The 71,277-nt window shown below is 45.9% G+C and overlaps 4 protein-coding genes across 7 annotated transcripts; 1 reads left to right on the top strand and 3 right to left on the bottom strand.

The window, feature by feature from the left end:
- The first annotated feature begins 33,461 nt into the window (after nt 1-33,461).
- On the top strand, nt 33,462-43,328 carry LOC119316349 (probable LRR receptor-like serine/threonine-protein kinase At5g45780). The gene is made up of 11 exons (XM_037590666.1): nt 33,462-33,686; nt 33,808-33,940; nt 34,067-34,138; nt 34,960-35,103; nt 40,284-40,355; nt 40,451-40,510; nt 40,709-40,782; nt 40,895-41,044; nt 41,119-41,454; nt 41,693-42,084; nt 42,443-43,328. The coding sequence occupies exons 1-11, from the start codon at nt 33,560-33,562 to the stop codon at nt 42,761-42,763; spliced, it is 1,881 nt and encodes a 626-aa protein (XP_037446563.1). The 5' UTR covers nt 33,462-33,559; the 3' UTR covers nt 42,764-43,328.
- Nucleotides 35,425-40,099, bottom strand: LOC119316350. 3 transcript variants are annotated; one of them, XR_005152885.1, is made up of 5 exons: nt 39,571-40,099; nt 37,551-37,700; nt 36,838-36,950; nt 36,325-36,516; nt 35,425-36,209 (listed from the first exon to the last, which is right to left on the bottom strand). XR_005152885.1 is itself a non-coding variant. In XM_037590667.1 (2 exons), exon 2 carries the CDS (start codon nt 36,125-36,127, stop codon nt 35,630-35,632), a length of 498 nt encoding a protein of 165 aa, XP_037446564.1. In that variant the 5' UTR covers nt 36,128-36,209; nt 36,325-36,463; the 3' UTR covers nt 35,425-35,629. The 3 variants fall into 3 exon arrangements, 1 of the variants encoding a protein (XP_037446564.1); XR_005152884.1 differs by lacking the exon at nt 37,551-37,700; XM_037590667.1 differs by lacking the exons at nt 36,838-36,950; nt 37,551-37,700; nt 39,571-40,099 and having other exon boundaries at nt 36,325-36,463.
- Nucleotides 43,329-45,001: 1,673 nt separating the features above from the next.
- Nucleotides 45,002-46,279, bottom strand: LOC119316351 (neurogenic locus Notch protein-like). The gene has a single exon (XM_037590668.1). The coding sequence runs from the start codon at nt 46,253-46,255 to the stop codon at nt 45,587-45,589; it is 669 nt and encodes a 222-aa protein (XP_037446565.1). The 5' UTR covers nt 46,256-46,279; the 3' UTR covers nt 45,002-45,586.
- Nucleotides 46,280-51,478: 5,199 nt separating this feature from the next.
- Nucleotides 51,479-57,088, bottom strand: LOC119316352 (cytochrome P450 97B2, chloroplastic-like). 2 transcript variants are annotated; one of them, XM_037590669.1, is made up of 14 exons: nt 56,876-57,088; nt 56,301-56,484; nt 55,468-55,575; nt 55,129-55,213; nt 54,262-54,497; nt 53,892-54,065; nt 53,765-53,812; nt 53,595-53,654; nt 53,330-53,416; nt 53,164-53,252; nt 52,848-52,939; nt 52,660-52,721; nt 52,360-52,509; nt 51,479-52,266 (listed from the first exon to the last, which is right to left on the bottom strand). In XM_037590669.1, exons 1-14 carry the CDS (start codon nt 56,998-57,000, stop codon nt 52,051-52,053), a joined length of 1,716 nt encoding a protein of 571 aa, XP_037446566.1. In that variant the 5' UTR covers nt 57,001-57,088; the 3' UTR covers nt 51,479-52,050. The 2 variants fall into 2 exon arrangements, with proteins under 2 accessions (XP_037446566.1, XP_037446567.1); XM_037590670.1 differs by lacking the exon at nt 56,876-57,088 and adding an exon at nt 56,109-56,254 and having other exon boundaries at nt 56,363-56,484.
- Between the last annotated feature and the right edge of the window lie 14,189 nt (nt 57,089-71,277).

Below are 71,277 nucleotides of genomic sequence, written 5' to 3' on the forward strand. Positions count from 1 at the left end.
AGAGTGGGATTGTGTCGGAATGAACAAGGGGGTTTTGCTTGCCTGGCACTTCTGAAGATAGCATTGAGTCTTCATCAGTGTCAACGATCACAACATTGGAACAACGTCTACCGAGGGGGAACAACACCGGCAAACAGAGAAGAAACGCGATCAATGCAATGCACAATATGATGCATGATCATGACATGGCAATAATGTTATGATTTGCACTAATGCATCTAGCAACAATTTAAATGAAGTCCATATGGACCAAGGATTCATATGCAAACTCCATATTTAGCATTTAAAATGACATTATCATGTTTTCACTTATATAGTGGGTATAAGCTGGTTGATCATGCATGAAAGTAGCATAAATGGATAGATTGGATTTTTCTAATATTTTTCATATATAAAAAATTTCATTTGGAGTTATGGTTTAATTTCTATGATTTTTCCAAGTTTGCAACATTTTCTAAAATTTCCTGGATTATTCTTAGCCCAGAAAATCATTTACTACTCCAGCACTACGTCAGGATGACGTCAGCGGTCAACTGACCCGGTCCAGGTCAAACCTGACCTGCTGGGTCCACATGTCATGGGCTCGCTATTAAGTGGATATTAATCCGGGGTTAATTAGTGCTAACGTTGGGGTTAACCAGCGGCTAACCGGCGGCGCTAATGCGGCGCGGCGGCGATCGCCGGCCGGCTGTTTTCGGCCACGGCTAGACGCACCGAGGGCACTGGAGGCAAGCTCGTGCTCTCCCGCATCTAGGGAAGGTGTCAGAAGGTCGCGGGGTGGCCTGGTTCACCGACGGCGAGCACTTGAGCGGCGGACGGAGTTCGGTGTGTGCGGCAGATGCGGCTAGAGCATGTGGCGGAGCAAGTTAAGCAGCGGGGCGGCAACTAAGGACCAGTAGGAGCACAACCATGTGCTTGGACGCGAGCTTTGGGTGCCCTGGCCACGGCGGCGAGGAGCCATGGTGGTGGCAAGCTTCGGTTGCGGTGGAACAGCGGCTACGGCGTGAGTTTGAGCAGGGGACAGAGGGGAGATGGGAGAGGACCTCACGGTGGTGACGAGGAGAACCTCGGTGTGGCCGGGGACGCTCTGGAGACGACGGATCGACGCCGACGAGCTTCGACCAGAGGCGGCAGGGACGAGCTTGATGCCGATGACGTAGAGCTTCCACGGTCCTGATCTTCTTCTTGTAGAGGCGCAGCGTTGATGCGGTTTGGATGGACATGGCAGGGGGCGAGGGGATGGCGAGGGCCACGCGGGCGGCAGCGGTGGCCGGCGGGCTCTCAGGTGGTCGCGGGGAGCAGGGGCTAGAGAGGGAGAGAGGCAACAGAGAGGCGGGGGAGTGATGGAGAATGTGATGGGCGTCTCCAGGCGCTCGAACGAGGGCGGGGGTGAAAGCAGGAGGTGGAAGCAGGAGGTGGAGCTCGGTTGCGCGCGCGTCGACACGGCGTCGTCCTCCTGGCAGAAGCTAGGAGACGACTGGCAAGGTGGGTTGGTGGGTTGGGCCAACTGGGCCAGCTCCAGGTAAGAAAGGTTAGGTTTCTCTCTTTTTACTTTCTGTTTTGTTTTGTTTTTTTATTTATTCATTTTGCCACCGATTCAAATTCAAAAGAAATTCAAAAACAAGGCAAAACCTTTTGAATATTTTTATGTTGCCATTATGGACTTTTCCAAAGGCACATAAATAACTTTAGGGCCTCTTGAATTATATTCTATATACAATGAATATAATCCAAAATTCAAATACTTATTGATTTAATTTTGAAGTCCCAAAATAATTCCTTCAAAAATGTTCCTACATTTTGGTTTGATATATAGCTCTGGCCAAAATTCTTAGAACTTTAAAAGGAACATTTTGGAATCATTGAATGCATTTTCAGGGTTATTTGCCCTTCTTTTAATTAAATTTTTGAGGCTTTCAAATTTCCTCAATTCAAGTTTCTTGAATTTAAACATGATGCATGGATGCAATGCCACTATCTGCAACCAAATTCTAGGGCTGTGACACAATGGAACGCGGAACTCCTCCGCCCGTTTTACAGTTAGTCGCACGAGCGTATGTATCATCGCCTTTTGTAAACGCATGAAACTGCGGGGTCCCCGCACAAGACTCAGGGGCTGCCTTTTTCGACCAATTTATTGTGTCCTATTTTCTTGCATCACTATACCATTGAACCCAGCCACCAGTCCGACTCGCTCGACCCGGGGGCTCGGGGCCTGGCCGGCTCGGTCGCCACCCCGCCGCCTTACTTGGTGATTCCTGATAAAGTTAGGACGTCGCGGTCCCCCACTTCGTCCTAAAGCCACAGATCCAGCTTTGGCTGTCGGCTGGCAAGCACAACAGGCCAAAGCTCCTTTATGCTTCATACACTAAGTCAAAGGCTTCCGGGTCGATCAACCCGGCTAACCATTCATCTAATGATCAGTCGCACGACCGGCTACTCGCCAACCGGCTTCGCCGGATTGCCGCCAACCAGCCCAATGGGTGTTTCGCTCACGCTCAACGATTCGAGGAACCCAAGTCCTGCGCGCTCCTCTCAAAGAACCGAACTACTTGTCATGGACCGGAGCTTCGGCCGTCTAACTCGCGGGGGGGGGGGAGGTTTGAGAAAGGAAAAAAACGCATGAAATCAGTCCAAAAACGGAAGGCAAAAAGTGAAGGCACCCACGACATCCACATAAATATTTAAATAAAGGCCCATGGCCCGAGTTCATTACACCCTAAAAAACCCCAATGGGTGGGTGGACCTGCTATTTAACAAATTCTACAAAGTGTCTCAGGCATCTCCAGCGCCGCGTCGCAACGTCGACGGCTCTCCCCTGGCGGCCTCCGGGTCCGCTGTGGCGCCGGTGTCCTCCTCAGCACCCGCGTCGCGGTAGACGCCCGTCTCCTCCGAGCTCCCCTGCGGATCATGGAGGAGCAAGCCGTAGTCTTCGCCATCCACGGCCCTGCTGTCTTCCGTCCGCTCTAGATGGAACTCGTCGTTGAAGGCGAACTCGGCGATGTAGCTGGCCCCGGAGGCGATCCGGCCGGCTTGCTCCTGCAAGTGCTGCTCCGAACCGGCCCGCTGGCCCATCAACGCGTCCAGCTGCAGGTCCGGATGCCAGGACAGCGTGAACCGGAGCGCCATCTCAGCACCGGCACGAGCGGCGAAGACGCGCCACTCGTTAAGCTGGTCCGGCTCCATCTCCAACCAACGCGCCAGGCGCCAGAAGCTGCTCGGTTTGACGGAGCCCGGCCATAGGGCTGCCGTCATCGCGGTGCCGGCCTGGGACAGCCGCCCCAGCTGCGCTCCTAGGGCCTGCAGGCGGGCCTCAGTGGCGGCGACGATCTCCGGGAAGGTCTAGGCCACCCGCGGATCCGTCCCGGACCCAACGACGCCGGCCCGGTCGCACTGATGGCGGACGGCTTCCTCCGCCAGCCCCTGCGTCTCCGGGAAGGCCCCTGCCGCAAAGAAAGAAGCAAGTTAGAAGAAGAACAGCAAGGAAGAAATGCCAGATCCTGACCCGGCGAACAACAAAGAAAAAGCACTTACTGGAGAAGGACTCTTCTAGGTGCTGCGCTTCAAGCAACGTACCACGCTGCTCCCGTTCGATGGCACGATCACGCTCCTTGAGCGCCTTCTCCAGATCGGCCGCCTTGGCATGGGCCGCCTTCAGCTCAGCATCCTTGTCTTTGGCCGCCTTCTCAGCCGCCTCGCGATGACGGGCCTCGTCCTGACGGGCCCCCTCAGTCGTGGTGGCCTGCCCCCGCAGGCGGTCCACCTTGGCCTAGAGCCGGCCCTTATCGTCGGCCAGCTGGCCGCGCTGCTGGTCCGCCTCCACCAGGGCCCACTGTGCCTCTGCCTCGAGGCTGCTCTTCTGACCTGCCAGCTGCTCATGCAGCCGGCTGGCCTCGTCAAGAGATCGCCGAGCCGCGGCCGCTTCCGCCCTCGCTTGCGCCGCCTCGACGCCAAGACGGCCGGTGTCGGCGACGAGCCGGTCATAGTGATGACCAGCCCGGAGCAGACAAGTCCGCCAGGACAGCACCTCAGCTGCGAAGAAGGACTCAGTGGAAGAAGAGATAAAAGCAAGACAAGATTTGTCCCAACTACTACGTAGTTGGCCCGAATCTTGGGGGCTACACCCAGTGAGTGCGCCAGCGCGCCCCCACTAGAAAAGAGCACAAGAAGTACATGCAGTGACGCGGGCTCCTCCTCCTTGGCGGCAGCTGCTCCTTGAGCTCCCGGTGCTTGCCCAGGAGACGATTGAAGGCGGCGACTCGGAAAGCGTCGAGATGCTGAAAAAGGCAGAAGTCAGAACAAGGCCAACACTCCAAAGATTCGACCCAACTACAATGTAGTTGGCCCGAACCTCGGGGGCTACACCCAGTGGGTGCGCTGGCACGCCCCCACAAAGAAGAAATTACAAGAAAGCTTACCAGAACGGCGCTCTCCAGGTCGCGCGTCCGCTCCACCTTGGCCTCGAGCCGTTCCGTCCGGCCTCGCAGGCGGCGGCTGACGGCGTCCATCGCCGCCTCCTCCTGGGTCTGGGGTCCGAAGACAACGGCGCTCCCATTTCGCGCCGACTGCGGCACGGCAGTCGGCGCCCTCCCTGCTGGGGCACCAAGGCGTACTCGCCGCTGGCCGCTCGCGACGCGGCCAGCACCTCCTCCGACGCCCCTCTCGGCGCCGACGACGACCCGGACGCCAGGACGCCCTGCGTCGCCGGCTTCGGCCCAGCTGCCGGGGTGGCCTCCAGCGCCACCGTCCGCGGCGTCTCCTCCGGAACGGCGCCGCCTCCACCACCATCGGTCCCCGCCCGCTCGACCACGTCGGCCCGCGGCGGGGAGTCGTCCGCCACTTCCATGACCGCCCGGTCGAGGATCACCACCGCAGCCCGGCCTCCACGGCCGCGCTCCCTCACCTGTGACGTCTCAAAGACCGTCGCCGCCACCATCGTGCCCTCCGGCATCTCGCGCCAGGCCGGCTCCGCGCCGCCTCGCGCCAATGCCGCCGCCGCATCGGTCCAAGCGCGGACTGATGTCGCCTTTAGCTCCGCCTCGGCCCGGTTCCTGTCCCGCCAGGACATGGCTTCGGCATCATTCGGATCTAGGCCGAGGTCCGAGTCGGCCTGTTCCTCCACCTCGGCCTGGTCAACGAGGTCAGACCGGCTCCTGCGGAACTCGGCCCCTTCGGCGGCCGCAGCTTCCGTCGCTGCCCTCGCCAGCGCGATTGGTGACCTGAAGAAGAAGATGGAATAAGCAGAAAAGAAACAAGACTAGCTCAAGAAAAGAAAAGCCAAGCGTGAACAAGAGATGAGGCTTACCCCGCCAAGACCGGGACCAGGGTTGGCCCCCCGTGCCCGCTGCCGCGCTTCCTCTTGGCTGGCCTCCCGGCCCCGGCCGGGTCCGCCGCGCGCTTTGGGGCCTGGGGCCGCGACGTGACGCTATCTTTCCCATGCGGGCGGCTCGGCGCCGCCCCATGCGAGGATCCGGCCCGCACGCGTCGCCGCCTCCCCCGCCCAATGCTGCTACACCAACAACTAGCGTCAGCATCGACCGTTCCGAGCCGCGATCAGCAATTCAAGACACATGAAGAAAATCATAAGACTTACCCGCACGACACCCAGCGCCGGCGTCGTACTCGGCCTCCTCCTCCTTGCCTCGAGGCGCGGGCGCCTCTGGTGCCACCGGCACCACCTGCGACGAGGCCCAGGCATAAGGATGCCGAATCGCATTCAGAAGAACCACCCACGTCGCGTCGGGACGGACGAGAAGATGCACGGCGGCAAATAAGAAGACCAGATGCTCACCTGAGGCGCCGCGTTCGACCGGCTGTACGGCGCCTTGCCGAACTCCTAGTCCTCCCCAAGGTTGGCCTTGGAGATGTTGTTCACGCCACGCGCAACCTACGCCACGGACAGCCGCGTCGACCCCAAGCGGTTGGGGTCTTGGAGGCCGACCATCTCGCCGATGAGGCAGGAGCGCCCCTGCAGCGGAAGAACCCGGCACTTGATGAACGTGGCGAGGAGGTCGGTGCCGGTGAGCCCCTCCTGTGTCCTCATCACCGTCACCCGCTCGCAGAGATTGATGATCTCCTATGACAGGCGCCGGGGCGAGTAGCCCTAGTTCATCTTTGCCCGCGGCGGCGCGATGGCGAAGGCCGGAAGATTGATGCAATCCGCGCCAAGGTCACAGACGTAGAAGAAGGAGTTCTGCCACTTCTTGGCAAAATCCTCCAGCGGGATCTTGGGGAAGTCCGCCTCCGACCGCTTCGAGATGACAGCGGCGCCGTAGTCGGCGAACTTCTCGGCCGACGGGCCCTGCTGCTTCAAGGATAAGAAGCACGCCCAGAGGCCGATCGTGGCCTCGACCCCCAGGTACCCCTCACAGAGAGTGACTAAGCCAGAGAGCTGGACGATGGCGCCGGCGCCAAGATGAAGCGGCTGGAGCCCGAAGAACTCCAAGAACGCATGGAACAAGGTGCTCACCGGTAGCCCGAATCCGCGCTCGAAATGCATGAAGAAGACCACACGCTCCTGCCCCTCGGGCTGAGGCCTCTGCTCGCCCCGCGACAGGCGGACACTGACGTCCGTCTCCTGCGGCAGGCGCCGCGACGCCCGTAGACGGGTGATGTCCTCGGAGGTGACGTTCGAGCCCATCCAAGAGCCCGATGGCAGCGACATGATCGAAGAAAGAAGAAGAAGAAGAAGGAAGACGGACGGCAAAGGAGTTCTGCTCAAGCAGCGGGCGCCGCAGTGTGTCGGTTGCAAGAAGCAGAGCGAGGGCAAGGGGACAGGCGAGCGCGAACGGGAATAGTGTCCGCCGCCCCCCTGCCCCCCAATTTATAACCCTCGGTTTAAACGTGGGGAAGTGGGATCGTCTGTTGATACGTCTCCAACGTATCTATAATTTTTTATTGCTCCATGCTATATTATCTACTGTTTTGGGTGTTTATGGGCTTTATTATACACTTTTATATCATTTTTGGGACTAACCTATTAATCCAGAGCCCAGTGCCAGTTTCTGTTTTTACCTTGTTTTAGGGTTTCGAAGAAAAGGAAAATCAAACAGAGTCCAATTGACCTGAAACTTCATGGAACCCATTTTTGGAAGGAAAGAAGCCCATAAGTATTGGAGTGCACGTCAGGGGACCTTCGAGGAGGCCACGGGGTAGGGGGCGCGCCCACCCCCCTAGGGCGTGCCCTCCACCCTCGTGGGCCCCTCATGGCCCCCCTGATGTACTTCTTCCGCCTATATATCTCCATATACCCTAAAAACATCCGGGAGCACAATAGATTGGGAGTTCCGCCGCCAAAAGCCTCTGTAGCCACCGAAAGCCAATCTAGACCCGTTCCGGCACCCTGCCGGAGGGGGCAATCCCTCTCTGGTGGCCATCTTCATCATCCCGGTGCTCTCCATGACGAGGAGGGAGTAGTTCTCCCTCGGGGCTGAGGGTATGTACCAGTAGCTATGTGTTTGATCTCTCTCTATCTCTCTCTCGTGTTCTTGAGGTGATACGATCTTGATGTATCGCGAGCTTTGCTATTATAGTTGGATCCTATGATGCCCCCCCCCCTCTACTCTCTTGTAATGGATTGAGTTTCCCCTTTGAAGTTATCTTATCGGATTAAGTCTTTATAGATTTGAGAACACTTGATGTATGTCTTGCCGTGCGTATCTGTGGTGACAATGAGATACCACATGATTCACTTGATGTATGTTTTGGTGATCAACTTGCGGGTTCCGCCCATGAACCTATGCATAGGGGTTGGCACACGTTTTCGCCGTGATTCTTCGGTAGGAACTTTGGGGCACTCTTTGAGGTTCTATGTGTTGGTTGAATAGATGAATCTGAGATTGTGTGATGCATATTGTATAATCAGACCCACGGATACTTGAGGTGACATTGGAGTATCTAGGTGACATTAGGGTTTTGGTTGATTTGTGTCCTAAGGTGTTATTCTAGTATGAACTCTAGGGCTGTTTGTGACATCTATAGGAATAGCCCAACGGATTGATTGGAAAGAATAACTTTGAGGTGGTTTCGTACCCTACCATAATCTCTTTGTTCGTTCTCCGCTATTAGTGACTTTGGAGTGACTCTTTGTTGCATGTTGAGGGATAGTTATGTGATCCAATTATGTTATCATTGTTGAGAGAATTTACACTAGCGAAAGTATGAACCCTAGGCCTTGTTTCCTATCATTGCAATACCGTTTATGCTCACTTCTATCACTTGTTACCTTGCTGTTTTTATAATTTCAGATTACAAAAACCTTTATCTACTATCCATATACTACTTGTATCACCATCTCTTCGCCGAACTAGTGCACCTATGCAATTTACCATTGTATTGGGTGCGTTGGGGACACAAGAGACTCTTTGTTATTTGGTTGCAGGGTTGCTTGAGAGAGACCATCTTCATCCTAGGCCTCCTACGGATTGATAAACCTTAGGTCATCCACTTGAGGGAAATTTGCTACTGTCCTACAAACCTCTGCACTTGGAGGCCCAACAACATCTATAAGAAGAAGGTTGTGTAGTAGACATCAAGCTCTTTTCTGGCGCCGTTGCCGGGGAGGTGAGTGCTTGAAGGTATATCTTTAGATCTTGCAATCGAGTCTTTTAGTTTCTTGTTTTAGCACTAGTTTAGTTTATAAAGGAAAACTACAAAAATATGGAATTGAGTTTGTCTCATATGCTTCATCTTTTTAATATCTTTCGTGAGTATGATGGAAAGGAAAGTTGTGCTCAAGTGCTAGAGGAAGAAGTCTATAAAATGTTTGGCACTAAATCTTTGAATGATGAGCATGATTGCAATGTTGTTAGTACGAATACTTTGAATATCCATGATACTAATGATGATTGCACTAGTTATGATGAAAATGTCTCCTATAAACATGTCAAATTTTGTGGAGTGCATTGGGTTTGTAAGTACACACCAAATAGGGAAGATAAATATTGCATGGGAATCAACTGACTTCTCCCTTCTTCATTGATTCGGGGGAAAGGGAACCGTCTACCAGTTGGGAAGCTAGACATCAAGGTTGTGGCTTGATGAGGATAACTAAGCTGACACGCCGGAGTTGGCTACTGGCACAACAGGGTGGTGCCTTACCGCACCGCAGGCGCACGCGCGGTAGCGTTCGTGGTGGTGCTTCTAAGTACTTATAAACTAAATTGTTGCAAGAAAGGCTGGATGATTGTGCTGAAAATTTAAATTTTCTTGGCCGTACTTGTGGACTTTGCAATGAAAGTGGTGATTTAGCTATCCGATGCAAATTGTTTCATGATCTAATCGTGTCCAAAAATTGTGATGACTTGATTTCCCTTGCACACTATAATGAACTTAGTTTGCTTATGGGTTACGAAGAACTGAAACATATAACTAATTATCTTCCAGAATTTGCCCGTTATAAACTTCTTGGATTTGACCTAGAGGGAATTTATATGTATTGTGCGGTAAATTGCATTGAAAATCCTTACATTGCCAATTACATAAAGAAAAGAAAACAAATAGAAAATGAAGAGAATACTAATGAAAGGGAAGAGACTTCCCAATATCCTCCTATTATGTCTTATGATGAATCAGGTAATGAGGAGGAGCCTCCTATTCAGCCAATCTCATTAATAAGGAGCTCCAAAAAGAGGATTGAACCCACACATGATGTGGTGAAGAAGAAGAAAAGAAAAAGGAAGAGAGGTAAAAAGATATCTCCCCCAAATAGTGCTGCTCCTATTACTATTGTGCCTCATGAAAATATAACTGTGGAAGATAATGATACTTCTTATGATCTTGAAAACCTTTTTGGCACTTGCTTGGAAGAATATGATAATTGCTATACTATTGGTGCTATCCATACTATTAATGATGAGAGTGATTATGCTTATGATATGAAAAGGACCAAGCTTGGGGATGCTATGTTTGATGAAGATGATGTTTTTGAGAATATATTTGCTGCAATTAATGTTTGTCCCAAGCTTGGGGATGCTACGCTTAATGAAGATGATATTTTTAGTCTCCCAAGTTGGGAGGCAACCCAATTTTATTTTAGTTCCTTACTTTTTGTTCCTGTTTAGTAATAAATAATTCATCTAGCATCTGTTTAGATGTGGTTTTATGCTTTTAATTAGTGTTTGTGCCAAGTAGAACCTTTGGGAAGACTTGGGGAAAGTCTTGTTGATCATGCTGTAAAAAAAGAAACTTTAGCGCTCACGAGAATTGCTGCCATCTTTATTTGGAAAGTGATATTTAGTTAATTATTTTTGAGTATGATTAATAGATAAATTCCTCAGATCCAGCAATTTATTTGAGAATTTTATGAGTTCCATAAGTATACGTTTGATCTAGATTACTACAGACTGTTCTGTTTTTGACAGATTCTGTTTTTCATGTGTTGTTTACTTTTTTTGATGAATCTATGGCTAGTAAAATAGTTTATAAACCGTAGAGAAGTTTGAATACAATAGGTTTAACACCAATATAAATAAATAATGAGTTCATTACAGTACGTTGAAGTGGTGATTTATTTTCTTATACTAACGGAGCTTACGAGTTTTCTGTTAAGTTTTGTGTTGTGAAGTTTTCAAGTTTTGGGTAAAGATTCGATGGACTATGGAATAAGGAGTGGCAAGAGCCTAAGCTTGGGGATGCCCAAGGCACCCCAAGGTAATATTCAAGGATAGCCAAGAGCCTAAGCTTGGGGATGCCCCGGAAGGCATCCCCTCTTTCGTCTTCGTTCATCGGTAACTTTACTTGGAGCTATATTTTATTCACCACATGATATGTGCTTTGCTTGGAGCGTCATTTTATTTTGCTTGCTGTTATTTATAACAATGTTTTGCATCTTTTATTTCAATAAAAGTGGAATTGATAGCATTTACTAAGCCTATTTTAGAAGTCCACATGTTGCTGTTTGAAAACAGAAAGTTTACCGCTGTTGCAATAATTTCCTAGAAAAGTCATAATGTGATAAAATGTTGAAACCTTTTGCATATTAAGCTCTGATAAATTTACTACAGTGGGAATTTTCTTTCATAATTTTTGGAGTTAGGGAAGTATGGATCTTGTTGCACTCTTTACAGACTGTCCTGTTTAGACAGATTGCTGTTATGTTTGCATTGTTTGCATATGTTTGCTTCTTTAATGATTCTATTTGATGATAGGACTATTAAATATGCAGAGGCATTTTGTATGCAATGTTGAATAATAATTTTAGTGATTTGCTACAGTAGAGTATGGTAAGGTTTTTGCAATGGTTTATACTAACTTATCTCACGAGTCCTTGTTGAGTTTTGTGTGGATGAAGCTTTTGAGATTTAGGGAGACAGTGATATGAGAGGAATTAAGGAGACACAAAAGCTCAAGCTTTGGGATGCCCAAGGCACCCCAAGATAATATTTCAAGAAGTCTCAAGCGTCTAAGCTTGGGGATGCCCCGGTTGGCATCCCACCTTTCTTCTTCAACAACTATCGGTTAATATCGGTTGATCCTAAGTTTTTGCTTCTTCACATGATGTTTGCTATTTTTAGATGTCATTTTATTTTGTTTTGCTTTCTGTTTGAATAAAGTATAAAGATCTGAAATTCTTAAATGTTAGAGAGTCTTCACATAGTTGCATAATTATTCGACTACTCATTGATCTTCACTTACATCTTTCGGAGTAGTTTGTCATTTGCTCTAGTGCTTCACTTATATCCTTTTAGAGCACGGTGGTGGTTTTATTTTATAGAAATAGATGAACTCTCATTCTTCACTTATATTATTTTGAGAGTCCTAAACAGCATGGTAGTTTCCTTAAATAATCCTAATATGCTAGGTATTCAAGATTAGTAAAAACTTTCTTATGAGTGTTTTGAATACTAAGAGAAGTTTGATGCTTGATGATTGTTTTGAGATATGGAGGTAATAATATCAAAGTCGTGCTAGTTGAGTAGTTGTGAATTTGAGAAATACTTGTGTTGAAGTTTGCAAGTCTCGTAGCATGCACGTATGGTAAACGTTATGTAACAAATTTGAAACATGAGGTGTTATTTGATTGTCTTCCTTATGAGTGGCGGTCGGGGACGAGCGATGGTCTTTTCCTACCAATCTATCCCCCTAGGAGCATGCGCATAGTGCCGAGGTTTTTGATGACTTGTAGATTTTTGCAATAAGTATGTGAGTTCTTTATGACTAATGTTGAGTCCATGGATTATACGCACTCTCACCCTTCCATCCTTGCTAGCCTCTTCGGTACCGTGCATTGCCCTTTCTCACATTGAGAGTTGGTGAAAACTTCACCGGTGCATCCAAACCCCGTGATATGATACGCTCTATCACACATAAACCTCCTTATATCTTCCTCAAAACAGCCACAATACCTACCTATTATGGCATTTCCATAGCCATTCCGAGATATATTGCCATGCAACCTTCCACCGTTCCGTTTATTATGCCATGCATCATCATTGTCATATTGCTTTGCATGATCATGTAGTTGACATCGTATTTGTGGCAAAGCCACCGTTCATAATTTTTCATACATGTCACTCTTGATTCATCGCAATCCCGGTACACAGCCGGAGGCATTCATATAGAGTCATCTTTGTTCTAGTATCGAGTTGTAATCATTGAGTTGTAAATAAATAGAAGTGTGATGATCATCATTTTCTAGAGCATTGTCCCAAGTGAGGAATAAAAAAATAAAAATAAAAAGAGAAATGCCATAAAAAAAAGAGAAGGCCCAAAAAAAGAAGAAAAAAAGAAAAAGGCCATAAAAATAGAAGGCCCAAAAAAATGAGAGAAAAAGAGAGAAGGGACAATGCTACTATCCTTTGCCACACTTGTGCTTCAAAGTAGAACCATAATCTTCATGATAAAGAGTCTCTTCTTTTGTCACTTTCATATACTAGTGGGAATTTTTCATTATAGAACTTGGCTTGTATATTCCAACAATGGGCCTCCTCGAGTGCCCTAGGTCTTCGTGAGCAAGCAAGTTGGATGCACACCCACTTAGTTTCTTTTGTTGAGGTTTCATACATTTATAGCTCTAGTGCATCCGTTGCATGGCAATCCCTACTCCTTGCATTAACATCAATCGATGGGCATCTCCATAGCCCATTGATTAGCCTCGTTGATGTGAGACTTTCTCTCTTTTTTGTCTTCTCCACATAACCCCCATCATCATATTCTATTCCACCCATAGTGCTATATCCATGGCTCGCGCTCATGTATTGCGTGAAAGTTTATAGGTTTGAGATTACTAAAGTATGAAACAATTGATTGGCTTGTCATCGGGGTTGTGCATGATGAGAGCATTCTTGTGTGACGAAAATGGAGCATGACTAAACTATATGATTTTGTAGGGATGAACTTTCTTTGGCCATGTTATTTTGAGAAGACATAATTGCTTAGTTAGTATGCTTGAAGTATTATCATTTTTATGTCAATATGAACTTTTGTCTTGAATCTTTCGGATCTGAATATTATGCCACAATTAAGAAGAATTACATTGAAATTATGCCAAGTAGCACTCCGCATCAAAAATTCTATTTTTATCATTTACCTACTCGAGGACGAGCAGGAATTAAGCTTGGGGATGCTGATACGTCTCCAACGTATCTATAATTTTTGATTGCTCCATGCTATATTATCTACTGTTTTGGAGGTTTATGGGCTTTATTATACACTTTCATATCATTTTTGGGACTAACCTATTAACCCAGAGCCCAGTGCCAGTTTCTGTTTTTACCTTGCTTTAGGGTTTCGAAGAAAAGGAAAATCAAACGGAGTCCAATTGACCTGAAACTTCATGGAACTCATTTTTGGAAGGAAAGAAGCCTAGAAGTCTTGGAGTGCACGTCAAGGGACCTTCGAGGAGGGCACGAGGTAGGGGGCGCGCCCACCCCCTAGGGCGCGCCCTCCACCCTCGTGGGCCCGTCGTGGCCCCCCTGATGTACTTCTTCCGCCTATATATCTCCATATACCCTAAAAACATCCGGGAGCACAATAGATCGGGAGTTCCACCGCCAGAAGCCTCCGTAGCCACCGAAAGCCAATCTAGACCCGTTCCGGCACCCTGCCAGAGGGGGCAATCCCTCTCCGGTGGCCATATTCATCATCCCGGTGCTCTCCATGACGAGGAGGGAGTAGTTCTGCCTCGGGGCTGAGGGTATGTACCAGTAGCTATGTGTTTGATCTCTCTCTCTCTCTCTCTCGTGTTCTTGAGGTGATACAATCTTGATGTATCGCGAGCTTTGCTATTATAGTTGGATCCTATGATGTTTTCTCCCCCCTCTACTCTCTTGTAATGGATTGAGTTTCCCCTCTGAAGTTATCTTATCGGATTGAGTCTTTATAGATTTGAGAACACTTGATGTATGTCTTGCCGTGCGTATCTATGGTGACAATGGGATACCACGTGATTCACTTGATGTATGTTTTGGTGATCAACTTGTGGGTTCCGCCCATGAACCTATGCATAGGGGTTGGCACACGTTTTTGTCGTGATTCTCCGGTAGGAACTTTGGGGCACTCTTTGAGGTTCTACGTGTTGGTTGAATAGATGAATCTGAGATTGTGTGATGCATATCGTATAATCATACCCACGGATACTTGAGGTGACATTGGAGTATCTAGGTGACATTAGGGTTTTGGTTGATTTGTGTCTTAAGGTGTTATTCTAGTACGAACTCTAGGGCTGTTTTGTGACATCTATAGGAATAGCCCAACGGATTGATTGGAAAGAATAACTTTGAGGTGGTTTCGTACCCTACCATAATCTCTTCGTTCGTTCTCCGCTATTAGTGACTTTGGAGTGACTCTTTGTTGCATGTTGAGGGATAGTTATGTGATCCAATTATGTTATCATTGTTGAGGGAATTTACACTAGCGAAAGTATGAACCCTAGGCCTTGTTTCCTATCATTGTAATACCATTTATGCTCACTTTTATCACTTGTTACCTTGCTGTTTTTATAATTTCAGATTACAAAAACCTTTATCTACTATCCATATACTACTTGTATCACCATCTCTTCGCCGAACTAGTGCACCTATACAATTTACCATTGTATTGGGTGTGTTGGGGACACAAGAGACTCTTTGTTATTTGGTTGCAGGGTTGCTTGAGAGAGACCATATTCATCCTACGCCTCCTATGGATTGATAAACCTTAGGTCATCCACTTAAGGGAAATTTGCTACTGTCCTACAAACCTCTGCACTTGGAGGCCCAACAACGTCTACAAGAAGAAGGTTGTGTAGTGGACATCATCTGCACGCACCCGTTCCACTACCCCGCAATAAGTGCGCATGTACACGCGCAGTAACTGCCCGGGGAAGAGCAACCGGCCCCCGAACGCCGTAATAAATCCGCGCACTTAGGCTGAGGGCGCACGGCGGTGGGCCCCGGCCCGTCGCCAGGTCCCGTCACGTGCGTGGCCTGTCAGGCCCCTCCGGCTTCCGGGCACCACGTGGTGCCTGCGCGAAGCCCAAGGGATTGCCCCAAGATTCGGCGGACTCCTCGGTCCCCGCCACAGCTGGGATGCCACAATCCGGTTTCCGAGGAACCCAGCACATGGCGGGTGTTGCCGAACCCGGCGCTTGCAGAATCCACCTTGCTTAAGGGGGAAACTGCGAAGGCCCACCCATCTGAAGATGGCGGACCTTCACAGCTTCGGGGACTACTGTCGGGGATGGACCCCGGGCAGGCAACGGAACCCGGATCCTCTTCAAAAACAACAGGGTTGGCACTGCCCCTCAATACCGGCATGCGCTTGGCCGGGTCGCTCGACCCGGCCAAGCCCCGGAAGCCGGCCAGATTAGCCGACCCGGCAAGACACGTCGACTCGGCCTCAACAACTAGCGCAAGACAGCTGAACCCGGCACGAGCAAAGCCTCCTCAACAAGCCAGCACCACTCATGGCGTGCTACGCAATCCAACCACGGGTCAGCACCCATCCCATCCAGGCTGTACGATGGGACAAGACTTCAATCAATGATGACCGAGGCGACAGTGCCCCGCCCATGCCTATGGTCAGCGGGTACGTAGCAACAGTGCTCCTCACCTACCCGCTGACCAAGGCCGGTGTGGCTACAGTGCCCCCGCCTTCACCGCTGATAACAGAAAGCGATGACTCGACGAAGAGCACTGTACACGACTTGACTCGGCCATGCTCTGACGATCGACAAGACGACACACAGTCCCCCTAGGTATGCAGGGCCCGCACCTAGGGGAACTCGGCGAACCACAAGCCCTCAGTGGGACCTAGCCCGGGTCCGCGAACACCGACAATACGGACCCACCAACTTATAACATTACCATTGTACCCCTGGGGGGTTGACCTATAAAACCCCCCAAGAGCCCTCATGCACAGAGACAGACAACACAGACAACATAGACACGCGCCAGAGAACTCATTCCATCACACTCACCAAGTTAGCAACATCCAAGGAGAAGGAACTGCCTAAGCCTTGGCCAGTTTCCTTCCTCTTCCATATAGCTCCAGGAGCGACATTGTACTATCGATTATCCAACTACACTCGGCAGGACTAGGGGTATTATCTCTCCGGAGAGCCCCGAACCTGGGTATGTCCGGCATCCCGCGCCCGCTCATGCCAACCTCGCCTTTGGAGTCCACCAGCGCCCTCGAGCCTCCTCCTCTCTTTAGCCATCCCTTGGCATCTGCCGTGCGCCCACCACGACATACATCATCTAGAATACAAACAAGGTCCAACTACGGAACCAAAATAAAAGAAGACAACCCCAAATGCTAGATCCCCGATCGTCCCAACTGGGCTCCACTACTGATCAACCGGAAAAGACACATAACAATGATCAAGATCTTCATCAAGCTCCCACTTGAGCTCGGTTGCGTCACCTGCACTGGTATCATCGGCACCTGTAACTGTTTGGAAGTATCTGTGAGTCATGAGGACTCAGCAATCTCACACCCACGAGATCAAGACTATTTAAGCTTGTGGGTAGGATAAGGTAATGAGGTGGAGCTGCAGCAAGCACTAAGCATATATGGTGGCTAACATACGCAAATAAGAGCGAGAAGAGAAGCAACGCAAACAGTCGAGAATCTAGAAGTGATCAAGAAGTAATCCTGAAAACTGAAGGAAATATGCCCTAGAGGCAATAATAATGTTATTATTTTATTTCCTTATATCATGATAAATGTTTATTATTCATGCTAGAATTGTATTATCCGGAAACATAATACTTGTGTGAATACACAGACAAACTAAACGTCACTAGTATGCCTCTACTTGACTAGCTCGTTAATCAAAGATGGTTATGTTTCCTAACCATAGACATGTGTTGTCATTTGATTAACAGGATCACATTATTAGGAGAATGATGTGATTGACATGACCCATTCCATTAGCTTAGCACCCGATCGTTTAGTATGTTGCTATTGCTTTCTTCATGACTTATACATGTTCCTATAACTATGAGATTATGCAACTCCCGTTTGCCGGAGGAACACTTCGTGTGCTACCAAACATCACAATGTAACTGGGTGATTATAAAGGAGCTCTACAGGTGTCTCCAAAGGTAAATGTTGGGTTGGCGTATTTCTAGATTAGGTTTTGTCACTCCGATTGTCGGAGAGGTATCTCTGGGCCCTCTCGGTAATGCACATCACATAAGCCTTGCAAGCATTGCAACTAATGAGTTAGTTGTGAGATGATGTATTACGAAATGAGTAAAGAGACTTGCCGGTAACGAGATTGAACTAGGTATTGAGATACCGACGATCGAATCTCGGGCAAGTAACATACTGATGACAAAGGGAACAACGTATGTTGTTATGCGGTCTGACCGATAAAGATCTTCATAGAATATGTGGGAGCCAATATGAGCATCCAGGTTCTGCTATTGGTTATTGACCGGAGACATGTCTCGGTCATGTGTACATTGTTCTCGAACCCGTAGGGTCCGCACGCTTAAAGTTTCGATGACAGATATATTATGAGTTTATGAGTTTTGATGTACCAAAGTTAGTTTGGAGTCCTGGATGTGATAACGGACATGATGAGGAGTCTCGAAATGGTCGAGACATAAAGATTGATATATTGGACGGCTATATTCGGACACCGGAAGTGTTCCGGGTGATTTCGGAGAAAACCGGAGTGCCGGAGGGTTACCGGAACCCCCCCGGGAGAAGTAATGGGCCTCATGGGCCCTAGTGGAGAGAGAGAGGGGCGGCCAGGGTGGGACGCATGCCCCCTCCCCCTCTGGTCCGAATTGGACTAGGAGAGGGGGGGTGGCGCCCCCCTTTCCTTCTCCCTCTCCCCCTTCCTTTCCCCCTCCTAGTAGGAGTAGGAAAGAGGGGAGTCCTACTCCTACTAGGAGGAGGACTCCTCCTTGGCGCGCCCTAGGGCCGGCCGGCCTCCTCCCCTTGCTCCTTTATATACGGGGGCAGGGGGCACCCCTAGACACACAAGTTGATCCACGTGATCGTTTTCTTAGCCGTGTGCGGTGCCCCCTTCCACCATACTCCTCAATAATGTTGTAGCGGTGCTTAGGCGAAGCCCTGCGATGGTAGAACATCAAGATCGTCACCACGCCGTCGTGCTGGCGGAACTCTTCCCTGACACTTTGCTGGATCGGAGTCCGAGGATCGTCATCAAGCTGAACATGTGCTAAAACTCGGAGGTGTCGTAGTTTCGGTGCTTGATCGGTCGAGCCATGAAGACGTACGACTACATCAACCGCGTTGTCATAACTCTTCCGTTGTCGGTCTACGAGGGTATGTAGATCACACTCTCCCCTCTTGTTGCTATGCATCACCATGATCTTGCGTGTGCGTAGGAAATCTTTTGAAATTACTACGTTCCCCAACAGTGGCATCCGAGCCTAGGTTTTATATGTTGATGTTATATGCACGAGTAGAACACAAGTGAGTTGTGGGCGATATAAGTCATACTGCTTACCAGCATGTCATACTTTGGTTCAGCGGTATTGTTGGATGAAGCGGCCCGGACCGATATTACGCGTACGCTTACGCGAGACTGGTTCTACCGACGTGCTTTGCACACAGGTGGCTGGCGGGTGTTAGTTTCTCCAACTTTAGTTGAACTGAGTGTGGCTACGCCCGGTCCTTGTGAAGGTTCAAACAGCACCAACTTGACAAACTATCGTTGTGGTTTTGATGCATAGGTAAGATTGGTTCTTGCTTAAGCCCGTAGAAGCCACATAAAACTTGCAACAACAAAGTAGAAGACGTCTAACTTGTTTTTGCAGGGCATGTTGTGATGTGATATGGTCAAGACATGATGCTAAATTTTATTGTATGAGATGATCATGTTTTGTAACCAAGTTATCGGCAACTAGCAGGAGCCATATGGTTGTCGCTTTATTGTATGCAATGCAATTGCGCTGTAATGCTTTACTTTATCACTAAGCGGTAGCGATAGTTGTGGAAGCATAAGATTGGCGAGACGACAATGATGCTCCAATAATGATCAAGGTGTCGCGCTGGTGACAATGGTGATCATGACGGTGCTTCGAAGATGGAGATCACAAGCACAAGATGATGATGGCCATATCATATCACTTATATTGATTGCATGTGATGTTTATCTTTTATGCATCTTATCTTGCTTTGTTTGATGGTAGCATTTTAAGATGATCTCTCACTAATTATCAAGAAGTGTTCTCCCTGAGTATGCACCGTTGCGAAAGTTCTTCGTGCTGAGACACCACGTGATGATCGGGTGTGATAGGCTCTACGTTCAAATACAACGGGTGCAAAACAGTTGCACACGCAGAATACTCAGGTTATACTTGACAAGCCAAGCATATACAGATATGGCCTCGGAACACGGAGACCAAAAGGTCGAGCGTGAATCATATAGTAGATATGATTAACATAGTGATGTTCACCAATGAAACTACTCCACCTCACGTGATGATCGGACATGGTTTAGTTGATTTGGATCACATAATCACTTAGAGGATTAGAGGGATGTCTATCTAAGTGGGAGTTCTTTAGTAATATGATTAATTGAACTTAAAATTATCATGAACTTAGTACCTGATAGTATCTTGCTTGTTTATGTTTGATTGTAGATAGATGGCCCGTGTTGTTGTTTCGTTGAATTTTAATGCGTTCCTTGAGAAAGCAAAGTTGAAAGATGATAGTAGCAATCACACGGACTGGGTCCGTAACTTGAGGATTATCCTCATTGCTGCACAGAAGAATTATGTCCAGGAAGCACCGCTGGGTGCCAGGCCTAATGCTGGAGCAACACCAGATGTTATGAACGTCTGGCGGAGCAAAGCTGATGACTACTCGATAGTTCAGTGTGCCATGCTTTACGGCTTAGAATCGGGACTTCAACGATGTTTTGAATGTCATGGAGCATATGAGATGTTCCAGGAGTTGAAGTTAATATTTCAAGCAAATGCCCGGATTGAGAGATATGAAGTCTCCAATAAGTTGTATAGCTGCAAGATGGAGGAGAACAGTTCTGTCAGTGAGCATATACTCAAAATGTCTGAGTATAATGCTCACTTGATTCAATTGGGAGTTAATCTTCCAGATGATTGCGTCATTGACAGAATTCTCGACCTAGATACAAGAGCTTCATGATGAACTATAATATGCAAGGGATGAATAAGACTATTCCTGAGCTCTTCGCAATGCTGAAAGCTGCGGAGGTAGAAATCAAGAAGGAGCATCAAGTGTTGATGGTCAACAAGACCACTAATTTCAAGAAAAAGGGCAAAGGGAAGAAGAAGGGGAACTTCAAAAAGAACAGCAAGCAAGTTGCTGCTCAAGAGAAGAAACCCAAATCTGGACCTAAGCCTGAAACTGAGTGCTTCTACTGCAAGCAGACTGGTCACTGGAAGCGGAACTACCCCAAGTATTTGGCGGATAAGAAGGATGGCAAGGTGAACAAAGGTATATGCGATATACATGTTATTGATGTGTACCTTACTAATGCTCGCAGTAGCACCTGGGTATTTGATACTGGTTCTGTTGCTAACATTTGCAACTCAAAACAGGGACTATGGATTAAGCGAATATTGGCTAAGGACGAGGTGACGATGCGCGTGGGAAATGGTTCCAAAGTCGATGTGATCGCGGTCGGTACGCTACCTCTACATCTACCTTTGGGATTAGTATTAGACCTAAATAATTGTTATTTGGTGCCAGCGTTGAGCATGAACATTATATCTAGATCTTGTTGATGCGAGACGGTTATTCATTTAAATCAGAGAATAATGGTTGTTCTATTTATATGAGTAATATCTTTTATGGTCATGCACCCATGAAGAATGGTCTATTCCTATTAAATCTCGATAGTAGTGACACACATATTCATAATGTTGAAGCCAAAAGATGCAGAGTTGATAATGATAGTGCAACTTATTTGTGGCACTGCCGTTTAGGTCATATCGGTATAAAGCGCATGAAGAAACTCCATACTGATGGACTTTTGGAACCACTTGATTATGAATCACTTGATACTTGCGAACCGTGCCTTATGGGTAAGATGACAAAACACCGTTCTCCGGTACTATGGAGAGAGCAACAGATTTGTTGGAAATCATACATACAGATGTATGTGGTCCGATGAATGTTGAGGCTCGTGGCGGATATCGTTATTTTATCACTTTCATAGATGACTTAAGCAGATATGGGTATATCTACTTAATGAAACATAAGTCTGAAACATTTGAAAAGTTCAAAGAATTTCAGAGTGAAGTTGAAAATCATCATAACAAGAAAATAAAATTCCTATGATCTGATCGCGGAGGAGAATATTTGAGTTACGAGTTTGGTGTACATTTGAAACAATGCGGAATAGTTTCGCAACTCACGCCACCCGGAACACCACAGCATAATGGTGTGTCCGAACGTCATAATCGTACTTTACTTGATATGCTGCGATCTATGATGTCTCTTACTGATTTACCGCTATCGTTTTGGGGTTATGCTCTAGAGACAGCCGCATTCACGTTAAATATGGCACCATTAAAATCCGTTGAGACGACGCCTTATGAACTGTGGTTTGGCAAGAAACCAAAGTTGTCCGTTTCTGAAAGTTTGGGGCTGCGATGCTTATGTGAAAAAGCTTCAACCTGATAAGCTCGAACCCAAATCGGAGAAATGTGTCTTCATAGGATATCCAAAGGAAACTATTGGATACACCTTCTATCACAGATCCGAAGGCAAGACTTTTGTTGCTAAATTCGGAAACTTTCTAGAGAAGGAGTTTCTCTCGAAAGAAGTGAGTGGGGGGAAAGTAGAACTTGATGAGGTAACTGTACCTGCTCCCTTATTGGAAAGTAGTACATCACAGAAACCGGTTTCTCTGACACCTACACCAATTAGTGAGGAAGCTAATGATGATGATCATGAAACTTCAGAACAAGATACTACTGAACCTCGTAGATCAACCAGAGTAAGATCCGCACCAGAGTGGTATGGTAATCCTGTTCTGGAAGTCATGCTACTAGATCATGATGAACCTATGAACTATGGAGAAGCGATGGTGAGCCCAGATTCCGCAAAATGGCTTGAAGCCATGAAATCTGAGATGGGATCCATGTATGAGAACAAAGTGTGGACTTTGGTTGACTTGCCCAAAGATCAGCAAGCAATTGAGAATAAATGGATCTTCAAGAAGAAGACTGACGCTCGCGGTAATGTTACTGTCTACAAAGCTCGACTTGTCGCAAAAGTTTTTCGACAAGTTCAAGGGATTGACTACGATGAGACCTTCTCACCCGTAGCGATGCTTAAGTCTGTCCGAATCATGTTAGCAATTGCCGCATTTTATGATTATGAAATATGGCAGATGGATGTCAAAACTGCATTCTTGAATGGATTTCTGGAAGAAGAGTTGTATATGATGCAACCGGAAGGTTTTGTCGATCCAAAGGGAGCTAACAAAGTGTGCAAGCTCCAGCGATCCATTTATGGACTGGTGCAAGCCTCTCGGAGTTGGAATAAACGCTTTGATAGTGTGATCAAAGCATTTGGTTTTGTACAGACTTTTGGAGAAGCCTGTATTTACAAGAAAGTGAGTGGCAGCTCTGTAGCATTTCTGATATTATATGTAGATGACATATTACTAATCGGAAATGATATAGAATTTCTGGATAGCATAAAGGGATACTTGAATAAGAGTTTTTCAATGAAAGACCTCGGTGAAGCTGCTTACATATTGGGCATTAATGTCTATAGAGATAGATCAAGACGCTTAATTGGACTTTCACAAAGCACATAACTTGACAAATTTTTTAAAAAGTTCAAAATGGATCAAGCAAAGAAAGGATTCTTGCCTGTGTTACAAGGTGTGAAATTGAGTAAGACTCAATGCCCGACCAATGCAGAAGATAGAGAGAAAATGAAAGATGTTCCCTATGCTTCAGCCATAGGCTCTATCATGTATGCAATGCTGTGTACCAGACCTGATGTGTGTCTTGCTATAAGTCTAGCAGGGAGGTACCGAAGTAATCCAGGAGTGGATCACTAGACAGCGGTCAAGAACATCCTGAAATACCTCAAAAGGACTAAGGATATGTTTCTCATATATGGAGGTGACAAAGAGATCATCGTAAATGGTTACGTTGATGCAAGCTTTGACACTGATCTGGACAATTCTAAATCGCAAACCGGATACGTGTTTACATTAAACGGTGGAGCTGTCAGTTGGTGCAGTTCTAAACAGAGCGTTGTGGCGAGATCTACATGTGAAGCGGAATACATAGCTGCTTCGGAAGCAGCAAACGAAGGAGTCTGGATGAAGGAGTTCATATCCGATCTAGGTGTCATACCTAGTGCATCGGGTCCAATGAAAATCTTTTGTGACAATACTGATGCAATTGCCTTGGCAAAGGAATCCAGATTTCACAAGAGAACCAAGCACATCAAGAGACGCTTCAATTCCATCCGGGATCTAGTCCAGGTGGGAGACATAGAGATTTGCAAGATACATACGGATCTGAATGTTGCAGACCCATTGACTAAGCCTCTTCCACGAGCAAAACATTATCAGCACCAAAGCTCCATGGGTGTTAGAATCATTATTGTGTAATCTAGATTATTGACTCTAGTGCAAGTGGGAGACTGAAGGAAATATGCCATAGAGGCAATAATAATGTTATTATTTTATTTCCTTATATCATGATAAATGTTTATTATTCATGCTAGAATTGTATTATCCGGAAACATAATACTTGTGTGAATACATAGACAAACTAAACGTCACTAGTATGCCTCTACTTGACTAGCTTGTTAATCAAAGATGGTTATGTTTCCTAACCATAGACATGTGTTGTCATTTTATTAACGAGATCACATTATTAGGAGAATGATGTGATTGACATGACCCATTCCATTAGCTTAGCACCCGATCGTTTAGTATGTTGCTATTGCTTTCTTCATGACTTATACATGTTCCTATAACTATGAGATTATGCAACTCCTGTTTGCCGAAGGAACACTTTGTGTGCTACCAAACGTCACAACATAACTGGGTGATTATAAAGGAGCTCTACAGGTGTCTCCAAAGGTAAATGTTGGGTTGGCGTATTTCGAGATTAGGTTTTGTCACTCTGATTGTCGAAGAGGTATCTCTGGGCCCTCTCGGTAATGCACACCACATAAGCCTTGCAAGCATTGCAACTGATGAGTTAGTTGCGAGATGATGTATTACGAAACGAGTAAAGAGACTTGCGGTAACGAGATTGAACTAGGTATTGAGATACCGACGATCGAATCTCGGGCAAGTAACATACCGATGACAAAGGGAACAACGTATGTTGTTATGCGGTCTGACCGATAAAGATCTTCTAAGAATATGTGGGAGCCAATATGAGCATCCATGTTCCGCTATTGGTTATTGACTGAAGACATGTCTCGGTCATGTCTACATTGTTCTCGAACCCGTAGGGTCCGCACGCTTAAGGTTTCGATGACAGATATATTATGAGTTTATCAGTTTTGATGTACCGAAGTTAGTTCGGAGTCCTGGATGTGATAACGGACATGACGAGGAGTCTCGAAATGGTCGAGACATAAAGATTGATATATTGGACGGCTATATTCGGACACCGGAAGTGTTCCGGATGATTTCGGAGAAAACCGGAGTGCTGGAGGTTACCGGAACCCCCCCCGGGAGAAGTAATGGGCCTCATGGGCCCTAGTGGAGAGAGAGAGGCGGCCAGGGTGGGCCGCGCGCCCCCTCCTCCTCTGGTCCGAATTGGACTAGGAGAGGGGGGGGCGGCGCCCCCTTTCCTTCTCCCTCTCCCCCTTCCTTTCCCCCTCCTAGTAGGAGTAGGAAAGAGTGGAGTCCTACTCCTACTAGGAGGAGGACTCCTCCTCCTTGGCGCTCCCTAGGGCCGGCCGGCCTCCTCCCCTTGCTCCTTTATATACGGGGGCAGGGGGCACCCCTAGACACACAAGTTGATCCACGTGATCGTTTTCTTAGCCGTGTGCGGTGCCCCCTTCCACCATACTCCTCGATAATATTGTAGCGGTGCTTAGGCGAAGCCCTGCGATGGTAGAACATCAAGATCGTCACCACGCCGTCGTGCTGACAGAACTCTTCCCCGACACTTTGCTAGATCGGAGTCCGGGGATCGTCATCGAGCTGAACGTGTGCTAAAACTCGGAGGTGCCGTAGTTTCGGTGCTTGATCGGTCGGGCCGTGAAGACATACGACTACATCAACCACGTTGTCATAACGCTTTCGCTGTCGGTCCACGAGGGTACGTCGATCACACTCTACCCTATCGTTGCTATGCATCACCATGATCTTGCGTGTGCGTAGGAAATTTTTTGAAATTACTACGTTCCCCAACAAAAACTACCTACGTTCAAACATAACACAAGACCGTGTTCACTTCCCAGACTCCGTCGAGAAGAGACCATCATGGCTACACACGCGGTTGATGCATTTTAATTAAGTTAAGTGTCAAGTTCTCTACAACCGGACATTAACAAATTCCCATCTGCCACATAACCGCGGACGCGGCTTTCGAAAGTTCAAACCCTGCAGGGGTATCCCAACTTAGCCCATCACAAGCTCTCATGGTCAATGAAGGATATTCCTTCTCCCGGGAAGACCCGATCAGTCTCGGAATCCCGGTTACAAGACATTTCAACAATGGTAAAACAAGACCAGCAAGACTGCCCGAATGTGCTGACAAATCCCGATAGGAGCTGCACATATCTCGTTCTCAGGGCACACCGGATGGGCAAGACGTCGGGTTGGCATAAACCCTGGTTGCCCAGGGGGCACTGGACATCGCCCAGTTCGGACCAACACTTAGAGAAGCACTGGCCCCGGGGGGTTAAAATAAAGATGACCCTCGGGTTAATTACTCCCAAGGGAAAGGTGTAGGTTGTTAGGCAAATGTAAAACCAAGGTTGGGCCTTGCTGGAGGAGTTTTATTCTAAGCGAACTGTCAAGGGGTTCCCATAACACCCAACCGCGGAAGGAACGCAAAATCAAGGAACATAACACCGGTATGACGGAAACTAGGGCGGAAAGAGTGGAACAAAACACCAGGCATAAGGCCGAGCCTTCCACCCTTTACCAAGTGTATAGATGCATTAATTAAAATAATAGATATTGTGATAACCCAACAATATCCATGTTCCAACATGGAACAAGCTTCATCTTCACCTACAACTAGCAACGCTATAAGAGGGGCTGAGCAAAGCGGTAACATAGCCAAACAACGGTTTGCTAGGAAAGGTGGGTTAGAGGCTTGACATGGCAATATGGGAGGCATGATATAGCAAGTGGTACGTAGCGCGGCATAGCAAAAGAGCGAACAACTAGCAAGCAAAGATAGAAGTGATTTCGAGGGTATGGTCATCTTGCCTGAGATCCCGCAAGGAAGAAGAACGAGTCCATGAAGAAGACAAACGGACGAAGTCGAACGCATCCTCACAACTCCGGAACGGAACCGAAGCTAACGAGAGAAGCAACCCGGAAAGAAGCAACCAACATAGTAAACAACCATCACATAAACATGGCATGATGCACAACCAAGTATGATGCATGTCCGGTTTAATGAGGTATGGCATGGCAAAGTGCACAAACAAAACTACAAATTAAGTGGAGCATATTGACAAAACACCACATGACTTATTTAGTTCTCTCTCGGTTAGGTACTCAACAATATTAAATGTTGTTAAACATGGCAAGAGGGTGAAGCATAAACAAACTAACTATCTAAGCAATTTAAATGGGGCTGGAAACATCAAACAACAATTCCGGTAAATCCCCATATGCCTTTAGCAATTTAAGCAAACAACACTTGAAACATTTAAATGTTATTAGCATGATGCAGATGACATGTGCAAGTTTTATGCCATTTATATGCAAATGTTGATAAGAAAATGTTATGAAGCATTTGTCATCGTGGCGGAAACGAAAGGGGTGCCACAGCAACGACAACGGAAATGATGCCACGGCAACATTCCGATGATCCGACAACTCATCGAGATGTCGGTGCAAAAGAAGGTGGACGTGCGAAACATGCAAGAGTGACGGGGAGTGATCCCGAATACCGGGTGTCCCATGACGGTGGCAAGGAAACGAGGAACATGCAATGATCAATTCGGGCATGGAGCAAGCACAGGCATCTCATACAACACATCACAAGCATTCGTTCTCGGACGGTCGTTCTCGGCGGTTATACCTTCGAAGCGTGCGTTTCGAAGCGGATCGGTTCGTAGAGGAAGTAGTCGTTCTCGGGATGGTCGTAGTGGAAGTAGTGGTACACGGCATCGGTAATGGAAGTAGTGATACACGTTTCATAGAGAGACTTGACGAATCCGAGTCACTTGGGGTCGACAGTAGTCGTTCACGTTTCGAGGAGGAAGTAGAGGTTCTCGCGATCTCGGCGGCGGTAGTGGTATATGTCATCGGTAGCTAAACTTGGCGATCTGGAGAGGGTACTTGCCGGACCCACAACGCTGTAACCGTTCATGGCAGAGAACTTGATGTTCACGGGTCTTCCAAAAATGGTGTGGTACTTGGCGAAGTGCACGTCGATGGTAGTCAAACTTGACTGTTTCGTTACATGGGTCTTCGGCGACGGTGCCGTACATGGTTCGGAGTGGTACTTGCTTCTTCGAACTTATCGCCGGTCTAGGCGTAGATGTACATGGCAAACGTAGTGGTACTATGCGTCGGTCGTCGAGGGTCTTACCGATGGGATACTTGGTGACATCCACGGGATCAGTAGTTGTACATGGTCTTCACGTTGTAGTTTGACTTGGCGATTCCAAAACGTTCATCAGTAGTGGAACTTGGCGGTCTCGACGGTCGTCGTGGTACTTGACGTAATCCGCGCAAACGGTGCTTCTCCAAGCATCGGTCTTAACGAAGGTGTACTTGACGAGTTACCCGAACACGTTAGTCCTCGGACTTGGGCTCCGAAGATGGTGTCATGGTGGTCTTGCAGCAACAGCCTCCGCAAGGGCGTTGGGAGAGGAGATGGTCGCGACAGAGGACGAAGCCAAGAAGCAGCAGCGCGAGGAGGGACATGGCGGGTGTCGGGGTTGAACTATGGCTGCTCGCATACTCCTGCGCGAGTGGAACCAGCAGCGAGGAGGAGAAGGGAGCAGGGGCACGCGACTGGAGGAGGTCGCTGAGGCAAGGCAATAGCTTCAGCGGGTCCGGTGGTGGACTTGGAGCTCCGGACGTCGGCGCGACTGGAGCATGGGGAGGTGAAGCAGACGTCGAGGCAGGGGCGACGAGAGCCGGCGGGGATGCGGGGTCGTGATTGTTGGAAATATGCCCTAGAGGCAATAATAAATTGGTTATTATTATATTTTCTTGTTCATGATAATCGTTTATTATCCATGCTAGAATTGTATTGATAGGAAACTCAGATACATGTGTGGATACATAGACACCACCATGTCCCTAGTAAGCCTCTAGTTGACTGGCTCGTTGATCAATAGATGGTTAAGGTTTCCTGACCATGGACATTGGATGTCGTTGATAACGGGATCACATCATTAGGAGAATGATGTGATGGACAAGACCCAATCCTAAGCCTAGCACAAGATTGTGTAGTTCGTTTGCTAAAGATTTTCTAATGTCAAGTATCATTTCCTTAGACCATGAGATTGTGCAACTCCCGGATACCGTAGGAGTGCTTTGGGTGTGCCAAACGTCACAACATAACTGGGTGGCTATAAAGGTACACTACAGGTATCTCCGAAAGTGTCTGTTGGGTTGGCACGAATCGAGACTGGGATTTGTCACTCCGTGTAAACGGAGAGGTATCTCTGGGCCCACTCGGTAGGACATCATCATAATGTGCACAATGTGATCAAGGAGTTGATCACGGGATGATGTGTTACGGAACGAGTAAAGAGACTTGCCGGTAACGAGATTGAACAAGGTATCGGGATACCGATGATCGAATCTCGGGCAAGTATCATACCGATAGACAAAGGGAATTGTATACAGGATTGATTGAATCCTCGACATCGTGGTTCATCCGATGAGATCATCGTGGAACATGTGGGAGCCAACATGGGTATCCAGATCCCGCTGTTGGTTATTGACTGGAGAGTTATCTCGGTCATGTCTGCATGGTTCCCGAACCCGTAGGGTCTACACACTTAAGGTTCGATGATGCTAGGGTTATAAAGGAAGTTTGTATGTGGTTACCGAATGTTGTTCGGAGTCCCGAATGAGATACCGGACGTCACGAGGAGTTCCGGAATGGTCCGGAGGTAAAGATTTATATATGGGAAGTCCTGTTTTGGTCACCGGAAAAGTTTCGGGTTTTATCGGTAACGTACCGGGACCACCGGGAGGGTCCCGGGGTCCACCAAGTGGGGCCACAAGCCCCGGAGGGCTGCATGGGCCAAGTGTGGGAGGGGACCAGCCCCAAGTGGGCTGGTGCGCCCCCCACAAGGGCCCAAGGCGCCTAAGGGGAGGAGGGGGGGCAAACCCTAAGGGCAGATGGGCCTTAGGGCCCATGCCTGGTGTGCCTCCCTCTCCCCTCCCCTGGCCGCCACCCAGATGGGATCTGGGGGCTGCCGCCACCCCTAGGGAGGGAACCCTAGGTGGGGGCGCAACCCCTCCCCTTCCCCTATATATACTTGAGGTTTGGGCTGCCCAAGCAACATGAGTTTTTGACCTCTCCCTGGCGCAGCCCTACCTCTCTTTCTCCTCATATCTCGCGGTGCTTGGCGAAGCCCTGCTGGATCACCATGCTCCTCCACCACCACCACGCTGTTGTGCTGCTGCTGGATGGAGTCTTCCTCAACCTCTCCCTCTCTCCTTGCTGGATCAAGGCATGGGAGACGTCACCGGGTTGTACGTGTGTTGAACGCGGAGGTGCCATCTGTTCGGCACTAGGATCTCCGGTGATTTGGATCACGACGAGTACGACTCCTTCAACCCCGTTCTCTTGAACGCTTCCGCTTAGCGATCTACAAGGGTATGTAGATGCACTCTCCTTCCCCTTGTTGCTGGTCTCTCCATAGATAGATCTTGGTGACACGTAGGAAAATTTTGAATTTCTGCTACGTTCCCCAACAGCAATGGCGGGGTAGGCCGGCCTGGAACTGCGGCGGCGCGAGAGGAAGGCGCGGCTAGGGAGGAGAGGCCGCGATGGAGAGACGCGGGGGTTGAGGATCAGGCGCAGCCACGATGACCTGCTCATCTCTGCATGTGGTAGCGCAAGAGGAGGGCGAAGAGTAGAGGGTGGAGATGGGGATCGGGCGAAGGAGCTAGCTTTATGGCGGCGGTGAGGGAACGAGGGAATGAGGGAGAGAACGAGAGAGGGAATGGGCTCCCTAGAGGCTAGGGTTAGGAGGGCACAGGCTGGGCCTAGGGGTTAGAAGCCGGCTGGGCCTAGGTGGGCCACGGGGAAGGATTGGGCCTAGAGAGGCCGTGGGGAAGGATTGGCTGGCAGCTGCTATCTCTCACTCTTCTCTCTCTTAAATTCTCTTTCCAGCAAAAGAGATAGGCCAAAAGAATTAAGAGAAGAGGCCATGAAGAAGGAAAAAATTATGGGACATTTTTATATGGCTTAAAGGAATATTTCCACCCCAAAAAAAGTGGTTTCAACAAGTTAGGAGAATTTAAATTCAAACTTATTTGACTTGAGCCAAAGGAGTTTGAATGGAGGCTAGGCTATAGGGGTGTGCAAAAATGTTGAGGATTTTGGAGGACCCTCGATAAAAGGAGAAACAAATATCGGCAAGGTTTGGAGGTGAAACTTGAAGCAGAAGAGGCATGGAACTAAAATGCAAGTGTGCTATGGTTAATTCCAAAAGAATGGAATATTTATTATAGCTCCCTAATATATTGGGAGGATAGGTTATATAGAGAAATCACCATGTGAGTTCCCTCAATTTAAATAGATCAAATATCTATGCATTTTATTTAGTTGAGTTTAAAAAAATGAAATGGCATGATGGCATGATGACATGATGCAAGGCACATGATGCAAAGAGGAATGCAACAAGCAAAACAAATCACATGATGAATCACGGAAACCATGGAAGGCATCTGAATCTCCGGTCTTGGGGCGTTACAGGAGCGGAGAGCTGCCGAACAGGCCCTTAGTCACTTGTCAAACTTTTTGTTGAACCCGTAAGGTGTGGTTATGATCACCTAGTTATAGATAATGTTTGAGCAACCCCAAAGTCAACCGTACAATAGAAAGTGATTAAGATACTTTCATGGTTTAAGAAACTAAAATACATGGTAACACTCCATGTTATAACAATTGATTTTAGGCGATATTATCTCAAAGTATAACAAATGATATTAGGTTGATTCAATATGATCGTTCTACTAACGTCACACTCTCAATGTTGTTTTAGCACTATCGTTTACACTTAACGATATCCTAAGATCCGGAAAACATGATCACCAACAACACTTGAGCCAGTCTCAAAGGCAAGACCGAGAACCTATTCTTTTACCGTTTATCATTCTACACGTACATATGATATTTCCACTAAATAGCATATTCCAAGACCATAACAGTTATAACATGAAATATATAGTCTTAATATGAAAATGCAAATATAATAATGCAACACTATTGCCTCTAGGGCATATTTCCAACATCGATCCCTTCGCTGCTAACCGAACCCAAGCGGTTCCTTCGTTGTTAACTGAACCCGAGCGATCCCTTCGCTGCTTACTGAACCCGATCGATGCGAGCGAGAATCGTGCACATATGTTGTTTGCTGGCCCAATCGATGCATTGTATCGAGCCCCCAGCGCGAGACGTGAGTTGACCTAGCTGGTTGGTTGCTTCTTGATGAACAGTCCCCGTTGCTAGCTACCGCGCGCGTGATACGTAGATCGAGTCAAGACCAAGCATCCGATTGCATCGAATCCAACACCTTGCATGAGACGTGTTGACCTAGCCTTTTGCCTGTGGATGAACAACCCCCGTTGCTACCGCGCGAGTACGCCCCACCACAACCGTTGGGGTTGGATGAACATAACCCTGTGGTAGTAGGCGATTGGCGCTTGATGAACATGCATGATCCAGAGGAGGGCATGCCACGGTACGCCACACCTCAGCCGGGTGGGGATGGATGGGCAGAACTCTGTGGAGGCCGTAGGCAGTTGGCGGATGAACAGTAGCCCATGGAGGGGCGGTAGGAAATTGTTGGTGGATGAACAGTAGCCCGTGGAGACCGTAGTACGCCACACCTCGCCGATGAACATGGCCTCTTTTCTATCGTAGGCGGTTGAACAGAACTTTGTTTCGTTCGTTTTACGATACACCACACCCCTCTCGATGAACATGACTCCATGCATGTGTGGCGGAGGCCCATCTATTAGTGGGTGACGATGGGTGCCCTACACATGCCTTTTTTTAATAGAAAACACCCTCGCTAAATTACACAAGAAAGCCTTAAATAGAGTCATAGATAGATGAGCCTCACCTGTCCATGAATAATACAAATTAATTTTGAAATGAAAACTGATATATCGCACATCTATCATGCATGTGTGACTATCTGGGTGGGCGGTGGGTTGCCACCCTCTTGCATCTCTAGAAGTGAAAACTATTAGGAAATAAATTAGGCAATTAGCACATGTTTAGCCGTCATTAGTAAGGGGTGTGTCCAATCCTAAAGAGTCATGTCTCTTCTCTCTTTATCGTTAACAGACACTTATTGTGAGGGGGTGACTTTGAACAAGCACCTCTTATTTTCATCTCCTTTCAGATGTAATCTCTCCGTTCCATAATATAAGAGCGTTTTTTACATTAGTAGAGTATATACAAACCGGGACTTTCAAATTTCAATCTCGTTTTACTCTAAAAAAACCAATCAAACAGAACTGAAAGTCTGAAACCAAACACTGGGCACAAATTCCGGAGCCTCGAGAGCCACCCGTCTCTCCACTCCATTCTACGGGCTCAGCAATTAAGGCCCAGTTAGCCTCTCCCTTTCTTAATTAATTAAGATTCCCAATTTTTCAGACCAACTCGCATTAATTAAGATTTATGTCGACCCTAATCTAGTCCCCGGCGCACGCACTGCGCTCGATAACAGCAGCACCCATGGCCACGGAGCCCGTGCAGAGACGCTCTCAGTCACGCCCCCACTTGCCATGGCGAGACTAACCTTCGCCGCCGGCGCTGGCGCCGTGGTGGTGGTGGCCACCGCGTGGCTCCTCGCCGCTGCTGGTGTAGCGGCCGGGGACCCGCCGCTCTCACCCAAAGGTCTCAACTATGAAGGTGGGTGCCCGCTTGCGGCTGGCGTTGGCTGGGGCGGCTGGGTTAGGGTTTGGGGATTTGGTACTGCGTGGAGGATGTTCTCGTGTTAACTGTGCTCGGTGCGCTTTGTGCGGCGTTTCAGTGGCGGCGCTGATGGCGGTGAAGAGCCGGATGCGGGACGAGAAGGGGGTGATGGCCGGGTGGGACATCAACTCCGTCGACCCCTGCACCTGGTCAATGGTCGCCTGCTCCCCCGACGGATTCGTCGTCTCGCTGTGAGATCTCGCTCCCTGATTTGTTGTCTTGTTGTCGGACTGCGCCTGCGCGGATGCTCCTTCTGTCGTCGTTGCTTTGCTGTTGTTGGTGATGCCGTGCTGTTTTGTTTGGATGCTGGAGCGCAGGCAGATGGCTAACAACGGATTGTCGGGGGCTCTGTCGCCGAGCATCGGGAACCTCAGTTACCTGCAGACAATGTAAGGCCTTGGAAACGAACTCACCAACCCGATCACAGTTCCTGTTTCCTTAGTTCATTTGACACGGTGTGTCTTGCAACACCGTTTCAAGTTTGTAGCTATCGAGCCGAATTGCTTCAAGATGAGGAGGTTCGTGCTTGTGTGTCTAGCCGTTGGAAAATTTGAAGCACAACTGCTGTTTAGGTTGCAGAGGCCAGGGAGTAATAAAGCTCTTTCTCCCCACCCAGCAAACAAAATTACTGTTTAGGCGATTCCGTCAGTGCCTGATCAGTATCGGGATAGTTAGGGAGCTGAAGGTAGGAACTATACAATGCAAGTCTTGCCTTTAGTTGAATTTATGATGCGTGCAAACTCTCAAGGCCAGGACAAGAACTGGTGAATAGAATAATGCTGAGAGATCACAGGCGGTACAACCCCTCCTGAACAAAATTTCTTTTCTTTATTTGACAAGAATGGGTGTTATTGGGCGTGCCATATTCTTTCAGAACTCAACACAGCTAAATCAAGCTTACTTTCTATTCGCAAAAAAATTAAAAAAATCAAGCTTACTTTGTACGATTGACGGCAAACGTCCAGCAATACTTTCTATTCCTTATTGTACCCATCATACTGTGTTCACCCTACTTATATGAACATGACCTTATGCGCATTGTATGCATCATATTTATTATACTTGTGCTCTCTCAGTCATGAGATTGTATTCTTTCTACTGTACTGTTTGTAGATCTTGTTTCACTGACTTCCATCTGTCGCACTGAAAACGAAATTTACTACCAATGCTTTGTTGCTCAACCTTTTTTTCTTCTCTTGCCCCACTTCAGGTTACTACAGAATAACAGAATATCTGGTGAAATTCCTCCAGAGATAGGGAAGCTGGCCAATCTGAAAGCTCTTGATCTTTCAGGTAACCAGTTTATTGGTGAAATCCCGAATTCACTGGGGCAGCTTACTCAACTAAATTATTTGTAAGTATATGCTAATCTATTACCTCAAATTGACAATCTATCTATTTGGATTATTTATGTCTTGCTCTCTAAAGCATCACTGTGTCTGTTAGATTTACATGCATATGTTACAGGTGAATTCTGATTAAGTTTGTTGTGTATGCCTGCCCAAGAAACGAAAACTCCTCTGTTGTGAATACAACACATATGATGAATTCTAATTAAGTCTGGTCATACAATGTCAGATAGACCATGTAGAATTAAGCAATAACCACTACACCTGCGATACTAATCTATTGAACTAATTCCGAGTATAAAGCTAGCAAAGTCGTACAAGCTTGATGACACAATGTGTACAAATATTTTTTTTTGGAGCTATGTCACTGTTTGGAAAAAGCATGCATACAATTGTAACACAACAGTCATACATGCACATGAACCATATTTGGAATTATGTCTAGAACTCTAGATATATTGTTCCTCTTTTGCCCGTGGGCCACGGCAACTAAGTGAAATTGTTGTATGTTTGTACTCCCTCCGGTTCCAATTACTTGTCGCGAGCGCTATAGAAATAACATTTTGCAAAAAGGTCCTCCCGGTTTTGAATCTTCTCCATCCTGGCCCTCGTCCCGTGGCTTGGAAGCTCCTTCGCTGCTCCGCCGTCCTTCCCCGCCGGCCGCCTACCTCCGCCCCAATCAAGAGCCTGATTTCGGCTGTTGCTGCGCTGCTCCGCCATCCGCAGCTCTGTCTCCCTCCGCCGCAGCGCCGTTGTCCTTCCCCGCCGGCTGCCTGCCTCCACTCCAATTGAGAGCTCCGTCACCGAGGTCTGCCGTTGCTGCGCTGCTCCGCCGTCCGCAGCTCCCTCACCCTCCGCCGCAACATCGACATCCTTCCCCGCCGGCCGCAGGTCCCTCGCCGGCGCCACCCTCCGCTCCAATCGAGAGCCCAAGGTCCGCCGCTGCTCCGCCGTCCGCAGCTCCTTAACCCTCTGCCGCTGCTCCGCGTCCGCAGCTCCCTTACCCTTCGCCGCTGCTCCGGCGTTCATAGCTCCGACAACTCGAATTGATCATCTGCTCCTCTTGGCGTGAATTTGTGCTCTAAATACCACAAGGCTGGAGCGATTTGAACTGAAATTTTCACGTCCCCCATAAGCAATCACAAAAAGAGAGTAAGTACTCACATCCCCCATAAGCAATCACAAAAAGAGAGTAAGTACTACAGCTTGGTTCTGTTGCTCGATACCTGTGATTAATCTGCTGCTCCTATTGATCCTCTCGACGCAGCGGGCAGCGGCTACTGTCCTCTTGATCCTTTGATGTTCCTGTCAACTGGTTCCTCTCTGTTGTGTTCATCAAGGAAATGGTGATCACACTCTGAAGACTGTCAAATCACACTCTGAAGATCACACTCACAAATCTGCAAGCAAATCAAAACCTACAGATACTAGGTTAGCACACTCTGAAGATCACACTTACTCCATTTTCAGTAGACAGTAATTACTCTACTGTATATATTGTTGAATAGTGTACATCAAAGTAGAGCACACCCAAAAATTCAGTGTAGACAGTAGGAGTAAGCATAGACAGTAGACAATAGGAGAAAGTAAAAACAATGTAGGCTTCTCTTTTTGGCTGATTTTTGTTTATTATACTGGTGTCACTGTATTGACAGCAAAAAATAATAAGATGTAAATTTCACCAAGAAGTAATAAGATGCTAAGGAGTATTGTTGTCAAAGTGTCAACAGTAGGAGTACCTTTTGTTTTGCTGTTTTGTTCTTGGAAGTAATAACATGTTGTTAACTGACATTAACATGCCATTCTGTTCTGTTCTTGGAGTAGTTCCAATAACATGTTGTTAACTGAGTTCCTATAACAGTGAAACAGTAATTAGTTAGACAGTGAATAAAGCAATACCCCTGACTGAAACATAAAGCATACAAAAGGAATATATGGTTGATGATCTACTGCCAAAACAAAATAAAGCAGTACAGATACAAGAGTAACTTGCTTATTTTCATGCTTACTGTCATGCTTTTTTAAATGAATGCTTATTGTCATGATCAGGTGAGAACATGTTGAGGACCTGAATCAGAACAGAGAGCAGAGGTACAACACTATGGTGCTCCCAGATCTGAATAGCACTCCACCTGGAGGAGAGGAAGATGTACATATGTCTGAAGAAGAGGAAGATGTACATATGCCTGAAGGAGAGGAAGATGTATGTATACCACGGGCAAAACCAGATCTACCAGACACTCACAAATTTGCAGCATATATTGCACTAAAAGCACTTAGCAGGGATGGAGAAATTGACAAGAGAGACAAAGAACGTGTAGCTGGTCTGCTGAACACAAGTGTCAGAACCGTTGAAAGAATATGGAAGGAGGCAAATGCCCAGCTTGCAAGAGGAGAAGAGATCAATGTGTCTAATAAAAGGAAGCGGAGATGTGGTAGAAAGAGGGCAGACCTTGATCTCTCGAGGATACCTTCAATTCCCCTCAACAAAAGGTCTACACTGAGGGCACTCGCTAGGTCTCTGGATGTACCATATTCTACCTTGCGGAGAAGGTTCAAATGGGGAAAGATAAGGAAACACACAAACAGTCTGAAGCCCACTCTGAAACCAGAAAACAAGCTATCAAGGCTCAAGTTTTGCATTTCAATGATTGATCAAACAACAATAGCAGATGCAATGCCCTCTTTCATTGATATGCAGAACATAGTTCACATCGACGAGAAATGGTTTGATATGACGAAAAGGAACAGAACCTATTACCTCCATGAAGAAGAACCAGATCCGGTGCGCACTGTTCAAAACAAGAATAGTATCGGCAAGGTCATGTTCTTAACAGCAGTTGCGAGGCCACGATTTGATGATCAAGGAAATGTAACATTTGATGGCAAGATAGGAGTATGGGCCTTCATCAAAGAAACTCCAGCAAAAAAGGATTCCAAGAACAGACTCAAAGGGACTAAGGAACTAAAGTCGGTCACAGTTACTAGGAATGTGATGAGGGAATACCTATGTGAAAAGGTCATTCCAGCCATTGAAGTACAGTGGCCCGAAGACAATCGAACCATCTACATCCAGCAAGATAACGCAAGAACACATGTTCCTCCAGATGATTCAGATTTTCTAGCTGCCGTAGCAGAATCAGAACTGGATATCAGGTTGATGCAGCAGCCTGCAAATTCACCTGATATGAATGTCCTGGATCTTTGCTTCTTCAGCTCAATTCAGTCCTTGACGCTTGAAAGTGCACCAAACAACATCAAGGAACTGATAGAATCAGTTGAAGAAGCATATGATAGGTATGAAGTGCACAAACTGGCGAGAGTGTTTATAACCTTACAGTCAGTCCTGATTGAGGTTATGAGAGTTGAGGGAGGTACAGGATACAAGATCCCGCACATGAACAAAGATAGGATGGAGAGGGAGGGGATGCTACATATCAATCTAAGATTCGATGCTGAGCTATATTGGAAAACATTGGACATTATAGAGGGTCACTAAAGGAGAAGCAAACACATGAAAGATGAAAGAGGGAGTAATTGTTAATGATTATTTGTTAATGTGCTGTTAATTGCATGTAACCACAGAATATATTCATGTATAATCATATTTTGTTAATTTGTATGTCAATGGAGTAAAAAAGCTTACTGAATTCTCTTTCTCTCTTTTATTAAGAGTAGGAGTGTTGTTAATTGTTAATTTGGATTAACTGGAATAATTTGGATTAATTGAAGATAAAGGAGGAGCAGAAAAAGAAAAAAGAAAAATTTGGACAAGAATTACTCCAATAACATGTTTGGACAAGAATTACTCCTTACATGCTTGTTGGCCTTAATTGCCCTCTAGTGGAGTTAAATAAATGGAGTACTACAAGTGTGTTGCAAACACAACTCCCTCTGTTTCATTTTTCTTTACATACTCCAACATTATGTTGTTGTTTACAGAGTAGAAAATATTTGAAGGAGTAAGGTTAATTGTACTGTTCATTTTGCACCACAAAGCACCATAGCACCATGGAAAATTATTCCTGTTCTCTGTAGAACTACTCCGTGGAAAATTACAGAAAATTAGTCCAGTTCTCTGCAGTACTACTCCATGGAAAATTGCAGAAATTTTGAGTCAAAATCTACACAGTGATGTAATGATCAGAACATCATATGATTGCGTTGGTAATGCCCAAAAATTCAAGGTTGCATATGCTCCAATACCCAGATGTGAAACCACAAAGTTAGACCCAATTCATCTAGATGAACTGAACATTAACCATAGTGATGTCAGCTGGAGGTCAATCTGCACATAGATTTAAATTGCAGAAAATCTACACATGTTCGCTGTAGCAATCTACACAGTACAGACAAAATTGCAGCCATGGTTGATGCTCTTTCAGGCCAAAAAAGAGCTACTGTACCCCACTACTCTGTACAAAATTGCAGAAATTGCAGAAAAACTTTTCCATGATGAAAATTGGCAGTACCTAGAGCGGTGATGAAGAAGGCGGTCTTCATATGGTGACCTTCTTGTAGCCGTCCGGCGAGGTGACAGCACGATCCCCTCCACCGCCACAGATCTCCAGCCACCCCGGAGCCCTTGCGGGATGCGGCAGGGCACTATGAACACCCCGGAGCCGTGGGTGACAGCGAAGAGGAGGATCCGCGGTACCACGAAGCTGAGCGCGTCCATGGCGAAGTGCTAGGCGGCGCTGTGTTCTGCAGAGGAGAAAGATGCCATTTTTCCCAATGGAGTGAGAGGGGGAGCTACGCAGAGGAGTAAGCCGGAGGAGGGAGCGGGCGAGCTGCGTAGAGAAGGGGGCGGAGGAGCTACGCAGGGAGGAGGGAGCGGGAGGAAGGCGCGGGCGAGCTGCACGGAGGCCGACGATGGCGCGGCGGAGCAAGCAGAGTCACGGGAGGGGGCGAGAGCAGCGGCGAGGATCGCGGGTTGTGTCGGAATAAAGGGGTGGGTGTTTTTGCAAATTGACCAGCGCGACGAGTATTTCGAACCGGAGGGAGTACTAGCAATATTTGCAGTTACCTATTTGTATGGTTTTCTTATATTTCTAAGTAATTCACATTTTCGTATGCAATACATGTTACAAAAATGTTTGCTATCTTTTCTTAAAATTACTAGCCTGAGCAGACACACAGTTTGACAACTAATTTCTTGATGACTGTTGCTTTGCAAATCTTTCAGGCGCCTTGATAAGAATAACTTGTCTGGACAGATCCCTATAGATGTTGCGAAGCTTCCAGGTCTCACATTCCTGTATGTCTCCAGTTACATGTGTATTCCTTTTCTGATAAATGGTGTGGCTAAATGTGATTCTTGATGTTCAAACTGACGTGGGAAATATGTTTCAGTGACATATCATTCAACAATTTAAGTGGTACAGTTCCAAAAATCTATGCACATGACTACAGGTAAGTGGGTACGAGAGTATGTATAATATGCTCCATTTTTTTATTTAGCTCCATTTGCTCATCCAAGTTCTTTGCATAACTGTGAAGTAGTGCTTGTGTCATCCTTCATATGCTAAAACTCGCCGTAGTCATACGCACATCATCCTTTCCTTTCTATTTCAATACTTCACTGAATATTACTGTACCTATGCTTTCCAGTCTCGTGGGAAACAAGTTCCTTTGCAATTCCTCAATTCTACATGGCTGCACACATCTTAATGGAGGAACTAACGGTAATGTTTTTACCTATCATCTGTTTTTTAATCTTTACTACAACTCTACAAGTGCACCCTTTTGAACTAACTTACCTTTTTGGGCGTGCAACTAACTTACCTTTGACTACAGATACAGTGTCTAGACCATCGAATAAAACGAAGAACCATCATCAATTAGCATTGGCGATTTCCTTAAGTGTCACATGTGCCACAATCTTTGTTCTGTTCTTTGTATGCTGGCTAAACTACTGCAGATGGCATTTGCCTTTTGCTTCTTCTGGTAATTAGCTAATCATCTATAACCTTACTATCGGAAATACATGATTTGATGACCACTTATTTATTCAACTATAGATCAAGATCTTGAAATGGAACTGGGTCATCTGAAGCATTTTTCATTTCACGGCCTGCAAAGTGCAACAGACAATTTTAACTCAAAGAATATATTAGGCCAAGGCGGTTTTGGTGTTGTTTATAAAGGCTGTCTCAGAAATGGAACTTTAGTGGCAGTCAAGAGGTTAAAAGATCCCGATGTTACTGGTGAAGTCCAATTCCAGACAGAACTTGAGTTGATTGGCCTAGCTGTGCACAGGAACCTTTTGCGCTTGTATGGATTTTGCATGACCTCGAAAGAAAGGTTGCTCGTATATCCATATATGCCAAATGGCAGTGTTGCTGACCGCTTGAGAGGTAACCTTTCATACGTCCACAAGATTTTATTTTTCTAATAGAAGTCTATGTTTTCCTTACTAAGAATTACTCCCTCCGTTTGGAAATAACTGATGTGGTTTTAGTTCAAATTTGAACTAAAACCACGTCAGTCATTTCCGAACGGAGGTAATACTTTTTTTGCCCTGTGTTTTGCTATTCTATTATTCCCTTGTTTTCTACCTCCTTCTCTTTCTAATGTAAAGCGAACTTTTTGCAGAGTATCATCATGGAAAACCTTGTCTTGATTGGAGTAAACGTATGCAGATTGCTATTGGGGCTGCCAGAGGACTACTATATCTTCATGAACAATGCAATCCTAAGATCATTCACAGGGATGTCAAAGCGGCAAACATATTGCTTGATGGAAGTTTTGAAGCAGTCGTTGGGGATTTTGGATTGGCAAAACTACTTGACCGACAAGATTCGCATGTTACTACTGCAGTCCGGGGAACTGTTGGTCATATTGCTCCAGAGTATCTCTCAACAGGGCAGTCTTCAGAAAAGACCGATGTTTATGGGTTTGGTATTCTGCTGTTGGAACTGATCACTGGACCTAAAACCTTGAGCAACGGACATGGTCAGTCCCAGAAGGGGATGATTATAGATTGGGTAACTTCTTTTGCTCAATCTTTACGTACTATAATTGATGGCATAACCTGGAGTAATTTGACGACCATTTCCAACAAAGTTTAGCTAACATGAATAGGGAAGATCTAAAACAAAAAACTTCTTTTTCCTTTGTATCATCATAGATTCGTAGTTGGTGATGAAATAAGTTTATTGGCAAATCCTTAATACTACAATGCTTAGCAAAGGCCTAGTTGATTTCCTGGCATAAGCAGGCACATCGGATTTTTGTGGATAACACGTTCGTTTAGTATAATGCTAGGCAGCGCTCCTGCCATTTACATGGAATTCGTGGTATACTCTGTTTATCACCCGATGTCAAAATTTTAATCCTGTGCAGGTTAGAGAGCTCAATGAGGAAAAGAAACTGGATAAACTAGTGGACAGGGATCTCAAAGATTTGTTCGATGTAGCCGAGCTAGAGTGTGCAGTCGACGTGATTCTCCAGTGCACGCTGACCAACCCTATTCTGCGGCCCAAGATGTCAGAAGTTCTCCAGGCCCTTGAATCTAATGTGACGCTGGCGGAGAATGGTGTGGACTTGAATAGAGAAGCGCTGCTGCCTTATGGAGGCTCTTGCAGTTTCTCTGTGAGACATGGGGATCCTCACGACTCATCGTCCTTCATAATAGAGCCAATTGAGCTATCCGGTCCTAGATGATGGCAAGTGCTGGTTTCACGAGAGAAAACAGAGGAAAGCGATGATAGTTGTACAAAACATGTATAGACTGGATGTAGTCCAACTTGGGAGGAGCTTCCTCAGGTTGCGTCTCACAAACCATTTTCGGCTAGAAACTAGGAAGATCATATGTTTCCACTGCAAATCTGTATGCCACCACAAACTGCAACCAGTATGGTCTTTACGGATAGAGGTAATTACCATAAAACCGTCATATTTAGGGCTAGGGTAACCGATTGGTACTACATTTGGAGCAAATCACACCGCAACACCATTTTTTAGGCACGTGTGTAACAAATCGAGCTTATGAGAGAATCAGTGTGATTTGTTATATGCAAGTCTAAAACTGGTGGTGTAATGTGATTGTTTCTAAATATGGCACCAATCGGTTACCTTAGCACCAAATGTGCTGGTTTTATGCAACTTCGTCTCCTGAAGACTATTACCTCTACCTAAGTTGTTGTGACCCCTGAGTGGAAGGGATGATGTAGTGCAAAACACGGTAACTTTTGGGACTTGTAACGGCACATGGCAAAAGGTCTTCTTTCAAAAAAGGGAAAAATCTGGAATTTTTAGCCGAATTTTAAAATGAAAAAACAAATTTAACTTCCAATACATAAAGTTGAGTAAGCATATGTACTCCAGAAAAACCAACGTCAGTTCATCACTCAAGTTGTACTTATTACTCCCTCCGTTTGAACTAAAACCACGACAAGTAATTTAGAACGGAGGGAGTACTTATTTCCTTCGTCCAAAATTACTTATCGAGGGAATGAATGTATCTAAATGTATTTTAATTTTAAATACATTTATTTTTATTCATTTCTTCGACAAATATTTTTGAATAAAGGGGTATTATTTTTAAGAAAAACTCAAGCACGCACCGCTGTACAGATGGCAGGGCACATGCATATGTATCTCCCTGTCAATGTAACACGGGCAGGCCACACCATGCCAGGTTGCTAGCAAGCGCTGGCTGAGACACAAAACATTTGGGCATGTCGCCGCACATATACTCACGCTCTCCTTGTCGGGAGGGCAGCTGCTTAATCCAAAACTAAGACAAATACAACTAGAAGGAGCTGCAAACCAACTTGTTGTTGAATGATTAGAAAGGCAGTGATATATTCAGCTCATCAGAGTTAAAATCTTAGATTTCACGTTCAATATGTATACATTTATATGAGCATTTACGTCTGAATTGTATTAAGAAAAACTACTAGGAAAGTATTGTTGAAATTTTGCTAGTAGGTCTTTGGTCCAAAGCCCAACTAAAATTCTGAATTCTCTTGGTCCATTCATGCACACATGTGAGTGCAGTGAGTGAGACTAAAGTTTAGTCCCACCTCGAAAGTTGAGAGAGTTGCACCTTTTTATAAGGTGAGTTCTTCTACCACTTGTATGAGCATGAGAAGAGGAGACCTACACGCGCGCTCCTCCTCCTCGCTCGCCTTGCCAGACGTCTACCCTAGCCGCCGCCGCTTCGTATGGTTTTTCATCACCGTTCCAGATCATTGCGCCGTCAAGCAAGTCTTCTCCATCCCGTCAATCTGTTCATCTACTATGCTAGTTCGCATGACTAGTTTAATATCTGCTATTGCTGTCATGATTTATCTTATGTTCATTCGGATTAAATCTCGTAGTAATTTACTCATATTTTCAACAAGTATCAAGTATATAGGAGCAAACGTGTTCCGTGGCTTCCTCAACACGTCACATTCCAGCCCTCCACCCTCGGCAAGCAAAAGCCCGGGCGGCTGGATACGACGTTCATTATCTGCTCCAAAAAATTTAATAAGTAGATAACGATACCACACATGCATTTACCGATCCACCCCTCTACGCGTGAAAGCTTGACCACACTGAAAGACTTGCGTGTGCAAGGAGGCAAAACATTAAGCATGGTTAGTTTAGCTGATTAACTAAGCTAACTCGAGTTGGGTTGGACTTTTCCCAGTCTCGGTTTAGACGACAGTTGTGACTTTGACCTGCCGTACGTCAGCGGGTCGTCATGGCACATGTGTCAATCGAGCTCCTCGTGGGCCCCACATATCTACATTCTATACACGCCTCAACGGCTGAGATCGATAGCCCGTAGGTCAGTCATCAGATTTTTTTTTCCCGAATTTATTTTTTGAGGTTTTTTTTTCCAGAATGCAGTCACCAGTTAATTAATCACGGTAAGGAACACGGTACATGTGCACTCGAACATGTTAGTCAGAGGACAAATTAAGGAGCTGATACCTTATCTTTTAAAAGATGAACAAATTACAGGCGGCGGGCGTGGCTAAAGAAAGAGACACATTTATTTGAGAAAACAACATGTGATCAATTAGGAGCGGCGACTTGACCAGTGGTAGTAGTACTATAGTACAGTAGATGCATGCATGGTGGTGGTTGCAGTCCCCAACTTTGCTTCCGAGACAAGCTAAGGCGAGGCGTCCAATCTAGGAGGAGGAAAAGATTCCTCGCTATCAACTCGTTGCCGCTGCACTACACTACGCACCGAAAGCTGAAACTATTTACATGCCTTCCGTTTCACATGCACCTAATCAACTGTAGCTGAACCTGTAAAGTGGTGTGGCGTGGCTACTATTACAACTACTAATTACTGTCTTAATCAGCTGGCCTTTGCTTCATCGCACGCCCTCTCTACGGCAAGGCCAGCAAAAATTAACCTTTGGAACAGCAACAACGTCGTCGTCTTCGCAGAGCGGAGAAAGCAAAGCTTGCTGTTCTCGCTGGCTCTCTGATTAAGTGTACCTTGATTGATCAACGGGGTATAGGGGTGGAGTGGTGAGGGGATCATCCGAAGTTGTAGCCATTGGGGGTGTTAGTGGAGGCCGGCCGGGGCAGCATCTGCGCCGCCTGTATGCTCTGCAGCAGCAGTCTGTCCTCCGCCGACGACTCGAACCCGTGCAGGAACGACATGTCCGCGCCGCCGCCGCCGTAGTCGGCGTACTGTTGCTGCTGCTGCGGCCGGAACAGCTGGCTCTGCTGATGCTGCTGCTGCTGCTGCAGGGACGACGTGGCGGCGGACGGGCGGTGGTGGCCGAGGTGGTCGAACGACATCACGGCCGAGCTCGGCGACGGGCGCACCGGCATGCCGCCGCCGAGGCCGTAGTCGCCACCGCCCGCGCCGAAGCTGATCACGGGCCCGCCGCCCGCGCCGGCCGGGCCGTAGGGGCCGGAGGGGATGCCGGTGAACTGCTGCACCATGGCGCGGAAGTTGGTGGTGTCGGTGTTGAGCAGCGTGACGGGCGCCCGCCGCGAGGCGCGGGACCTCCGCCGCGCCGGCTTGCCGACGCGGCCCCCCTCGACCCCGGGCGCCGACCTCGTGGGGCTCCCGCCGCCCGAGCCCCCCGACGTCGGGCTCGACACCGTCACCACGCTGCCCTCCGCCGCCGCGGCCCCATTGCCGCCGACGCCGTAGATGCCCGCCCAGTGGCCCATGTTCGCGCCGGTGTCGCCCATGGCACGCAGTAGCACTGACCGCAGTAGGAAGGGGGAGTAGAGTTCTCGAGCCGGACGGGGAAGGCGGCTACTTATAGGAGACCCGCGACGAGTCAAAGGGGGTGCTCGGGGAGACAGCCCACCGTTGGATGGAGAGGACGGGTGATCGGACGGTCAGGGTGGGTGTGGGGTCGCCTTCTGGAACGTGGCTGACCCGCGCAGTTTGCGCGAAGCGTCGCGCCCGAGGTGGCGGCCCACTGGCGAACGGGTCGTTGGCGCGGGGCCCGCCCGCCCGCACCAGCGAGCCCCCGGCGATGGCGCCGTTAACTCGAGGCAGCTGAGCCGATTCCTACCTCCCCTCCTCTCTCTCTCTCTCTAAAAGGAAAAAAAGGATGTTTGAATCGGGTCGCCTGCGCCGGCTTGCGTTACGGAGTGGCGTCGCTGTTGGTGGCGCGCCGGTGGCCTGCCACGGTCGGGCTCGCCGCGGGCGCGAGCAAGCTAGGGTTCCACGACCGCCGATCAGCCGGTGCACTGCAAACACGCGCGGCGCCGCCGTGTGTAGTGCACGTCCACTTGGGCCGAGCGTGCCGAATCGAGCACGCGCGTGGACGATCTCTGTCTCTTGTGAACGAGATCCGCGGGACGCAAAGATTTAGCCGGCAAACAGTGGTCGCTTTTCACGCTCCGTCGATGGGATGTCCGCGCTTTACACAACATGCGTTCTTTTCATCTTTTTTTACGTGTGTGAACCGGCCTGGCCGGGGTGCGAAGGAAGAAGAGACGAGGGAATATCGTGGCACGCAGGCAAAGCGAGGACGGTCGACCGGTGCAGCTAGCCGCGAAGCTTCGACCAACTAAAGGCCAAAGCCGACGGACGGCGACGTGCATGGCGGGACGTGCGCTGAAGCTGAGGCTAGCTAGCACCACTGTGGGTGTGTGTGTGTGCGCGCGCGCTGTGGCGTTCATCGGCACGCACGTGCACCTTTGATCGGATCCCACTTGGACGACAAGGAATGTGCATGTCCACACTACACGGGCGGCCGGTGGATCGCGGGGAGGGAATGCTATGTCTTTTACTCCGCCCCGCTGGTTCAACAGAACACTCATAATTTTATTTTATTTTCATTATTTTCGCGTTTCAGGGGACTTTCCGGGAACAAAAACTCCATCTCCATAACAATGCTCGGGTAACTTAGGGGGAACAGGCTAAAACCATAGGCCAAGGGCATGAACTCTACCCACTGACTATTACTAAACGGGGAAGCAAGCAAACAAATTCACCTTCAACTCACCAAGCACATTGTGACACACCAATAAATGACAACAAAATAGTCCCCACACGCGTCGTGGCATCCTCACACCCTCCATTAAATGAGCCAGATCCGGCGTGGCCATCCCAAGGAGGGGGTGAAGACCTCAACAGGCTTCCGAGGAAGCACATACTACCTCCGTCCGGAATTATAGGTCCAGCTAGCCAATGTTGGTTGTACGGGATTAAAAGGCCGGCTTGCATTATTAGCGCTGCTGGTTCACGAGACGATTGGCCAAGGCGCTGCATGCAGGAAGGGGATTAAAAGTACTGTGCTGCATGCAGACTATTCATTGGGTGCATGCATGTAGAGGAGACTCCCGATTATACCTGGCCATACCTCGGGCCGGGCCTAGTCAAGCCCGATGCAAAAAACCCAGGCCAGAGCCCGGCCCGGCTCGACCGTCAGGCCTGTTTTTTGAGCCCGAGCCCGGCCCAAACTTGTAAAAGCCCGTCGGGCTTCGAGCCGGCCCGGCCCGTCCTTCAGGAAAACACAAAAACGATGGGTCCGGGCCCGGCCTGGCCCGGCCTTCGGGCTCAAAATCTAGGCCCGAGCCTGGCTCGGGAGTGGCGTCGGGCCGGGCCAGGTCGGGCTTTTTCGGGTCGGGCCGTTCGGGCCGGGCTGCCCATGGCCAGAACTACTCCCGTTGCAGCTTTTTGTGAGAAGATCGAAGGATCGGGCAAGTGCCTTGGTCCACCTGCGGTGGCTCTCCGGTCTTGTAATCCCGGACGGAGGTACTAAGACACAATGACCATGCACCTATCATCCTCACACATGCATTTGTCTTGTTAGTTTGAGAAAAGAATGTGGCAAAAGACATCACAAGATTAGAAGTAAATGGTAAAATATGACAAGAACTTTTAAATGTGGTACCCGTTGGCATAAGCCGTGGCTTGATGAGTTGATTGTGAAAGATGCAATTTACTCAAAGAAAAGACTTATGCAAAAAAAAAAATGAGAGTTAAGAGTGCACATTTAACCGAACTTGTGTGAGCATATGACCCTTGCTAGGTAAGCCAATTTTAAAACGTCTTGAACTTCTAAACTTGTATCGACGTGACTATATAAGCCCCAATTGATTCATTTTTTCTCATGTAAGTCAATTTTGCCACTCGTTGGATGGGCACCCATTCTTTTCCCTAAAGACCCTCCTTTTCTACTTCCTCTTCCAGTAGCTTGCCTCCATGCCTCTTCTTCGGCTCCGAGGTCTCGCCTTGCTACCACTCGATGCACTGCCCCTACCCCCGACGAGGTCCGCATAATCCGAGCGGGGATAAACAACTAAAAGCCCTCCTCCTCCACACGCAACGGTCAAGCCCCCGCCCCATGCCGTCTCCATTTACGACTCATTCCCTGCCTAGCCTCGAAGTTCCGCCTTGCCTCCCTTCCTTCTGCCTGAAAATCGACTTAAAACCAAATGTTTTTTTATGGTGACCTGCACCAATTCAAGTTTGCGACGCCTTACAAATAGCAAACGTGAGCTTGTATACGACGCCAAACATGAGTTTGCGGACAGAGCCCAAACTCCCAACATGTTTGTGTAAAAGACAACAGTGCATAGAAGTCTGCTTGGTTGCCCTGGCCGGTCAACAAGGTTTGGTGCGGCCAAAAACGACAGGCTTTTGGCATCTTTACGAGTAGTATTTTTATTTTTGATCGCCTGAGTTTGCACGGCTCTGACTAGTTGAAGGTCAAAGGAAATTAGACCCTCTCTAGTGGTTGGTGGTTTCAGTTGGTTCAACGCGATCGTGACTGCCCAGCACATATGGGATGCATATACAAAAAAAGAAGTTAATTGGCAACGTGTATAAAACATCCTACTACCTGGCCACATGTACGTGTTGTCATGTTTTTGGGTACAATCCTCTAATTAATTTAGTTAATACGTGTAGGCGTCGAGAGAGGGAGAGAAATAATCGAAGAATATGCAGGATGAAGCTCTGCATGCCCTGGCTCGGCTCGGCTCGGCTTAGGTGGCGGCTGGGCACATAAGCCGACGGACCGGCGACGTATACGTATGAGCTGACGTGATGGCACGAGTCAAGGAGTTGACTCGATAGTCTTTCCTCGCAATATTCTACTGCTAGCACAGAAGACGGGACTACTAGCGTTCTCAATCAACACTTTGATCACTGTTATTAAGTAACATTGTTTTAGTTTAAATTTAAACTAAAACAGCATCACTTATACCATTTCCAAAAGGAGCGAGTACATGGTTATGGCATTGGAGTTTGCAGTCTACCGGCTCTACTCCAGAATGAAATATACGACCACCACTGTTTCACTTCAAGCTTTATATTGGCCTAACAACAAAAGGAACAAGCTTTCTTTTTTAGGGTAGAACAAGCTTAATCTTCGTGACACAAGACCGTCCCTTTTAATCCACATCATTCAAGCCCTCTTTTTCGTCTGTATGATTTGGATTTTGTGAGTATACATTCCAGTATGTATATCCCACTAGCACGAAAAAGCTGTAGTATGTCGAAGTCGAGTGAAGATCGCACCATCTCGCGCCCGCGTGTCCGGTTCCTCGGAGAAAACGACCCGTCGCATTGCCGTTTTACCACATGTGGGTTTAGGACAAACGCAAGAAAATCCAGAGGATGGCGAAAGGATAAGGGTTCGGTTAGGTTAGGATCTGGTGCGGGGCGGGCCCCTCGACCAGGAACCTGGTTGACCTTTCAACCCTTGATTGGCGGGGAGGAAGGAGGCAAGGAACCGGTCAGGATGGCTCACTGGCTAGCTAACTTAACTGCCCCCAACTTCTTCAGTCTCTGCGTACTCAGTGCAGTCTGCCGGAGTCTGAGGCTAGAGCATCCAAGCAAGTATAAGTAAAAGAGTAGAGTGGTTGCTTAGCGTACACGTTGAAAGGCTACGCGCCCTACGATCGGGCCCCGTTGAAAGTTCAAGTCGCACTTGTGCGGCCGCATGGATTTTCAACAATTCCATTCGTGCATGTGCGTATATATAATGTCGTGTGTTGATCCACAGGTCTAAGCCCGTGCCTGGACGTTTCTGAATGGGGTCCGTCCAAGGGTCCTCTTAACCAGGCAACCGGCAAAGGAGGAACATTTCCTTTTTGAATGTTTTGACGACTTGCTGGCCACGGTTGCCGCCCGGTAGAAACGTTTTACTATAAAAAGGCACCAGTGAAAGGTCGTGCTGTATCATTCTTCGAAACTGTGTTCTGCATGTTTGGATTCTTCGAAACTTTTGGCTCAAAATTCCATTAGGAAAAAAAAGGATGTACGAAATTCCGAATGAACAACGTGTCTTCAGTAAAAAGAAAAGAAACATATAGTCTTTCTCAAGTACGATACCGCGTAACTTTTGCATACATAGTCAAACTGTCAAAGGGGCAAACTTTGCTTAATTACTAGAGTAGAATTTGAGTTCCATAGACTTAGGGTGCAAGCATACCATGATGTGCGAGTAACACGGTAGACAGACGTCACGCTGAGGTTGAAAACCCACTTGACTTATGTTTTACAGAAATCAAGTTCACAGAACCCAAACCAATCCTCAAACTGAAATCTGCAACATCTGGAAATCGCAGACTGAAGAAGATAATGTTTCTTACATCTGCTTCTGAATCTTTACCATCTTTGCTGTTGCTACATTCATCACGAAATATAATTCCATACATATAAAAAGACGCGACCTTGATGTTTTTTCACAGGCCTAGAGTAATCGTATCAAGTCGACTGGAGGTGATTCAAGAAAAGAAGCAAGAGCAGAGGTAGATTAGGCTTTCGTTGTCTGAGAAGATCTGTTTACCATGTATACAGCTCGCGAGACAGCGAATTCGCTGACCGCGCAAGGTCGCTGAAACGTGCTGTCTTGGCTCCAACTAATGCAACATCAACAGCAAAAATTCTAACTAAAAAAACCCAGCAAAATTTCAGCCTGACCACAGAGGTTTTTCACCATCACAAGAACCACACACATATATGAATATCGTATATATAATAATGATAACAAAATGTGGAATAGTACAAAACATCAAGGCATCAATGGATGAAAAAAAGTAGGAGTAGCTTACTTGCCCCAATCGCTATCGGCGGCGATTTATTTTGAATTTAATTCTGTGGGCTTCTTGTTTCCTGCACAGCATGCATCCCACCGCCACACGGCACAACAGCGATGACTGAAACCTACCTCTGCTTCCATGCCAACAGGTATCCAATCGCACGTCGCCACGGCACAGATCAGGTGATCTGGGTTCACAAGAAACCGGACACCTGGGTGAGGCATCTCCATCACAATAATCTGGTCAATTTGGCATGGAGTGTACTACTGTAATTCTGTTTGGATGCATGCATGCACGCAGCACCCAGCATTTGCTGCCATATGTTTCAGATGATGGTTGTGCACAGAATTGATGCCCCTAAAGCTCCCAAGAGATATAACCATGTACATGAACCTGCTTTACCCAGCTAAAGCATGCAGACGACGCAAGAAGTCAACAATAAGCAAAGCTTTTTGGTGCAAAGTTATGCCCGCTGATCAAGTCCTTTTCCTCAGCCTGCACCACAACCCGTTCTTTGTGTGAATTGTCGCGCCCGTCACCATCTCTACTTCATTGGGCGAGCCTCGCAGCTCCACGTCAAACTTTTGCAATAGCAGGGCCAAGGCCACTGTTGACTCCAGGAGCGCAAATTGGTCTCCCACGCATTTGCGTGGTCCTCCGCCGAAGGGGAGGAAAGCAAAGTCTGCTATAATCTGGCAAATGAAGTTTGATGAGGTCTTAGTTTCTTCAAGAAAGAAAGAGATCTATCAGTAGGATAGAATGACGAGACCAATGTTCAGGTATACCTCGTTGGGATACATCGCGCCAGGACTCCGGTCAGGATCAAACCCAGCCCACCCTTCTATGTTCTCATCCTTCTTTGGAACTGTAAACCTCTCGGGTTCAAACTCATTTGGCCTATCCCAAAAGTATGGGGACCTATGGAGATTGTATATCTGCAGTGCCAGCATTTTCACATAAGACAAACTTCTCAAGGAGAACAGAATAAAGTTTGGAGTCGATCATGAAGGTAACTTATATTGGTACCAAAACTATGAATATCTGAAAGAAAGAACCAGCTTAAATTTGCCAATTCCCCATCTTACCGAAAGAAATATATCGGTTCCTGCTGGTATTTCGTATCCCTCTTTCGCTCCGTTGTACCCACCTATGAATTTGTGTGAATTAATTTTAATAACACAAGTCAGGTATCACATCGCATGCCCTTTGATATCTGGCACATGTTTTTCTGATTGTTGGGAGAAAGCTGTGTGTGTTAAAGAGAAGATGGAACCTGGCAATTTATCAGGTCGGAGAGAGCGCCTGATTAACAATGGTGGTTGAGGATACAAGCGAAGAGCTTCAACAATGATTAATCTTATGTACCTAGAGCACATCATGAATGCAGTATGTGAAATTTAGAAACATTTATGGAGCATTAATACAGTAAAACTCTTACTAACACATGGTAAGAAAACGCTAGTGATTTTGCAAGCATATAATATGCAAACTATATGATGATTTTTTTTAAATTGACACCTGAAAAAAATAGTGAATAGAAGAATCAAACATAGTTCAATTTACAAGAAATGGTAACATAAGTAACATACTCCAATTTCTTGAGCTTTTCCGCAGTGATTACCCCATCGATCAGTACAGAATCAATCTCTGCCTGGGCTTTTCTCATCTTCGTGGGATTCTGTATCAACATACAGTATATTGTATGATTTCACAATTTAATGTTAGTTATCTGTTCATGTCGGTTAAAATGTGTACCTGGGCCAGTAGAAAAATAGACCATGTCAGAACAGCCGCAGTTGTTTCATGTCCGGCGATAAGCATTGTCATAAGATCATCCCGAAGCTATCACAAACCAAGAAATTTGTCAATTTATTTGCCTGATTCAAGTAGAAATACAAAGTAAAACTTCGAAGGGTATTACAACATTGGAAACTCCCTGTGCTGGAAGAAATAAATGGTGCAATGAACAAGTTATAGATGTTCCATTCATACCAAATTAAACATTACATGGGCGATTTACCTGGCGGTCGTCAACATCAGCTCCCCGCATGTCAACAAGGAACCTCAGTAAGCTGGCATCCTACAAATATAATGGCAACATTACGAACTGCCAAACTACCATAGTTATTTTATAAAGCAACCTGATAAGACCAGCATGACCCAACAAAATCAGGGGTAATAGGAACCAACCTTCAATGATGAGTAGTCTCTCTGCTGGAGTTTTTCCACATCAGCTTCCTATAAAAAGCAATGTTGAATTTAGTACAAGTTCCAGAAAAAGGCACCATGCATGACTAAATTTTTTGTTGGCACGAACCTGTCTTGTTTCTTTTGCATTTTTAATAAGATCATCAAGGCAATCATTGATAACCTTGAGGTCGCTGCGGAACTTCCGCTGTCTTGGCACTATCCATTGAGTTAAAGGAAGATTCCAGTAAGGGATGTAAAAGGTGGATCGATGCTCAGCTTCAAAAAGAGTACCATATACTGCCTGCACAATAGACATAGAAACCCCCCAAAGAAGGGCCGACAAAATAAGCAGAAGAGCATTAGTCATGTCTATTCATCCTAAACATGCAAGATGAGTACTCTTCTGTACTTTAACTCAATTTTGAAAACCAGAACAGATGCACTTCTCATGAACAAATTATCATCAGATAGTATAACTACGTAGATATTACACCAACCTTGATTACAGGAGATTCCTTATTAACAGAGTCAAAATCAAAATTGAACACTCCCAAGCCAATTATGTCGAGAGCCAAATTGGAGAATTCCTCTTCAAGGTTCACTATGGTAGATTTGTCACCATGGTCTCCCTTTTCAATAAGTGCTTCAAGTTTCAATATGGTTCTCTCTGAACATTTGTTAAATACTCTCACCATAGCTTCTATGAATAAGGCATGGAACCCAGGAGTTATAACTGCAGAACACACAGAATGGATAAGTTGCACCATTACAAAATGCAGTGGTTAAGCCACGGTCAAGCTTGTGCGGTCATCTGACCACACAAGATTTTGGCAGAACCCTTAGATTCTAGTAAAAAATATGCAAAAGCTAGTATAAAAGTTGCAAACACACATGTATCTGATATCACAAGTTTAAATTGACACCATATGCTTGTTTTCTTGGCACCGCCACTGACAAAATGTTTTGTGAATGCAAACACGAGGTAGGTTCACGTAGGCTCTGCAATAGTTTAATTATGTTGAAAAGTTGCGCCATAAGGTAGTTCCCATTTATGATAATATTTCATAAACCATGCTAGTTGACTCAAAGTCCAAAGAAGCGCTAGGAGCCTAGGACCAATTAGCAGGACTGGAGCTACTATCATAAAGCATACACAGGTAATCTCTATTTTTGAAAGATAAGTTAACCTTTGGTTGTTAGGTCGAAAAAAACATGAACAGGATAGTGGATTCATATCAATGGACAACAGTCAATCAGCTTCTATTGACTAGCAGGAACTTATACTGGTGTACAGAACATGAAGTATGAATGCACTCAAGGAAGCCTTAGAAGTGCAAATATGATTCAAAATCCGACCTTCTAACCTTTTCTCCTTTGCTTCCAGGTATCAAGGTCAGCAGGTATAAGACCCTTCCCCATTATTGGTTCTAGAATTTCAGCGAGAACTCCCTGATTTCAAGTAGAAAAGTATGTAAGAAGTAAGCTACTAGATCAATCCAGCAGTTATTCCTTACATGTATTCTTTTTTTTCCAGGGATTTTCCTTACATGTATTTAATACTGTTATATGCACAGTTCAGTCACGGGAAAACAACATATGCTACAAATAAGTTGCCAACCATTATAGTCCGAGCTTATCTAGAGTTTCAGATGATCTGTGTACTCATTTACATATGTTCACACAGTATGTATTAGAAAGCATACCTTATCATAACAGAAAGCATTTTCTCGCAGGATGTATCTAGCAACAATTGGATCAGAGACGACAACAAATGATTTGGGTCCAAAAGCAAGTTTGTAGACAGAACCGTGCTGCAAGGATAACAGGATATGTTAGCATAGCATGAGTTTTCCTCATGGTTGCTTGATTATGAACCTAACAATAAGGTAGTTACAATCAAATGAAATTCTACCATATGACAGCAGCACAACTCGATCAAAAAGACCAGACATAAACTATTAGTATTCACTTTGTGATGCTCCTGCTACTAGCGCTTTTCTTTTTATCTCGGCATGCAGCTCGTAAAGGCATAATTTTTCACTTTTATATGCAAGTGCAGTATTTCTGAATAGGGCTGTGAGAGGCCACATGTTATATGACTTGCATGGTGCATACAAATATGCCAAATCGAGAAGTTCATTTTAATGTTGATGAACACCCTCTTAAATGATGTTATGCGATTTTTTAAGCTGAAGGTGAGACGTCAACGAACAGAAGGTTTTCTGAGAGGGTATGATTAGCAATGTACACTGCATATAAGGAGACTTGATGAAAAAAATCAATGGCATGATTCAAATAAATATGGTTTGAACATGGAGTTAGAAAATGGCAATCAGATTATTACCATGCAGGTGGTCATCTGGTCAAGAGTACCAAATTTGTGGAATTATATCATGTAAGTATTCACTCAAATATCATGTACGCACGTCACGTGTATCTACTATTCGCTGAGCGCAGCTAATACATGCTTCCAGTAGGCAGAACAAAGAACTGCAATAAAAAGAGTAAACAACACGAGACAGAACGGGATAAGCACCTCGAGGAACCAATCATAGAGCGAATAGAAAAGGGGCCGGTCGAACAGGTCAGTGACAGCACCTTCGGCAACCGGCATATTCTTGAGGTTGCCGCCAGCGAGCAAATTGGTGAGAAGGTTGCTGGCGTTGTCGAACAAGTTCCTCTTAGGCTTAGTGGTTTTGTCAACTCCGGGCGACTGGCATCTGCATAAACACCAAAAATGAGGGCTAGGCACATATTATACTCTGCATAAACCAAACCTGGTAATTTGACAGGCGCCAGCACCACCACGTTTCGCATAAAGGAAACCACCAAGCATTATATCTTATCAATTAATGGGTCAAACCAACAGGATGCTGATAGACCAACAAGCATTATTAATTAATGTACTCTGTACTAAGTGAAGAAGGATAAATTCATCGTGGGCAGCTACAGAGTTAAATAGGCAAGTTATTTCAAACAAATTAGCTATAATGTGACGGGGCTTAGCAGGGCACACGGTGCAGGGGCAATCGATCGAACGCCTGATGGGCAGGGCACACCGGCGACTAAGTGGAGAACTGTGGAGTGTGAGGCTGGGGATGGCTTCCGTACCTGACGGGAAGGAGGCGGCTCCTCCCGTGAGCTGCCGACGAGGAGGGGTAGGAGGAGGCGAGGCGGTGCGTGCCGGTGCTGGACCTCGGGAGGAGCGTGGCGGCGGTGGCCGCGCTCATGGCCATGGCGCTGGAGCGCGCACTCTCGCAGTGGGAGAAGGTTCCACGGGCGCTGGCGTCGTGGCGGAGTCAGACGATAGATAAGGTGCCTCGTCCGGTAGCGTGGCTAGACTAGTGTGTGCGCGCCATGTGAGATCGCCGTCCGCGCCACTGGTTGGAGATCACGCGGCGTCCGTCGGATCGGAGGACGGTGGCGTGTGGTCGGTCGGTGTCAGGACCCAAGCCAAGAGCTTACTGATGAAGCGAGGCAACTCACAGGAAGTTCAAACGAACGACGGTCCAGATGAACACCAGAAGAGATCGACGGCTCAGATACCATCCTCGCCATCTCTGACCGTTACTGTTATTTTTGTCGACACCGTTAAGACTTGTAACAGTGGTTATCACGCGTGGCTGTGAGCTGTCGTGTGGCTTAAAAGGCAAGCGAGGGGAGGAGAGGACCAAGAAGATTCTTAGCATATGCTGTAGTAGTTAGAACCCTAGCTAGTGTACCAAGTCGGTCTCTGATCTCGCACCATTATCCTAAATTGTACCTCTGAATTGCTACAGCTCCCTATGAAATCGTGATGATCGAGTTCCTCTGAGTATTTTGATCCTCACAAAGGTATCAGAGCGTCGGTTGTAATCCTCGGCGGCGACTCATCGGCGGCGAATCAGGCTGTGGAGAGCAGGAGGTTGGGTTCTCTCGTAAAATCCCTCCCGTCCCTCCCAGTTTGCGGCGGCGGTGGTGTCAGGTGGCGGCGACACGGCGGCGGTGAAGTTCGGGCGCAGATCTCCGAGTCCGATCCGGTTGCTGAGAGATCTTCTCTCGGTGGTGAAATTCCGGGATCTGACGGGATCTGTGCGTCAAGAGGAAGTTTCCGTGGAGCGAGTCTAGCGGAGCAGTCTTCAGTCGCAGATGGCAGACACAAGAGCCAAGGTGCAGATCACGGTAGATCGAGTGGAAAAAGAGGTGGCAGATTTGAGGGCCGAGGTAGAAGGCTTACAAGAGCTTAAACAAGAGGTGTCAAAACTCCGGTCGGAGATGGTCACTATGCCAAAAGTAGATGCCAAACTGTCTGAAATGAACGAAGGAATTCAACAAACATTGCTGTTGATTTTGCAGAAGATGAGCATATCAACACAGAAACAGAGCCAGTTTCTTCAGGCCTGAAAGAAAAGGAAGATCAGACAACTGTCAATGGTCATATACCAGTTTCAATGCAGAGAGAAACAGATACTGTGATGAGAAATTTAGAGCAAGAGTTCAGAAGTCAAGAGCAAGTTCTAGTCACAAAATCAGCCGGGCAATCCACGGGTTTACCAGTGTCACAGTTAGTAACCGAAAGCACAAGAGTTAGTGCTGTGCCACAAAAAGAAATTCCAGTTATAGGGCAGTCCAGAAGTGCTCCTATAAGTGTCAGTGCAACTGTACAACCTCACACTCTGGGTTTTTCAGGAAACAGTGGGTATTTTGCTCCTGTGATTGCTCCTCTGTTCTCTCCACCTCACACCTACAACCCTATCACAGGCCAATACATCAATACATCCACAACAACTCAAGGGGCTCCTCCGGTATACCAGGCAGTGGGAAATCTATATGCAGAGAAATCAGTATTCCACTCAATTAGGAGGTCCATCATGCTTTGCAGAAGCAGTTTTAAAAGGGCCAAGGTTGGAAATTCCCCTTTTTAATGCAGAAGATCCTATTGGATGGCTTATAGCATGTGAGAAGTTCTTTGAGATGACTGGCACTCCATATGAGCAATGGATGAATCTGGCTACTGGTCACTTACAAGGTAGAGCGTCTAATTGGCTGAAAAATATTTGTGTGCCATGGCAAATGGTGACTTGGCAACAGTTCTGTCAGATGATTGCTGACAGATTTCAGAGGCAAGTGTTCATGAAGCAGTAGAATTACTGAAAAATATTCAGCAAACCAACACTATCACTCAGTACATTGACAATTTTGAACAATGTGTGGCACTAGTCAAAAGAGATCATCCCTGTCTCCAAGAAAATTTTCTGTTGAGCTGTTTTATTGGAGGTTTAAGGAGTGACATAAAACATGAGGTCTGTGAACAAAAACCCACTGGGATTATAGAAGCTTATTGGTATGCGAAAGTATATGAAAAGGCTGCCGATGCTAGGAAAGTTCAGGGTGTTTCCACTTACAAGACTAGGAATTATGCTCCTTCCTACAGAAATCAATCAACCCCATTACAAGTGCAAGTACCTTCTCCCAAAAAGCCTATTGTTCCTTTTCCAAAGGAGGCCAGAGCTTGCTGGTACTGCAGGGAGCCATGGACAAGACAGCACAAGTGTAAAATAGGAAAAACACTACACATTCTGCAAGAACTGGATGAAGATGAGGACAGTGATAATACAGAAGAAGGGATAAATGCAGATCAAACTTACCACACCACTCCTAATACTCCTGATAAGGAAAAAAGCAGCAATCCTGTAGAGAAAACAGCACGGGCCATGCATATTTCAGTGCATGTTGCAGAAGGCACCCCTGGACCAAACACATTCTCTTTGATTGTGGAAATTGCAGGGAAGAAAGCTACAACTTTGTTTGACAGTGGATCTTCAGACACATTTATTAGCAAGGACTTTGTGGTAAAGAGTAATTGCTACCAACAACCAATTTAGCCAAGGAAAGTAACTGTGGCTGGTGGAGGAAAACTCATGTCACTGTCCAAAGTGCCAGCAGGGGATTTTAAAATCCAAGGACATTCTTTCTGTAGCAGTTTTAAAGTCTTGGAGCTACAATCTTATGACATCATATTAGGAGCAGACTGGATTTACCAGTACAGCCCTAGTTGTCTAGATTTACTAGAAAGACTGTTGGTGGTTACAAAACAAGGACAACCAGTGACCTTATATGACCATTCAATACCAGAAAAACACTGTGTATTATCAGCAGCTAGAATGGAAAAGTTACTACAGAAAGGTGTTATGGGATATATTCTGTAAATCAATGAAATACAAACTGAGAACAACAAAAATCCTGCACCTCCTCTAGTGGCACTGCAACCTCTACTGAAAACATATGCAGACATATTTGCAGAGTCCACTTCACTCCCTCCAAAAAGATCTTATGATCACAATATTATACTGCAAGACGGAGCAAAACCCCCCAACTTAAGGCCATATAGAGTTCCACACTATCAAAAAGCAGCTATGGAAGAAATCATAAAGCAGCTGATTAAAAAAGGAGAAATACAGGAAAGTTTCAGTCCTTTTTCATCTCCTGCAATTATGGTCAGGAAAAAAGATGGTGGCTGGAGGCTATGTGTGGACTATAGGGAATTAAATGCTCTCACTGTGGAAAACAAGTTTCCAATGCCCATTATTGAAGACCTGCTAGATGAATTGCATGGGGCAAAAGTGTTCTCCAAATTAGACCTCAGGTCTGGATACCACCAAATCAGAATGGCAGTAGAAGATATTCCAAAACCTGCTTTCAGGACTCACATGGGTCATTATGAATATACTGTGGTACCTTTTGGACTGGCTTGCGGACCAGGCACTTTCCAAGGTCTCATGAACAATGTGTGTGAGGAAATAAACGAAACAGAAGGAGAAAAGTGCATCCTGGTTTTCTTTGATGACATGTTAGTTTTCAGCAAGTCCATGGAGAAACATTACAAGCACTTAGAGAGCACTTTCACTGTCTTAAGGAAACATGAGTTGTATGTGAAGCAATCTAAATGTATATTTGCAACAGACCAAGTGGCATATCTGGGGCACATAATTTCTGACAAGGGAGTAGCTACAGATCCAGACAAGATAAGATCAGTACAGGACTGGCCAGAACCTGAGAATGTCACTAAACTAAGGGGTTTTCTTGGTCTGACTGGATACTACAGAAGATTTGTGAAAGACTATGGTCACATATGCAGACCTCTCCATGATATGTTAAAGAAAGATGCTTTTAATTGGGGGCCTGAACAAAGCAAAGCTTTCCTTACTTTGAAGAACTGCATGACTTCTTGTCCTGTTCTGGCTATGCCAGATTTCTCCATACCTTTCACAATAGAAGCTGATGCATGTGCAAAAGGAATAGGGGCAGTTCTGATGCAAAAGGGGGGACCTATTGCATATCTCAGTAAAAGTTTAGGACCCAAGTCTGCAGCTCAATCCATTTATGAAAAAGAAGCAATGGCAATTTTAGCAGCCCTTAAAAAGTGGATACACTATGTGTGGGGAAACAAGCTGATTATTAAGACAGACCAACAGTCCTTGAAATACATGACTACTCAGAGATTAACTGAAGGAGTACAACACAAGCTACTCCTCAAACTCTTGGAGTATGATTACTCCATTGAGTACAAAAAAGGGAAATAAAACACTGTAGCAGATGCTTTGTCAAGAAAGGATAGCATATTTCAAATACACTGCAACAGTGTGACTACAGTAATTCCAGCATGGACTAAAGATGTGATGAAAAGCTATCAGGGAGATGCAGACACTGACAAGATCTTGAAAAAAGTAGCTGCAGACATTGATCCCACTCCAAAGTTTTCCACACACAATGGGCTATTGAAGTATAACAACAGGATTTATGTGGGGGCCAGCACAAATTTCAGACAGCAATTGTTACAAACATTTCACTCCTCTGCTTTAGGGGGACACTCTGGCATTAAAGCAACTTATTACAGGATCAAAAAGGTGTTTTACTGGCCTAACATGAAGAAAGACATTGAGGTATTTGTCAGTCAGTGCCCTGTGTGTCAATTAAACAAAGTTGAGCACATATATCCTCCTGGACTGTTGCAGCCACTACCAGTGCCTGATATGGCTTGGTCCCACATTACCATGGATTTCATTACCGCATTGCCTAACTCTCAAGGCAAAGAAGTTATTCTGGTGGTTGTAGACAAGTTGACAAAGTATTCTCACTTCATTCCATTAGCTCATCCCTACACAGTCCAAACAGTGTTTCAGGCACTAATGGATAATGTCATTAAATTGCATGGGTTGCCATTGTGCATAGTGTCTGATAGAGATTCTATATTCACTAGTGCCCTTTACCAAGAACTCTTCAAGGCATTTGGAGTACAAATCAGATTCAGCACTGCAGCACACCCTCAAACAGATGGTCAAACTGAGAGAGTTAATCAGTGTTTGGAAGCTTACCTCAGAGGCATAGTTTTTCAGGAACCAAAGAAATGGCTACAATGGTTATCCTTGGCAGAGCTATGGTACAATACTAGCTACCATTCCTCCTTGAAATGTACTCCCTTTCAGGCACTTTATGGATATAAACCTCCTCAGATTGGGGAGTATGCTTCTGAACTGTTACTGTCACCTGAAGCAACACTGACAGTTTCTGAAAGAGAGCACATGATGCAACGTTTGAAAGCAAACCTGGAGCATGCCCAGAACAGGATCAAACATTTTGCAGACAGGAAAAGGACAAAGAGGCAATTAGAAGTGGGAGACAGAGTGTTCCTTAAAATTCAGCCCTACAGACAGAATGCATTCGGTCTGAGGGGCTCGCTCAAACTTCGCTCGAAGTTCTATGGTCCATACAAGGTTCTGGAAAGAATTGGAGAAGTATCATACAAGCTCGATCTGCCAGAAGGTACTAACATTCACCTAGTGTTCCACATTAGCCAGCTGAAGAAACATATAGGCCACAAAGCGGTCCCTCTTCCTCATGTGCCGCTGGTTACTCCAGAAGGCTATGTCAAAACCATTCCAGTTGCGGTATTGGATCGTCGCGTCATACAAAGGAACAAGACACCAGTGGGTCAATGTTTGGTACAGTGGGAAAGTTTGGCTCCAGATGATGCAACATGGGAGGATGCAGCATTTCTCAACAAGACTTTTCCAGGGCACAAGCTTTTTCGCCTCGAGAACAAGGCGATCGTCATGGCAGCGGCATTGTCAGGACCCAAGCCAAGAGCTTACTGACGAGGCGAGGCAACTCACAAGAAGTTCAGACGAACGACGGTCCAGATGAACACCAGAGGAGATCGACGGCTTAGATACCATCCTCGCCATCTCTGACCGTTACTGTTATTTTTGTCAACACCGTTAAGACTTGTAACAGTGGTTATCGCGCATGGCTGTGAGCTGTAGTGTGGCTTAAAAGGCAAGCGAGGGGAGGAGAGGACCAAGAAGATTCTTAGCATATGCTGTAGTAGTTAGAACCCTAGCTAGTGTACCAAGTCGGGGTTTCTGATCTCGCACCATTATCCTAAATTGTACCTCTGAATTGCTACAGTTCCCTCTGAAATCTATGAAATCGTGATGATCGAGTTCCTCTGAGTATTTTGATCCTCACAGGCGGAGGAGCGTCGGTTGCCCGCCGACCACGGAATGTGGCATGGCCGGTGTTTATTGGGTTCCAGTGCGTCGCCCGCTAGCGCCAGAGGTGGCACGACAACGCACGCGTCAGTCAGTGGGTGCTCCACTACAGCCACGAGAATTCCTCCTAGCAAAAGCATTTTTTTCTTAAAACACGGGCAAACCATGTGAAAAACCATCACTAGAGCCCATAAAATTAGCTCACGCGTGTACACCTGAGCTACCCACACTTGTTATCGAGAAGAAAAACCACCTTCGAGGTTGCCATTGAGTGTCATCATCATAATTCATCCACGAGCCCATGATCTGGACTTCAATGGTGTATACGGATTGTAGCCAAAGTGCATTCTAATAAAACTTTTCTCATGACTCAAAGATTGATCTTTGTTTGGATGATTGTCAAATTTTTGACATGCCAAATGATGTCTACTACACAACCTTCTTCTTTTATACGTTGTTGGGCCTTCAAGTGCAGAGATTTGTAGGACAGTAGCAAATTTCATTCAAGTGGATGACCTAAGATTTAGCAATCCGTGGGAGGCATAGAATGAAAATGGTCTCACGGGAGAGAGAGATCAAACACATAGCTACTGGTACTTACCCTCAGCCCCGAGGGTGAACTGCTCCCTTCTCGTCATGGAGAGCGCGCGGATGATGAAGATGGCCAACGGTGATGATTTCCCCCTCCGGCAGGGTGCCGGAACAGGGTCCCGATTGGTTTTTGGTGGCTACAGAGGCTTGCGGCGGTGGAACTCTCGATTTAGGTTATTTTCTGGAGTTTCTGTATTTATAGGAAATTTTGGCATCGGTCTCACGCCAGGGGGGTCTCCGAGTCATCCACGAGGCAGGGGGACGCGCCCTCCACCCCCGTGGATGGCTCGGAACTCTTCTGGCCCAACTATTTTACTTTGAGGGCTTCTTTTGGTCCATAAAAAATCATCAAAAATTGGCACGTCAATTGGAGCAGAAGGAAATGATAAGCAGTTTTTAGTGAGGTATTCTCTGCAAGCACTGAAATTATCGGTAACAGATAGTTTTGTGATAAGGTGATTTGTAACGGGTAACAAGTAATAAAAGTAAATAAGGTGCAGCTATATGGCACAATCCTTTTTGTAGCAAAGGACAAGTCTGGACAAACTCTTATATGAAGGAAAACGCTCCCGAGGACACATGGGAACTATCGTCAAGCTAGTTTTCATCACGCCCATATGATTCGCGTTCGGTACTTTGATAATTTGATATATGGATGGACCGGTGCTTGGGTATTGCCCTTCCTTGGACAAGCATCCCACTTATGATTAACCCTCTTGCAAGCATCTGCAACTACAAAAGAAGTATTAAGGTAAACCTAACCATAGCATGAAACATATGAACCCAAATCAGCCCCTTACGAAGCAACGCATAAATTAGGGTTTAAGCTTCTGTCACTCTAGCAACCCATCATCTACTTATCACTTCCCAATGCCTTCCTCTAGGCCCAAACAATGGTGAAGTGTCATGTAGTCGACGTTCACATGACACCACTAGAAAAAAGACAACATGCATCTCATCAAAATATCGAACGACTATCAAATTCACATGACTACTTATACCAAGACTTCTCCCATGTTCTTAGGAACAAACGTAACTACTCACAAAGCATATTCATGTTCATAATCAGAGGGGTATTAATATGCATAAAGGATCTGAATATATGATCTTCCACTGAATAAACCAAGTAGCATCAACTACAAGGAGTAATCAACACTACTGGCAACCCACAGGTACCAATCTGAGGTTTTGAGACAAAGATTGGATACAAGAGATGAACTAGGGTTTGAGATGAGATGGTGCTGGTGAAGATGTTGATGGAGATTGATAAGCCCTAGATTAGTTCCGCATCGTGGCGGCGGAGTTTCGTCCCGTGAGCTAGCTTATGATTTTTTAGGGCAAAAGACCTCATATAGCAGAAGATGGGCACCGAAGGCCTGCTAGGGGGCCCACGAGGCAGGGGGGCGGGCCTAGGGGGTAGGACGTGCCCCCACCCTCGTGGATGGTGGGTGGCCCCCCTCTGGTACTTCCTTTTCCCATTATTTTTTATATATTCTGAAACATGCTCCCGTGAAGTTTCAGGACTTTTGGAGTTGTGCGGAATAGGTCTCTAATATTTGCTCCTTTTGCAGCCCAGAATTCCAGCTGCCAGCATTCCCCCTCTTCACGTAAACCTTGTAAAATAAGAGAGAATAGGTATAAATATTGTGACATAATGCGTAATAACAACCCATAATGCAATAAATATTGATATAAAAGCATGATGCAAAATGGACGTATCAACTCCCCCAAGCTTAGACCTCGCTTGTCCTCAAGCGGAAGTCGTTATCGAAAAATATGTCCACATGTTTAGAGATAGAGGTGTCGATAAAATAAAATAGGGACATGAGGGCATCATGATCATTCTTAGAATAGCACAATATATGTATATATGTTGTCATATGATCTCTTATGCTAAAATAACAATTCATTCACAGTTTCAAGTATGAATCATAAACTTCATTGAAAACTAACAAACTATAATCTCAATCATTGATGCAATTGCAATTTATCATAACATCGGAAAGAGTCAATATAAGAGCTTTTCGCAAGTCCACATACTCAACTATCATTTAGTCTTTCACAATTGCTAACACTACGCAATACTTATGGGTATGAAGTTTTAATCAGACACAGAGAAAGATAGGGCTTGTAGTTTTGCCTCCCAACCTTTTACCTCAAGGGTAATGTCAACAATAATAGTTCATGAAAACTCACATCCAATTAGCTATATATATCAGGATCTTTCCAACACATCATGCTTGCGAAAGGATAAAATGTAAAAAGGAAAGGTAAAAATCACCATGACTCTTGTATGAAGTGTAAGACAAGAATAAGACGGGCCCTTCGCAGAGGGAAGCAGAGGTTGTCATGTGCTTTTATGGTTGGATGCACGAAATCTTAATGCAAAAGAACGTCACTTTATATTGACACTTGTGATATGGACCTTTATTATGCAGTCCGCCACTTTTATTTCTTCCACATCACAAGGTCGTATAAAACTTATTTTCTCCACACTAATAAATCATACATATTTACTTGAAGGATCTTACTCAATCCATAGGTACATATGGTGGGCTCTCATGGCAAAACTGGGTTTAAGGATATTTGGAAGCACAAGTAGTATCTCTACTTGGTGCAAAGAATTTGGCTAGCATGAGAGGGAAAGGCAAGCTCAACATGTTGGATGATCCATGACAATATAACTTATTTCAGATGTAAGAAAGCATAACCCATTAAGTTGTCTCCCTTGTCCAACATCAACTCTTTAGCATGTCATATTTTAATGAGTGCTCACAATCATAAAAGATGTCCAAGATAGTATATTTATATGTGAAAACCTATGTTTCTTTATTACTTCCTATTAATTGCAACGATGACCAAAACTATGTTTGTCAACTCTCAACAACTTTTATTCATCATACCTTTTGTATGTGAAGTCATTACTCTCCATAAGATCCATGTGATCTCTTTAATTCTTTTTATTCTTTCTCTTTTATTTTTATTCCCTCAAGATCATAGCAAGATAATCAAGCCCTTGACTCAACACTAATCTTTATTATATATAGCTCACGGACTCGATTACAAAGAAGGATCATAAAGCAAAACTCAAAAGTAGATCATACTAAAACTTTATTCTACTAGATCAAGATATTACCAAAAGGATCGAACTAAGAAAAACGTAAAGATAAAAGTGTGATGATGATACGATACCGGGGCACTCCCCCAAGCTTGGCAGTTGCCAAGGGGAGTGCCCATTGATGTCTACTACACAACCTTCTTCTTGTAGACGTTGTTGGGCCTCCAAGTGCAGAGGTTTGTAGGACAGTAGCAAATTTCCCTTAAGTGGATGACCTAAGGTTTATCAATCCACAGGAGGCGTAGGATGAAGATGGTCTCTCTCAAGCAACCCTGCAACCAAATAACAAAGAGTCTCTTGTGTCCCCAACACACCCAATACAATGGTAAATTGTATAGGTGCACTAGTTCGGCGAAGAGATGGTGATACAAGTGCAATATGGATGGTAGATAAAGGTATTTGTAATCTGAAAATATAAAAACAACAAGGTAACAAATGATAAAAGTGAGCGTAAACGGTATTGCAATGATAGGAAATAAGGCCTAGGGTTCATACTTTCACTAGTGTAAGTCCTCTCAACAATACTAACATAATTGGATCATAAAATTATCCCTCAACATGCAACAAAGAGTCACTCCAAAGTCACTAATAGCGGAGAACGAACAAAGAGATTATGGTAGGGTACGGAACCACCTCAAAGTTATTCTTTCCAATCAATCCGTTGGGCTATTCCTATAAGTGTCACAAACAGCCCTAGAGTTCGTACTAGAATAACACCTTAAGATACAAATCAACCAAAACCCTAATGTCACCTAGATACTTCAATGTCACCTCAAGTATCCGTGGGCATGATTACACGATATGCATCACACAATCTCAATTCATCTATTCAACCAACACAAAGAACCTCAAAGAGTGCCCCAAAGTTTCTACCGGAGAATCACGACGAAAACGTGTGCCAACCCCTATGCATAGGTTCCCAATGTCACGAAACCCGCAAGTTGGTCACCAAAACGTACATCAAGTGGCACGTGGTATCCGATTGTCACCACAGATATCCACGGCAAGACATACATCAAGTGTTCTCAAGTCTTTAAAGACTCAATCCAATAAAATTACTTCAAAGGGGAAACTCGATTCATTACAAGAGAGAAGAGGGGGGAAGAAACATCATAGGATCCAAATATAATAGCAAAGCTCGCGATACATCAAGATCGTATCATCTCAAGAACACGAGAGAGAGAGAGATCAAACACATAGCTACTGGTACATACCCTCAACCCCGAGGGAGAACTACTCCCTCCTCGTCATGGAGAGCACCGAGATGATGAAGATGGCCACCGGAGAAGGATTGCCCCCTCCGGCAGGGTGCCGAAACGGGTCTAGATTGAGTTTCGGTGGCTACGGAGGCTTCTGGCGGCGGAACTCCCGATCTATGTTGCTCCTTGATGTTTTTAGGGTATATGGAGATATATAGGCGGAAGAAGCACGTCGGTGAAGCTCCGAGGGGCCCACGAGGCAGGGGGCGTGCCTAGGGGGGGCGCGCCCTCCACCCTCGTGACCTCCCCAGAAACTTCTTGGAGTAGGGTCCAAGTCTCCTGGATCACGTTCGGTGAGAAGATCACGTTCCCGAAGGTTTCATTCCGTTTGGACTCCGTTTGATATTCTGTTTCCTCGAATTACTGAAATAGGCAAAAAACAGCAATTCTGGGCTGGGCCTCCGGTTAATAGGTTAGTCCCAAAAATAATATAAAAGTGGAAAATAAAGCCCAATATAGTCCAAAACAGTAGATAAAGTAGCATGGAGCAATCAAAAATTATAGATACGTTGGAGACGTATTAGGCATCCCCAAGCTTAATTCCTACTCGTCCTCAAGTAGGTAAATGATAAAAAGAGAATTTTTGATGCGGAGTGATACTTTGGCATAATTTCAGTGTAAATCTTCTTAATCATGGTATGAATATTCAGATCCGAAAGGTTCAAGACAGAAGTTCATATTGACATAAAAAATGATAATACTTCAAGCATACTAATCAAACAATTATGTCATCTCAAAATAACATGGCCAAAGGAAGTTCATCCCTACAAAATCATATAGTTAGGCTATGGTTCATTTTCGTCACACAAAGATGTTCCCAACTTCTATACCCCCGATGACAAGCCAAGCAATTGTTTCATACTCAAATAATCTCAAAGTTTTTCAACCTTCACGCAATACATGAGCACGAGCCATGGACATAGCACTGTGGGTGGTATAGAATATGATGATGGGGATTGTGTGGAGAAGACAAAAAAGGAGAAAGTCTCACATCAACGAGGCTAATCAATGAGCTATGGAGATGCCCATCAATTGATGTTAATGCAAGGAGTAGGGATTGCCATGCAACGGATGCACTAGAGCTAAGAATGCTCAACAAAAGAAAACTAGTGGGTGTGCATCCAACTTGCTTGCTCATGAAGACCTAGGGCATTTTGAGGAAGCCCATCATTGGAATATACAAGCCAAGTTCTATAATGAAAAATTCCCACTAGTATGAACAAGACAACTTATGAGACTCACTATATGAAATCATGGTGCTACTTTGAAGCACAATATATGAGACTCACTACATGAAGAACAAGGTGCTACTTTGAAGCACAAGTGTGGAAAAAGAGATAGTAGCATTGCCCTTTTTATTTTCTCTCTCTCTTTTTTGGGCCTTTCTTTTTTTTTCTTTTTGGCCTTTCTCTCTCTCTCTTTTTGATTGGGCAATGCTCTAATAATGATGATCATCACACTTCTATTGATTACAACATAATGATTACAACTCGATACTAGAACAAGATATGACTCTATATGAATGCCTCCGGCGGTGTACCGGGATGGTGCAATGAATCAAGAGTGACATGTATGAAAAATAATGCATGGTGGCTTTGCCATAAATACGATGTCAACTACAAGATCATGCAATGGCAATATGACAAAAGTAAAGCATGTCATGATGATGATGATGGTGGAAGTTGCATGGCAATATATCTCGGAATGGCTATGGAAATGCCATGATAGGTAGGTATGGTGGCTGTTTTGAGGAAGATATAGGGAGGTTTATGTGTGAAAGAGCATATCATATCACGGGGTTTGGATGCACCGGCGAAGTTTGCACCAACTCTCAATGTGAGAAAGGGCAATGCACGGTACCGAAGAGGCTAGCAAATGGCGGAAAGGTAAAAGTGCGTATAATCCATGGACTCAACATTAGTCAAAAGAACTCATATACTTATTGCAAAAAATTTAAAAGTCATCAAAAATCAAGTACTACGCGCATGCTCCTAGGGGGATAGATTGGTAGGAAAAGACCATCGCTCGTCCCCGACCGCCACTCATAAGGATGCACAAGCCAGGTACACTTCATGCTTCAAATTTGTTACACAACTTTAACCATACGTGCATGCTACGGGACTTGCTAACTTCAACACAAGTATTTCTCAAATTCACAACTACTCAACTAGCACGACTATGATATTATCACCTCCATATCTCAAAACAATTATCAAGCATCAAACTTATCTTAGTATTCAACCCACTAAAAAGAAAGTTTCACATATCTTGACCAAGTATATTAACATTAAGCAAATTACCATGCTATTAACGACTCTCAAAATAATCTAAGTGAAGCATGAGAGATCAAGTTTCTTTAAAACAAACCACCACCGTGCTCTAAAAGATCTAAGTGAAGCACTAGAGCAAAAATTATCACGCTCAAAAAGATATAAGTGAAGCACATAGAGTAAACTATCAAGCTCAAAAGATATAAGTGAAGCACATAGAGTATTCTAACAAATTTCAATTCATACATGGCTCTCTCAAAAGGTGTGTACAGAAAGGATGATTGTGGTAGACTAACAAGCAAAGACACAAATAATACAAGACGCTCCAAGCAAAACACATATCATGTGGTGAATAAAAATATAGCTCGAAGTAAATTACCGATGGAAGTGGACAAAAGAGGGGATGCCTTCCGGGGCATCCCCAAGCTTTGACTTTTTGGTGTCCTTGGATTATCTTGGGGGTGCCATGGGCATCCCCAAGCTTAGGCTCTTGCCACTCCTTGTTCCATAATCCATCAAAAGAATTCACCCAAAACTTGAAAACTTCACAACACAAAACTCAATAGAAATCTCGTGAGCTCCGTTAGAGAAAGAAAACAAAAGACTACTTTAAGGTACTGTGGTGAACTTGTTCTTTATTTGTATTGGTGTTAAACCTACTGTATTCCAACTTCTCTATGGTTTATAAACTATTTTACTAGCCATAGATTCATCAAAATAAGCAAACAACACACGCAAAATAGAA

Source organism: Triticum dicoccoides, chromosome 6A, assembly GCF_002162155.2.
Source record: "Triticum dicoccoides isolate Atlit2015 ecotype Zavitan chromosome 6A, WEW_v2.0, whole genome shotgun sequence".
NCBI classification, from domain to species: Eukaryota; Viridiplantae; Streptophyta; class Magnoliopsida; order Poales; family Poaceae; genus Triticum; species Triticum dicoccoides.

What these genes read in the sequence shown, in the direction of transcription:
- LOC119316349 (XM_037590666.1), top strand. Translation starts at nt 33,560, where the DNA reads ATGGCGAGACTAACCTTCGCCGCCGGCGCTGGCGCCGTGGTGGTGGTG. An exon ending in CTCAGTTACCTGCAGACAAT is followed by an intron (nt 34,139 to 34,959) that starts GTAAGGCCTTGG and finishes GCCCCACTTCAG; the next exon opens with GTTACTACAGAATAACAGAA. An exon ending in CTTACTCAACTAAATTATTT is followed by an intron (nt 35,104 to 40,283) that starts GTAAGTATATGC and finishes CAAATCTTTCAG; the next exon opens with GCGCCTTGATAAGAATAACT.
- LOC119316350 (XM_037590667.1), bottom strand. Translation starts at nt 36,127, where the DNA reads ATGAACGCCGGAGCAGCGGCGAAGGGTAAGGGAGCTGCGGACGCGGAG.
- LOC119316351 (XM_037590668.1), bottom strand. Translation starts at nt 46,255, where the DNA reads ATGGGCGACACCGGCGCGAACATGGGCCACTGGGCGGGCATCTACGGC.
- LOC119316352 (XM_037590669.1), bottom strand. Translation starts at nt 57,000, where the DNA reads ATGGCCATGAGCGCGGCCACCGCCGCCACGCTCCTCCCGAGGTCCAGC. An exon ending in CTATTTTTCTACTGGCCCAG is followed by an intron (nt 53,253 to 53,329) that starts GTACACATTTTA and finishes ATGTTGATACAG; the next exon opens with AATCCCACGAAGATGAGAAA. An exon ending in GAACCGATATATTTCTTTCG is followed by an intron (nt 52,510 to 52,659) that starts GTAAGATGGGGA and finishes CTGGCACTGCAG; the next exon opens with ATATACAATCTCCATAGGTC.